Below are 72,089 nucleotides of genomic sequence, written 5' to 3'. Positions count from 1 at the left end.
CTCCTGTGATTGAGGTCTTCAGTTACTGACGCCAGTGCTCACACAGCTTGCCAAGTTTCTGGTTCCCTGACTTTGCTTCCGTGTGGCATTCTCAGTTTATGACTACCTGCCCGCTCAGACTTTGGAGTCCTCATATTAATTTGCCCTCGGGTATCTAGCCTCCTAGGTCCTGACTGCTTACCTGGGTATACCCTGTTTCCTCCTTGGGTTATGCCCAACTCTGGGCTACTCACGTTCCAGCATCTCACCTCCTCTCTGTCCCCTCAAACCCCCACCTGCCAAGTACCACCCAGGCAGAACTCAGTTTCCTCCAGGTTGCCAAGCATCTATAGGGCTCTCCAACCCAAGGCCTGCCAGTCCTTTTCATCTCACCCCTAACAAGAGACATCCTTAGAAACGTCTCTGTTTCTACCAGCTCCTACCATTGAGCATGTAAAAAAAAAAAAAAATTGCCTTACTTTTCTAAATTAAGTTGTAAATAGCTTTGTGATATGACACTGAAGCTCTCTGTTTTGATTATGGACTTAGGATATGATTAGACCCAGTTACTTCTTACAAGCTGAATACCCAGACAGTAAAACCTGGTTTATGTATAAATTTGGCCCAAGAAGATAGTTACAGTATCACAAGGCTATGAGATCTCTGAATGGCCATTTAGCCTGCCTTTTGTCTTCAGGTAAGAACATGCTAAAGTTTATGGGGGTTGTGGGGGTGGGGGGACAGGGAAGGAGGAAGAGAATATGAATCACATTTCTACAAAAAAAAACTTCGGGGGATCATCTGTTTAGGACATTCTTCACCTCAAGCCATTCATACTGGAGATTTAAGAAAGAGTTTCAGTTACAAAACAAAACAAAACAAAAACAGTTAGTTTTATAAAGGGAGAAAGTCTTTCCAGTGGCATTTACCCAAGATATAAAATTCAGTATGTAATGGCCAAACCTAGAAAGCATGGTTCTTGTTCACTATTTTTTTTGAAGATGGATAACTTTTTAACTAATAATAATTTGTTTTCTGATCCAAGATATTAACCATGAAATCTCATGATTCAGGCTACAGAATAACTGCTGCAGAGAACAGAGTTTAAATCTGTGTTTCAGAATAGTTTTGCCTGTGTTTAAACAAGACAGAGACAGAGAAAAAGAGAGAGAGTGGGTGTGCCGCAGTGCACCCTGGGCAAACCCACATCGTCCTTCCCTGGAGCCCTCACTGAACCACTTCAGTTTCCCAACCATGGTGCCCTGACTGAAGCAGAGGTGACACAGCTTTAACCACAGTATACAAAGCTCCAATCTTTGCCAATCCTTTCAAAGTCTTTCCTTTATTTGCCAAGATTAGCCTCCTACTTCTTATTAAAACAGAGGCATTGTTCTGCTGGTTAATATAAAGAAAATAATACAATACTTGTGCCAGTATATGACTTTTTGAGGTAATGGAAATCTTGTTTAAAACTGGCTGTCATGAACTCAGAGCAGTGCATGCAGTCTGTCAGATGGCATTACATGGAATCCATGTTTAATTTAGATTTATTGTAATAATCACGATAATTTAACACATAGGAAGTTCATTGGTTCTTTTTTTTTTCACTTCAATATTGCATTCAAACTAAAACACTAAAGCAAAACAACAAGCAAAAACACTGTAGTATTGAGATTTGAACTTGACAGCCCTTGATGGCATCAAATGAGTAGTTTAATCTGAGTTTCCATTGGAGAGATTAAAGTAGGAAATATAAAAAAGTAAAAATAACGATATTGACCATTTCAGGTTAATGTTAGGATTTAAAGAATTAGGCAGTATCTAGAATATAAAAATTTTTAGCAAATGACATTTTATCCTTATTACCAGTTCAATGTCTTTATCCTATTTGCATTTGGATTTAGGAATTAAAAGAAATACCTACTCTATTTCCACCTAAAATTACATATTTTTGTAGGTAGCATATCCAGCAATATGCTACCAGTATATTACTGGATATATCCAGTAATGGGCTTCCCTTGTGGCTCAGCTGGTAAAGAATCTGCCTGCAATGCGGGAGACCTGTGTTCGATCCCTGGGTTGGGAAGATACCCTGGAGAAGGTAAAGGAAACCCACTCCAGTACTCTTGTTTCAGGAAAGGGGACCCCTTCCAGGGCCCGAAACTGAGCTCTTGGCTAACACTCAGAAATGAATTGTCTGAGGAGACACATGTGCTGACAAAGCAAGAGACTTTACTGGGAAAGGGCACCCGGGTGGAGAGCAGTAGGGTAAGAGAACCTAGGAGAACTGCTCTGTCACGTGGCTTGCAGTCTCGGGTTTTATGGTGATGGGATTAGTTTCCGGGTTGTCTTTAGCCAACCATTCTTACTCAGAGTCCTTCCTGGTGGTGCACGCCTTGTTCAGCCAAGATGGTTGCCAGAGAGAAGGATTCTGGGAGGTGGTCGGACATGTGGTGTCTCCTTTTGACCTTTCCTGAACTCTTCCGGTTGGTGGTGGCTTATTAGTTCCGTGTTCCTTACCAGAACCTCCTGTCGTAAAACAACTCATGCAAATGGTTACTATGGTGCCTGGCCAGGGTGGGCAGTTTCAATCAGTGTGCTTCCCTTAACATTCTGGCCTGGAGAATTCCACAGACTGTATAGACAATGGGGTCACAAAGGGTCAGACATGACCAAGTGGCTTTCACTTTCACTTATCCAGTAAGGCTCCTATTTGTAGCCTCAGTATAGAAATTCATGAATAGATTGCTTATCATTGTGTAGATACTTAAAAAGGAAACACTCTTGTGACAATGAAATTGGACTCCTTGGCTGAAAGTAAGGTTTCTAGGCTCTTGCTATTCAAACTAAAGTCAAAGGCTCAGCAGCAACACCAGTATCTAAGAGCCTGTCAAAAATTTAGAATCTCAGACATTATCCAGACTACTGAATCAGAAAATGCATTGAGAAGGATTGCTCTGGTATAATGGTTCTCAGACATTAGAATGCACCACAGCACCTGTTAAAACACAGATAACTGGGCCTCAATCCCAGGGCTTCTGATTCAGTAGGTCTAGAGTGGGACTAAGGCTTTGCATCACTAATAAGATGATGCCCACATTGCTGGTTCAAAGAACCACACTATGATAATAACTATGGCATTCAGTAGAGACTCCAGGAGGGTTGTATTTGAGTTGTTAAGATTAAAGTTGAACTAGAGTAAAAGCTACTCTAAACTCACTCTAACAAGACTTACCAATAAGCCTGAAAAGTATCAAATCCATCTACAAGAACTACCTGCCACATGAAAAGGAAAATGAAATAAAATCTAGACAATGATATAGCACTTAAAATGTCCACCACCCAGAAAACATTAGCCATGCCAAGAAGCAGAAATATGTAACCTATAAGCAGGTGTCTATCAACTGAAACATAGAAATGATAAAGGTGATGACATTAACAGATAAGGGTATTAAAATAGCTACTGTAGATATGTTCATATGCTCAAGGACCTAAGGTAAAAACATAAACGTGGAAGAAGAAATCTGGAAAATACATTAAAGGACTAAATGGAATTTCTAGAGATGAAAGATACAAATTAAAAATTCACCAAAACCCAAGAGAATTAAAAAATATATCCACATGAAAATCTGCATACAAATGTTCATAGGAACATTATTCTTAAAGATTCATTCATAATAGACTCATTGAGTAGAAATAACTCAAATGCTTATCATCTATTAAATAAATACACAATATGTGGCATATTTCCATTCAATGGAATAGCAACCAGTTATATAAACAAATGAAGCACTGATACTATGGGCTTCCCAGGTGGCACTAGTGGTTAAGAATCTGTCTGCCAATGAATGAGACACAAGAGATGCAGTTTCAATCCCTGGGTCGAAAAGATCTCTTGGAGTAGGAAATGGCCCCCTGGTCCAGTATTCTTGTCTGGAAAATCCCATGGACAGGGGAGCCTGGCGGACTACAGTCCATGAGGCTGCAAAGAGCCAGACACAACTGAGTACTCACACGTGTGTGTGCACACACACACACACACACACATACACACACACATACACACTGATTCTGTATACTAGTACATGTTTGAAACTTGGTTATGTTATGCTAAATTAAAGAAACCAGTTGCAAAAGTCATATTGATGATTCCATTTTCATTCAATGTCCAGAATTATAAATATATAGGGATGAGAAAATATAGATTAATGCTTGTCTGGGGCTGGGCAGGAAGTGGGGAATGGAAGCTTACAGGTATGAAATTTCTTTTTGAGACAATGAAAATGGTCTAAAAGTCATTGTGGTGATGATTGAAGGATTCTTTGAGTATACTAAGAACCATTCCATGGTATACTTTAGGTAAAATGTGAGAGATATGATTTATATCTTAAGACAGGTATCATATTAAAAATAGAGGAGCTTCCCTGGTGGCTCAGTGGTAAAGAATCCATCTGTCAATGAAGGAAACACAGGTTCGATCCCTGATCCTTGTAGGTCCCACAGGCTGCAGAGCAACTAAGCCCATACACCACAGCTATTGAGTCTGTGCTCTAGAGTCTGGGAGCCACAGCTAGTGAAGCCCAAGTGCCCAAGAGTCTGTGCTGGGCAACAAAAAAGTCCACTGCAATGTGAAGCCTGCACACTGCAACTAGAGAGTAACCCCCATTTGCTGCAACTAGACAAAAGCCCATACAGCAAAGAAGACCCAGCACAATAAAAAATAAACACAAAAATAAATACAATCTGAAAAAAAAAAAGGAAACGAAAACAGCATTAGATTTCACACATAAGAGGTAACTAGTGACCTTGGCTTGAACAACTTCAATCTGAGTTGGGAGAGAGCCAAAATAAGGAATGTGTAAACAATGAGTAGATCTCTCTCTTAAAAAGTCTAGCTGTAAAGAGGAAAAAAAAAAAACAACCCACAATATAACTCAGAGGAGCCTGAGCTAAAGGAAATGAAATAATCGGAGGGGAAAATACAAAAAAGCGGTTGTGGTCAAAAAAATTGACTGAGGAAGGTGTAAGAGGTGGAATCTAGAGAAATAAAAGGGATTATCCTTCCATAGGAGACCACCACTCTAAGGGAAGGAAGAATAAAAATAAATGCTCTGCCTTTAGATTTCCTTTAATCTAAGGGCAGCAGTTGGGCTGTCTAGATGAAAAGACATTGCTCAGAGATCCCTAACTCTCTCCAGCATTGTAGTACTATCCATCTTGACAACTGGTGTGGTGGTGGTGGTAATGTGTGTATGTCTGTCTGTCTATGGGTGACAGGGAAGACCACCTTTCTCAATGAGGTTCTACTGAGAAGAAAGTGAAAATTCCCACAAGGAAATCTTCATTCTGTTTTGGAGGTACTGCATCAGTGAGGGATGCTCAAGCCAGATTTAGAGATTCTAAAACAAGGCTGCAGACTCAACTGTCTATAGGACCAGGCAGTTAATAATGACACCCAATGTGTCTTAAGCAGCTATTATGTGCAGGCAACAGTCTAAACAATTTTAAAAAATGTGGACTCGTTGTTCCCAGATCATCAGAATACTTTTGAAGGGGAAGCTGAAATCTGAACTTGTAAATACAATCTCACACTTTTTAAATGTTGGTGATTTGCTTTTGTTTACATATTTCATGGCAAACATGTCTATGGACCAGTTACAACTCAGGATAAGATAATGTGTGACCCCAGCTTTAAAGAGATCAACAGACTTCATCCAGTACATCCCTTCTTTAGCTTCATACAAAATATGAAGCTTGACAAGGTCAGAAGTTCGATATGCCTACCAGTGGCATTTTTAAATATACAGTGTGAAGGGGAAATGTACACACATTAAGAAACAAGCAGCCAATAAAATACACATCGACAAGAAAATCAAGTAATGCCACCCACGATGCAAAGAAGAGAAGAGGAAGCCATTTTGCAATAACAAACAGCAGCAACAACAATGCTGGGCTAGCATTACTGACAAGGGTGTTGGGATGAGACATCATCTTCCAGAAAAGATAAATGTGACCTGGAAGAATAAATCTCTGGCTGTAAAAATCCTGTCCCACTTATATCAGGCATGCTGTCTGCAAGTAAGGGGCAAATCCATCACTACCTCCCAAGGTCACTGGAAGAAGAAAAAGTTAAGAGCAGTTATGCCTGGGCTGAATACATCTGATACAAATAGGTGTAGCCCTAAATACATACCTTCTTTAGCTTAAATAATCACTTAAAAGCTGTATCAAACATCCTCATAAGCAGATACAGCCTGAAATGTAACTGTTTCTAAAAACCTCGATCTCCAAGTAGTTTAAAAATCAGCACAACTTTAAGTTTTGCTACTTAGTAATAAGGGTGAATATTTTTCATCTGCTTTTTGGACTTTTTGTCCTTATTTTAGAAATCATCTCTTCTTACCCTTTCATCAGTTATGCCATTCATCTATTTAAAATACTATTTTGACTATCAAGTTAGCAATTTTTAAAAATGGCATCATATAATACCAGTTAGCATACAATGAAACTGGCATTCTCAACCAAGATTGGTGAGAGTACATAACTGTTAGGAAAGAAATCTGATTAATGTATCAAGACAGTGTCATATCCTTTTGCTTAATCATATCACTTTTAAGAAAACATACTAAGAAATTCACCTGAAGCATAAAAATATTTTATGAACAAAGATATCCAAAACATGAGGTATTTACAATAATGCAATACTGAAAACAGCCTACAAAGCCACAATAGGCAAAGTAACCTCCAATGAGTTGTCTAAATACTATGAGAAATGGTTATATTTTATAAAAGAAAAAAGAAGCTCTTGAGATGCTATTATCAGTACTGTGAAAATAAGCATCAAAAAGTGACTAGAATAAACAAAAGAACTTTGCAAAATTTCAAACAGCGTAGAAAAATGCTGGAGAATAAGTCAAAGTAGCTGTTCTTGTTAAGAAATACAAACTCAATTATGAGTGTTAAAAAAATTGCTGTAGCCTCTATGTGGCATGTAATTCAAAGGAAACATTAAATTTCCTTGATTGGTATGGGGAAAAAAAGTGATTGGAAAGAAAAAATAAAAGTATTGCCTGATAGGATTACGCATAATTTTTTTTTCTGCTCTAATATGTGTTCCATAATATATGCTCCATACTGCCTCTAAGTGAATGTGCATCATTTTTAATCATACACATTTTCAATCATGAAACCTGAGATGCCATCATTAGAATTGCATTTCTTTAGATATTGAGGTATTTGATAACCAAGATGCATGTTAAGATGGCTTAATGTTGGATGGATGGACGGATGGGCTGCCTGAGTAATATCAATGGACAGTGGTAGGTGGTAGGTTAGTTGTAGAAATTTTGTGTTAGAGGATGTATCATTTAAAGATCCTATATGCCATCGAGAAAAAAATACTTTATTTTAAACATAAAATGGTTTTCTTAAAGGATACTGAGTAGCTCACTAAATCTCCAGGAGTCCAAAGATAAAGGTGGCAAGTGATGCACCCAAAATGACAGTGAAAATCATTCTAAATATGTGATGAAGACACTTCTCCTGCCTCTATTGGTCTGGGTCACTGCCCTTTGCTTCCCATGATGAAAGCTTCCACTCCAGCCACTGCAAGTTCAATATTTATGCTATAGAAATGGTGACTCTCATCAGGATAGATTCTGTGGGGTCTCAGCTTCATTTTGACACTTGTTCTTTGTCAAAGTTAGAAATGAGAACATGTGATAGGTGGATAGATGGTATGTAACTTGCTTAATCCCAACTGCAAAGGTCTTTAGAAAACATCTAACATTGTTAACCTCCATAATGGGAGATGGGCTCTTTTTCAAGGAGGGAAGAAGTCCTGAACTTTAGGAAGGAGATTCCTGTACTGTTGACAAAAACAAGGACAAATGTCCACAACAGAAGATGGACATTTGAGGGAACAGTTCATCCTGGTGCCCTGGACACCTAGCATGCATCCACAGAGGCAAAGGCTCAAGTCACGGCTTATCTGAGTCTTGGTAGAAGAACTTGTGCTTCCCCAGGTTCACCAGGGGATGAAAGGTCTGTAAGAAACAGCTATGAGGCCATGGATCGCCTGCCTTCCTATCTCCATCCTTGTCTCCTGGGCTTCAGATGAAGTGTAAGACTTTTGCTACAGTCTCCTCAGAACTGAGATGCAGCATAGAAAACTCAATAGTTGCCTGCTAGAATGGGCTCTTCAGCAACAGTGTATGTCACAACTTGGGTTTCGTTCATCTGGCTCCTTTTGTTTTGATGTCATCCTTTTTCATGCGTGAGGCTTCCCTGGTGTCTCAGATGGTAAAGAATCTGCCTGCAATACAGGAGACTTGAATTCGATCTCTGGGTCAGGAAGATCCCCTGGAGAAGGAAATGGCAATCCACTCCAGTATTCTTGCCTGGAGAATCCCATAGACAGAGGAGCCTGGTGGGCTGTAGTCCATTGGGTTAAAAAGAGTCAGACACGACTGAGACAGTAACATTTTACTTTTTTTTTTGCTGTGTGGGACAAAGACCTGAGTAGCTTACTCTTACAAAGACTTTTGGCTTACTCTTCTGATTGTTCTCCGTGTAAGTAATAAACTGTCTAATTCTAAAAGTGGTTCACTGTATCTTTATGAGTCAAATCACTTAGGCACCAGGCTTGGCTTTGCCTTGTGTTAAATATGTGTACAACCCAAACCTACTCGAAGAGGAGGAAATGAATTGACCCTTTTAACTGAAAACTGGACCCAAAAGCTCAAATTACGATGCATTCTCTCTCTCCTCATTAGAGACCATTTACTTCTTTGTTTGACGTTGCTTTCACACTTTCTAGTTCCATAAGATGGTCCCAGGAGCACCCAGGTTCACAGGATCGTTAGAGGTAATAATCCAGTGAGAGCAGCTTTTCTCTTTCCCATACATTCCAACAGGAATCACAAGACTGAACCTCAAAGGGCTGATTTGAATTATGAATGAAATATGAAGATTGGCTAAGCTCCCGCCACATTTTTACCATTGGAGGTAAGAATGGTATTATCCTCACCCAAGCTGCATGGACTGAGATTGGAGATATATAGCTCATTAAAGAAAATGTAATCACCTAACACCAGAAGGGGAAAAGGCACGCCAAGTAGTCAAAAGTAGGGCTGTTCCAGGACTTCTCTCACAGTCCAGTGGATAGGAGTCCATGCTTCCACTGCAGGGGGCACGAATTCAATCCCTGGTCAAGGAACTAAGATCCTACAAGTCATGCAGCAAAGAAAAAAAAAAAAGTACTGGTGGTATTACTTGGCCATTCAGTTCAGTTCAGTCACTCAGTCGTGTCAAACTCTTTGTGACCCCATGGACTGTAGCACGCCAGGCTTCCACATGGCCATTAAAAAGAATGAAATAATGACTTCTGCAGCACCATGAATGAACCCAGAGGTTATCATTCTAAGAGAGGTAACTCAGACAGAGAAAGAGAAATATCACATGATATCACTTATAAGTGGAATCTAAGATACAAATCAACATGTCTATTAAACAAAAACAACCTCAGGGCTTCCCTGGTGGTCCAGTGGTTGAGAAGCCACCTGCCAAGGCAGGAGACACAGGTTCAATCCCTGCTTCAGGAAGATCCCACACACCTTGAGGTAACTAAGCCTGTGAGCCACGACTGCTGAGCCCACGTCCTTAGAGCCCATGCTTTGCAACAAGAGAAGCAACTGCAATGAGAAGACTGCACACTGCTGCAGAGCAGCGAACACCCAGTGCAATTTAAAAAATTAAATAAATACATAAAATTTTAAACAGACAAACAAAACACAGCAGCCTCATAGAGAACAGACCTGTGGTTGCAGTAGGGGAGAGAAGGAACTGGGAGTTTGGGATAAGCAGAGGCAAACTATTATATATAAGATGGATAAACAACAAGGTCATACTGTATAGCACAGGGAACAGTTTTCTATGACAAAGCATAATGGGAAAGAATATGAAAAAGAAGATACATTACTTTGCCTACAAAGGTCTGTATAGGCAAAGCTATGGTTTTTCCAGTAGTCATCACATACGGATGTGATAGTTGGACCATGAAGGCTGAGCACTGAAGAAGTGATGCTTTTGAACTGTGGTGCTAGAAAAGACTCTTGAGAGTCCCTTGAACAGTAAGGAGATCAAACCAGTCAATCCTAAAGGAAATCAACCCTGAATATTCATTAGAAGAACTGATGCTGAAACTGGAACTCCAATACTTTGGCCACCTGATGAGAAAAATAGACTCACTGGAAAAGACCCTGATGCTGGAAAAGATTGAAGGAAAAGATTGAAGGCAGGAAAAGGTGGCAACAGAGAAAGAGATGGTTGAGTGTCCTCACCGACTCAATGGACGTGAGTCTGAGCAAACTCTGGGAGATAGGGAAGAACAGGGAAACCTAGCAAGCTGTAGTCCAGGGTCTCAAAGAGTCAGACATGACTTAGCAACTGAACAAAAATGGCAGGGTGTAACTGAGTCACTTTGTGAAGAAATTAACACAACATTGTAAATTAAATATACTTCAATAATTTTTTTTTAAAGGATCTAGGTGGCAGAAAATTATGGTGGTCTAGTCATAGTTTTGTTGATGGTGAAAATCAAACCCTGCTTTCTGTTGTTACTGGTGATGGTCTCTATGCCAGGAGACACACATCAGATTGGGCAATCATGGAATCACATGATCACTCCCAAGCCAAGGAAAATCAATCTTTATATGGATGACAGAAAGGCAGCTCCTTAAAAGCAAAATTAGGCTGCTGATACTAGGAGGAGGGACAACAGATGCCAAATGGTCCTGCAAGGACCTGGGTAGTAAGGTACTCAGGTAGCATCTATCTCTTGCCTGGTTGCCAGGAATCCCCATGTCTAGGAGCATGTATGTAAAACAGTGCTTCACATCCTCTTCACAGCCCATTTTCAAACACTTCTGTCTGCACTGAAAGGATTATAAGGCACAACCACGGTTAAAGTGTCCAGTAATCATTACAACAGCAATCATCAAGACAGGATCAAAGGCACCAGTGGCCAACAAGAGCCCAAGGTTATCACACTTTTCCCTGGCCTGCCCTTTAGGCTCTGGGCCATCTGGGAGAAGCTGTCTACTGCCTGGAAAGAGTTCCTTTTTATCCTCATACGGCAGTTGTCTTTTGTCTCAGTAAAGACACTTTTCGTGGGTTGATAGTAAGCTCCACATCTTCCTTCTTATTCACAGCTCTTCACCAAATTCCATGCCCCTTCTCAGCCCAAGGTGCCATCTGGCAGACTCGCTGAGACAGCAGCACCCATCAGAATGCCTCGGTATTCTTTGTGTGTATTATGTGTAGGTGCTGCCCTGAGAATCCATTTACTCCACAATGTGGAATTTTGGTCAATTGTAGCTAAGCTGGAACTTGATTTCCTGGAGTCCCTCCCTTGCATAGTTCCAGGTCAAGATTGGGTACAGGAAAGATTTGGGTGAGATTTGGTGAGGCTGAAGTGAAGCAGCAGCCACTGTGCTTTGTCATCATTGGTTAGAGGTGATGAGAGGCAGGGGCAAAGGTGCTGGTAGTTTCCAGTTTATTCTCGATTCCCCCCCTTCCATGTCCCACTCTCCATCCCAACTGCTGCCTCTGCTGACCAAAAGTGACCTCAGCCTAAGGTTACCAGATTCAGCAAATAAAGATACGGAGACATTGAGCTGAATTTGGATTTCATATAAGCAGCAATTTTTAAAAGGTGTTTAAGTATGTCCCATGCAGTATTTGGGACATGTTTATACCCCCCAAATTATTTGTTGTTTATCTGAAATTCAAATTTAACTGGGCATTCTGCACTTTATAATTCTTAATATATATGCCTACTTCCAGGGTCTCTCCTGAGAACTCACAGAGGCAGCAGCCACAAGAGCCAACAACCTCTATAGACTTCTACACAGTTGGAGGTGCCTAGCTTCTAGAAATCCCCTGCTCATTCAGCCAGGCCTAAGAAGCTGGTTAAAAACTTTTTCCTGACCTTTACTCCCCAGATTCTTCCCACAGTGTATAAGGTTGAGTTCCTGCAATGCAGCCTTTTTTCAGCACTCATTGGGTTCTACTCCCTGATTAAACACTAACACTCATTCTGACATCAGGAGGAAGATGCTATTCCTTTTCAACAGGAATGGAAACTGTGACACAAAGAGGTAAAGGTACTTGCTCAAAGTCACACTCCTAAGAAGTGAAAAGTGAAAGTGTGTTAGTCACTCAGCTGTGTCCAGCTCTTTGCAATTCCATGGACTAGGGCCAGCCAGGCTCCTCTGTCCATGGAATTCTCTAGGCAAGAATACTGGAGTGGGTTGCCATGCTCTCCTCCAGGGATCTTTCCAAACCAGGGATCGAGCCCAGGTCTCCCGCATTACAGGTAGATCCTTTACCGTCTGAGCCACTAGGGAAGCCCATTATGAACATCTAGTATACATCATATATACATTTAAATATAGACTATATAACTTATATAGCATAAATTGTGAACTTCAAATTTATATTTCACATGCATGCAAACTATGTAAATAGCTACATACTAGTTACTAGATACTCAGATACTAGATACTACTCAGTTTATATAGAGTCTTTAGCTCCAAAACTTCATAGAAACTGATTTTTCAACTCTTTTTACTGGTGGGTATCAAAATGTCACTTGTGTGCAATTGAAAACATATATACACGTGTACATTTTCTCAGCTGTATACATTTGGTATTTTGACATCCATTAGTAACAACAGTTGAAAAATCAGTTTCTACAAAACTGTAGAGCTATGCTGTCATTTAAACAAAAAGGAGTGAGTGAAACTGCTTTTAGGGTAATACTAGTGACTAGTGGTGATTCCAAGGAAAAAAGAAAAAAAGACTGAGCTCATTAATGTTCAAATGAGGATGCCTTGGAATTGAGGTTAATAAGTTCTTGGTGTGGGAGGATCCCTGAGACAGTTTAAGGCTGTGAAACAAATTCAGTGTTTAGAACAAAATGATAGATAATTCTACTTAATGAGTACACAGCAGACTAATTATTGTAATGAAATATGTTTAATTAAAAAAAAGTCCGCTTTCTAATGATTATACTGACTGTAAACTAGTTTAGAAAACCCTGAAGATTGATAAAGACAATACACATAAAGGCTGCAGGGAACGTTTATACAAGGAGGGTAAATATACGTGTTTATGGCTATAGTTTAAAGTTAACATTATAGCACTCCTAGGTTCTTTTTTTTTTTTTTTCCCTCTCTTTTGGCTGCTCTGTGCAGCATGTGGGATCTTAGTTCCCCAACCAGGAATTGAAGCCATGCCCCCTGCAACGGAAGCTCTAAGTCTTAACTACTCTATCACCAGGGAAGTCTCCTAGGCTCTTTTAATGTAGTATTCCAGATTTCTTTAAGGCAATGCTTAGCTGAACAGAGAAGAAAGTACCTGGAAATAAAGAAAGTTGTAGAAAAACCATTTTAATATATTTTAATATGAATTTGGAGAGAATACACTTTCATACACATTTGTAGAAAAATGTGAAATGCTAAACAGTTTCATTCAGGATGTACACGTGTGCCTGAGCGCATGCTTAGTCGCTTCAGTTGTGTCTGACTCTTGCGACTATAGCCTGCCAGGCTCTGTCCATGGGATTCTCCAGGCAAGAATACTGGAGTGGGTTACCAGCCCCTCCTCCACGGGATAATCCTGACCCAGGGATCGAACCCGCATCTCCTGCATTACAGATGGATTCTTTACCGCTGAGCCACCGGGGAAGTCCTCATTCAGGATATCAGCACTAATGTCCATTCATAGAATGAAAAGATCAACCAAGCCCTTACAACTCCAATTTGTGGTAGGACTTAAGAATAAAGTATAAAGCACATTTTCAGCACCACTGATGGTTCAGTGGACGGGGTGTACTTACTTAAAGCAGCTAGAGGAGAGTAGAAATGAGAGTTTCAATCCAGGGCTACAAAAATATGACTGCTTCTGCCTCTTGATTCCTATGAGTATATAATAGTGTGCATGTGAGTATGGGTAGTGTTATCAGACAGACCTTCAAGAAAATTTAAGTGTGGGGGATAATCCATTATGTTTCATTCTGGGCATTTCCTGTCCTGAAACCACCTGCTTCTCTTGCCTCTTTCTGAATGGTGGGATAGAAGCAGTATTGTTCTGGAAGCAAGGGTGTGCTGGGGCCAGCCCATACGTGCTCATCAGAGCTGACTCAAATTTTTAAGAAACTCGCAAGCTGCTTGTTATACACAGCCATCATTAAAATTTAACTTGTATAAGCGTACAAGTAGATAAATTATACTCAAAATACAGATAACAAATACTCAATAACACCTAATTATTTGGCAGTCTTTGTTATCTAAGCTCTTGGGGTTATCTCCACCTATTAGATATGTACAATGAATATACTACCTACTGCTATACATCACTTTATAACTCCACTTTCAGTGATTTCATATTGGTAGTTTGAAATTAACCATGGTGGAAATGGAATTAACCATGGAAATCGGCATGCACTATAAATCGAAGCTCCCCTCTGCTCAGGATGGAAATGGAGACATGTTGAAAAAAGCCCGCTTTTGGAGAGTGGCACTTGAGCTGCTGTGTGGAGCAGAGCAAAGTGGTAACCAGTGAGTCTGCAGAAGAAACCAGATGTGATCTAAGCAGGTTGTCACTCTATAGAAACTAGGTAGAGAGAAATTGAGATCTTGGCTAGGAGCTATTGAGATGAGAACTTAGAAAAGCAAACAAAGCAAGAAGCTGGTGAAACTACAGAAATGGACTGAAGTAAGTAGATTAGAAAGTTTTACAAGGCAGATCCTAGGCATGGACAGGGAGATGCGTTTAAAGCCAGAACACTGGTCTCTGCATTTACCCTACCTCACTTCAAACAAAACCCTGTTTTTTCTGAAATTCTCTCTTCTTTCTATATTCTTAGTTTTTAAACCTTCAATGTTTGATCTCATATTAAAAAGGAAAGAAGCCAGATTAAAAAATTTACATAGAGGAATACTTAACATTTTTAACACTAGAGTGAATGTTACACACACACATGTGTACATACACACCTCTCTACTCACATGTACCCCACAAACAGGTGAACTAGAAAGTATTCACTAGGAAAAACTATTAGATATAGAATTAGTAGCAAATATATAGGTTCTCAGTTGTTTATTCATTTAACAAGTCCAGATACATGACTTTGATGACCCTAAACCATGAGCTTGTAAGCTTCATGGATAGCACTGGCTTTTCCACATTTTTAACTTTTAAGTACTATTCTTTCCTGGTATGATTCCATGATGTAGTGTGGCAGAAACTGAACTTCAACTGTATCCTACCCATTTAATGTTCACAAGATGTGGGAAACAGCCTCTGCCTTGGTGCTGGAGTTCAGACCTTACAGTTCCAGTTAGGTGATATACCAACCTAGCAGTAGGACTTTCAACATCAAGGTTTACGCCTGGAAAAGCATCAGTCCTTCAACCAAAGGTTGAAGTCCAAGCCTTACTTTTGTCTAGGATTGCTCACCCTGAGAACTGAGCCATGGCCAGCTACCAGACAGTTTGCAGACAGCCAGATCCTTTTCTGGGAGGCTAGTCTGCAGGGGACTGTTCTTGGACTCATTTATCCTTATTTCTCATTTAAGAACTGACTCATTAGAAAAGACCCTGATGCTGGAAAAGATTGAAGGCAGGAGAAGAAGGGGACAACAGAGGATGAGATGGTTGGATGGCATCACCAACTCAATGGACTTGAGTTTGAGCAAACTCCAGGAGATGGTGAAGGACAGGGAAGCCTGGCGTGTTGCAATCCTTGAGGTCGCAAAGAGTCGGACAAAACTCAATGACCAAACAACAACAACTCATTGACATAAGCCTGGAATGTGAGAGATTCTAGGAATGTAAAAGATGAGTTCATCAACATATCAATTAGTCACTGTTAGATGGAAATTCAAGGATATTTTTTAAAGAAAAAAGGTCTTCAGCTATCTATTTCTTAATCATTCTGATATATCGCATCCTTCTACCGGAACGATTATGAGCAAATTAATACCCTTTTATCAACACCTAAAACAAGAATAAAAGCTTCATTTTTTTCCCAGAGTACCAACTGTTCCAAGGGAAAGAGGGCTGATTTATCATTGACGTCTGTCATGAGTCCTGGGTAGGTAAGTACAACACATGCCAAATATTTGTCGTGTTATCTAACTTTTCTGTCAATTTTTTTCTCACTTCAGAAAATGTATTTTTGTAGATATGTTTGTCTCCTTAGAAACCACAAGCTACTGATTTCTACTATGAGCTTTCAAAGGGCTATGCCTTCATATATGTGATAACTGGAGTAAAATTAGCTTAACAGGTGATATCTATCATTGGACAATTTTTTAGTAAAATCAGATCTGAATATGTCTAAGATTTGAAGAACATTGAAGGTACAAATTACCTGGGGAAAGATTCCATTCCCTTTCCTGTGTGATGAGGTGCTTAATGCAAAATTGGCTATCCAAAATTTTTTTTTTTTTGGAAAATATTGGCAACATTACTCTTTTCTGTCTTTATAAATACCAATGCTTTTCTCTGTGGATTGTAAAGTCATTTTCTATTGGATAATTTTAAATAATTATCAAAATGAAGAACCAATATCAAATATGTGTGTGTGTGTGTGTGTGTGTGTGTGTTTTAAGTGTTAGTGTTAGTCACTCAGTAGTGTCTCTGACTCTTTACTGGAGTGGATAGTCATTCCCTTCTGCAGGGAATCTTCCCAACTCAGGGATCAAACCTGGGACTCCTGCATTGAAAGAAGATTCTTTACCATCTGAGCCATGAGGGAAGCCCATATATATATATATATATATATTAATAAATACACACACATGCATCCTTTTCAGGAATAATTTCTATGATGTATGAATTATTACTAAATGATGTTTAGTACTTATCAGGTACTTACTTTGTGATAGGTACTACAATAAATGATCCACGTATACTAGCCAATCTGCAGAATAATATGGCCTCCCTATAGAAGTGTAGTTAAAAATATAGAGACCGGGTACTAATGATAATAAGACACATTCTGTAAAATGTAAAATTAAAATGTTTTCTTCTAAGTTTAATAAATTTGTACACCTTCCACCATGCTTAGCAAAATAATTGAACACTCATTAAATATTTATCGGAACATCATATTTGTGACTATTCTACAGTTTGAAATCTTATCTTCTATTTCATCTTACCTCATAGTAACCTAGAAGGTGGAGAAATACAGGAAAATAACCTCCATTTTATGGATGAGGAGTAAGCCTCAGGAAAGTTAATTGATTTGTTCAAGACAAGCAAGTCTTTTTGCTCGGAAGTTTCTAATTTTACTCCCTCACCCCACTGCTCTCTCATTCATTGTTGGATGGTTTCAACACTTGAGTGTCAACTTTTTCTTTACCTGAGTTATCTTTTTAAAGCTTGTGTTTTATAAGTTTAGTCCCACACCCTAACCTTGCACTGTGCTTATCGGGTCATTAGGATAAAGTTCATAGGCTTAAGCATGAGGTAGAAGGCTCTAGAAAGAAACCAAACCTTTACCTAACTCCCTGGCTTCATCTCAAAGTCCACAGATTTCACTCCATTTCTGAACACAGCAAGCTCCTTCTGGAATGAAGGTCCTTATACATGCTCTTCCCTTTGTTTATAAAATTTTCCTTCTCTACCCTTCAGTCAAGCCAGCTTTTATTCATCATTCGGGTTTATGATTAAGCCACTTAACTTTCCCCAACTTCTCTCATTAGAAGACTCTTTGTCACTATCTTACATATTATCAAGGTCTTTTTGGCTGTGTTGTGGAGGGACCAATTCCTTATTTGGTCAGATTCCCAAAGTACAATTTATAGGGAGAAAGAAAGCTTCCTTCCATGGTGGAGGGCTGAAAGAAGACACTCATGTTCTCAGATTTTCTTTCATCTACAGTGCAGATGAATGTGTTAGGTTTAGCAAATTAGATACACCTTCCAGGTTCAGATGAGAAGCTAATACATCAAAGAAGAATAAACAAAAGAAGATTTATTCCAGGACTTCCCTAGTGGTCCAGTGGCTAAGAATTCACCTTGCAATGCAAGGGACACCAGTTCCATCCCTGGTCTTGGAAGATTCCACATGCTGCGGAGCAACTAGATCCGTGGGCCACAACTACTGAGCCTGTGCTTTAGAGTCCAGAAACTGCAACTACGGAAGCCCTCATGCCTGGGCTTCACAACAAGGGAAGCCACCTCAACAAGAAGCCCATGCACCTCAACAAGAGAGTAGTTCCTGCTCTCTGCAACTAGAGAGAGTTCCTGTGCAGCAACAAAGAATCCGCACAGCCAATAAATAAATAAATAAATAAATTTTTTTAAGGTTTATTCCAAAGTGGTGAGAGTGGCTGACATTCAGTTTTGAGGGATCACAGAGGCATCAACACAGTGGGGCTGATGTCAAATCCTTGATCCAGTTCTGCCAGTGTAAGCAGTGCCAAGTCATGGAGTCCAGTGATTGGTGGAGTTGCAAGTAGTGCCCTCTCATTAGATTAGTTCTGTAGCTTAATTTGGGCCATGTGCATGCATGCTAAGTCACTTTAGGTGTGCTCAAGTCTTTGTGACCCTGTGGACCATAGCCTGACCATCTCCTCAGTCCATGGGATTCTCCCTAGACATGCCCTCCTCCAGGGGATCTTCCCAACCCAGGGATCAGACCCAGGGCTCCTGCATTGCAGGAGGATTATTTACCATCTGAGCCACCAGGGAAACCATCCACTGTTATTCCCACCCAGTTTCTGAGCTTGGCTTCCCAAATGTCCTGCCAAATCTATAAACTACCTCATGTCTTTTCATGTGTAATGTAGTAAATTACATTTCTGTTTAAGTCAGCTAGGATCATTTTCTGCTGTGTACAATTTAGATCCCTGAAAAGACATTTTTGCTTTTAATAGCCTTATGATTTAGATCAAGAAAAGAACTGAAGGCATTGTGAAAGATGTGACTTTCAGGAAGAACCTTGAAATATAGATTCAAAGGTTGTAGGAGGGATTATTCAAGGGGCTGGACAATTGGAAGTATGAACAAAGGCACAGAGGTTAGAATAATCAGAGTTATGAGAAATTTGTGGTTTACCTAGAATTTAATATGTGTGTTAGTCTCAGTTGTGTCAGACTCTTTGCAACCCCATGGACTGTAGCCCATGAGGCTCCTCTATGGGATTCTCCGGGCAAGAATACTGGAGTGGATTGCCATTTCCTTCTCCAAGAATTTAATGTATCCTTCTGTTATTGAGAGGGGAGTAATGAGATAGCTGATTCTAATTGTGGAGTTCTCTATTTCTCCTTGTATTCTATTATTTTTGCATCACTTATTTTCAAAACTCTGTTATAAAGTGCACAAATACTAGGAGTTTTTAAGTCCTCATAATAAATTGACTCTTCTATCATTATTAAATAACACTCTTCAGTTCTGGTAAAAGATTTTGGCATTTAAACCTATTTCAGTTCAGTTCAGTTCAGTCGCTCAGTCATGTCTGACTCTTTGCGACCCCATGAATCGCAGCACGCCAGGCCTCCCTGTCCATCACCAACTCCTGGAGTTTACTCAAACTCACGTCCATCAAGTCGGTGATGCCATCCAGCCATCTCATCCTCTGTCGTCCCCTTCTCCTCCTGCCCCCAATCCCGCTCAGCATCAGGGTCTCTTCCAATGAGTCAACTCTTCGCATCAGGTGGCCAAAGTATTGGAGTTTCAGCTTCAACATCAGTCCTTCCAATGAACACCCAGGACTGAGCTCCTTTAGGATGGACTGGTTGGATCTCCTTGCAGTCCAAGGGACTCTCAAGAGTCTTCTCCAACACCACAGTTCAAAAGCATCAGTTCTTCAGTGCTCAGCTTTCTTCACAGTCCAACTCTCACATCCATACATGACCACTGGAAAAACCATAGCCTTGACCAGATGGACCTTTGTTGGCAAAGTAATGTCTCTGCTTTTTAATATGCTGTCTAGGTTGGTCATAACTTTCCTTCCAAGGAGTAAGCATCTTTTAATTTCATGGCTGCAGTCACCATCTGCAGTGATTTTGGAGCCCAGAAAAATAAAGCCAGCCACTGTTTCCCCATCTATTTGCCATGAAGTGATGGGACCAGATGCCATGATCTTAGTTTTCTGAATGTTGAGCTTCAAGGCAACTTTTTCACTCTCCTCTTTCACTTTCATCAAGAGCCTTTTTAGTTCCTCTTCACTTTCTGCCATAAGGGTGGTGTAATCTGCAAGCCTATTTAGTATGATATTAATATAGCCCCCAGGTTGTCTTCTGATTGCTTTTATTATGATGTGCTTATTATATTATTGAAAGGCATTTTCCTGCAAATAGAATTTTAGGTTGACAGTTTTTCATTTTTCCTCTTTTTTTCTCCTAGTACTTATAAGTGCTGTTCTACTCCTTACTTGCATTGTTTCCAATGAGAAGTTTGTTGCATTCTTTGTTTCTCTGTATGTGTTTCTCTGTATGTATCTTTTATACTGGTTACTTTGAAAATTTTATTATTGTTTGTAAGAAATTTGATTAAGATGTGTTTTTCTTGTGGATTTTTTCATGTTTTTAATTTCCGAGGTTCATTGAATGAATTATATATATATGTGGATATAGTTTAGCTAAAATGTGGGAAAATTTCAGCTATTGTTTCTACAAATTTTTTTCTTTCTCCTCTTTCTGAAACTGTAATCACAGGTATAGTAAACCATTTGCAAATATCCCACCACTTTACTATGTTGTTCGCTTTTTTAGTCTTTTTGTTCTATATGTTTCCATTTTATTTTCTGTCTTCATTTTAACTGGTATTTTCCTCTGTGTCTAACCTAGTGCTAATCCTCTGCAGAATATTTTTTTGTTTGTTTGTTTTTATCTCAGACATTGATACAATGTCCAGAGGTTCAGCTTGGGTCCTTTTTACATGACATGGTCATTCTCACTCTATATTTTTAAAAATATGGAATACCTTTATAATAACTGCCAATGTTTTTTCTATAATACAGTCATCTATATCATTTCTTGGTCTGTTGACTGCGGTTGATTGCTATCCTCATCATGATTCAAATTTTTTGCTTCTTTGCATGCCTGGTAGTTTTTAATTGGATGCCAGACATTGTGAACCTTATCTTATTGGGTACCAGTACCCAATTTTGTATTCCTCAATATTTTTGCTTGGCCTGTGATTCAGCTGAGTTAATTGAAAATGGTTTGAGCATTTTGAGGCTTTTAAAAAATCTTTGTAAGGGAAGAGCAGAGCAACCTGCTATCTAAGGTTGACTTTGCCCCAGTACTAAGGCAATGCTTATCAGAATACTCTATCCATGCATGCTCAGTCATGAAGTCATGTCCAACTCTTTACAACCCCACTGACTGTAGCCTGCCAGCTCTTCTGTCCATGGGATTCTCCAGGAAAGAATAACGGAGTGGGTTGCATTTCCTTCTCCAGGGGATCTTCCTGACCCAGGGATAGAACCTGTATCTCCTGCATTGGCAGGCAGATTCTGTACCACTGAGCCATTAATTAGGCAACTTTACACTCCGGATTGTGGACACATGAACTATTCCTGTCCCTGTGTGAATTCCTGAGATTAATCCTTTGCTCCTTTGGAATGCTTCTTCCTTCAACTCAGATAAGTTACTTTTATTTGCTGATAAATATTTGTCTGGAGATTTAAGGGGACCCTTTGCTGATCTTCTAAGCATTTTCTGTATGCAACTCTTTCCTCTGTGCTCTGTGAACTCTAGTTCTCTCTGCACCTCCCTCCCTTCAAATTCTCAGATTTACCACCTCAACTCATAGAGATAATAGAGACACCTGTGCTTCACCAGGGTCTTTCTTCCCCTTTGCCGGAAAGTCTATAAGCCGAAAAAATTACAGGGCTCCTGTCATTTCTTTCCCATCTCTACGGGCTCACTATTCTGCATGACTTGACATACAATGTCTGAAAACCTGTGTTTCACATATTTTGCTTGGTATTTAGCTGTTTCAGCCAGGAAGGTAAATCCAGTTCTGGTTATTCTTTCAGGGGCAGAAGTCAAGTGTTGTTGTTTTGATGATGTGGGAAACGTGGATATCTTCATAGATGGGGAAAGTGTAAGTGTAAAGTGAAAGTGTAAAGTAGAAACTGAAAACTGAAGAGAAAGAAGAGAAAATTAATTGATTAATTCCCTAAATGAACTACAAAGGGGAAATAATGAAAAGCTGAGATAGAGATAGAAATGCTCCTTATGAAACAGGAAAATAGGGGGAGAGTAACGGTTATAAAGCAGAGAAACGTAGATGCAGAGTTCACTTGGTCAGCTGATATTACTTGAGCCCCTATTATGTAATGCGAATAAAGCTCACCTACTTCCTGCGTGGTGGGAGAAGCGATGGAGGAGGGACAGAGTGCAGTGTGGCTTCCAGCACGACTCCCCCAAAACACTCTTTCCAAATCCTCATTCCTGAGCTTTCTTATTCTTGATAGAAGTGAGAGATGGGTGCCTCCTCTCTTGGTGCTTCCAATGAACTTTTCAATTTTGTATTGTGTTTCATAACATTAGCTAAGGAATATGAGACAAGCAATATTCATTTAGTGAAGCAAGAGTTTTAAGTGCAGTAAGCATAACAGGTTAGGGAAACACAGATGGGAGGCGATCCTGCATAATCTTCAATAGCCAGAGAAATGCTGCCATAATGAATTGGCAGGGCCCAAAGGAACTATCCTGAAAATAGTTATGGGGTAGAGGAGTGGCAAGAAGAAAGGCTGTTCCTCTAGAAGGACGAGAATGTGTAAAGATCTGTTGGCGAGAGAATTTCTGGAACTGTAGGTGGATTAATAAAACTGGTGGAGGACAGAGAATGCGTCAGAAGCTACATCCCAGAAAAAACTTGAATGCATTCTGGGGTATTTCAAATGGACCCTGAGACAGTAGAGAATCCTGAAGGAGTTTTAAATAGAGGTGTGACTGCAATCAATTTCGTGTTTAGATATGATTCTGAGAGCAGTGTAGAAAATGCAAGAGAGGGAAAGATGACTATTAGAGAAGGGACAGCGTCCCAAGATAGGGTGAAAACATGAGCATGAAGAGAAGTGGATATATTCTGGAGAATAAGAGGCTAGAACTGCCAGACCTTGTAACTGGTTAAATATGTGACTACCAAGGGAAACAAACCCTGCTGTTTGTCTTGGATAACTGGATAGATGGATGGTCCTGTTTTCTGTGAAACAAGTATTACTGGTTAGAGATCCTAAAACTCCTTGTAAAGCAGGAGAAAGTAGGGAAGGTTTCAATGGCTTAAATTTGTTTTCATACTTTGAACATATTATCTACTTGTGCCAAGCACAGAGATGGAGACAGTGAAAGAAGCTATGGGGAAAAAAGTGAGAGAAGTGGGGGAGGGGCAGTGGAAGAAATTGACACCTCGGAATCCCTGACTAGATAACATGAATTAATAATGGAAACAAAAGTCTTAAGAGTAGAATCTGAGAGCAGATGCAGCTGATGGGTTGAACTCACACAGCAGAATATGTGGCAGTGTGGATAAATTTATAGTAAAGTACAAAATTGGAGGCAACATGTGAGACAAACACAAACATCTCTAAAATACCTTCCCACAAGCACGAGATGGATAGAGGAGCCAGAAATTAGAGAATTATGAGGGAGTGAAAGGCTGGCGGCCAATGGACTGAGAAACAAGACTTAGATGGATAGAAGACGTCAACATTCCAGCAGACAGAGTAGTGAAATTCCAAGCAAGAAGGTGGTCCAGGTGTGATTCAGGTGTTGTTCAGCTCATTGAAGATAGCAAGAAGTTGTAGGCAAAAAATTGTTGAAAATGTCATGAATATGAAGGATAACGTTCCAAAACATGGAGTCTAAGAGAAGTCTGTGAGCAAGGTAAATGTCATGTTGAGGATCAGTAAACCAGGGAAACAGGATGTGGAAAAATAGAAAAGTGAAGTTGTAAAGAGCTCACAGTCAAATGTATGCAGGAAGAGAGCGATGAGGGGCAGGGGTGAGATGAGTGCTTTTCTTTGATTCCAGAGCTGCTGCCTTCATTAGAAGGAAACTGGTGTCATCAAGAATAAACAGATCATGGTAGTGGTCATGAGAGAAGAAAACCATTCTAGGGAGGAATCCATTTTTTAACAAATAATATGTCACAATAATAGAAGAGGTCTCAATGATATATTTTTTATTCCGCTTGTCATTGTGGAAGCAGGAAGAAAGCAGGTATAGTCCAGGATGGTAGGGGATGCATGGAACAAACAGCAAGGAGGGTGCTAGAAGGGACACAATGAAGTTTTCCCCTTGGTGGTAATTTTAAACAAGCACGATTAAGACTCTTCTAAGTCACTGAGCATATTGGAAACTTCAAAGTTATTTTACGCTTTGTTGTTGTTCAGTCACTCATTTGTGTCCGACTCTTTGAGATGCCATGGGCTACAGCACTCCAAGTTTCCCTGTTCTTCATCATCTCCTGGAGTTTGCTTAAACTCATGTCCATTAAGTCAATGATGCCTTCTCCTCCTGCCCTCAATCTTTCCCAACATCAGAGTCTTTTCCAATTTTATGCTTATTCATTGAAATTTTGGGGGTCCATCACTATAGCTGCCCATCCTCATGATGAATAATTTGAAGAGGTCTTCCTTTTGGACATACTTGAAGTGTTTACTGAGAGCTATTTGACAGAAAATAGAATAAAACAATCATGAAAGATCATTCCCTGACAGTCTGAGCCTGAAAACTCAAAGCAGGTAGAAAACTCAAAGCAGGTTCATTGATCAAACCAATGAAATTTCCTATTAGATAAATGCCACACATTAAGTATCAGGAAGTGATGACATGAAGAGGTGGGGACGATAAAAGATCTACACAAAAGGTTTCACTCACACCCTGTTTTATGGTTTCTACTCTGATGCTGCCACCACACCTATGAGTTTCGCTTAATATAATAAAGAGATAGAATGACTAAAATCTGATGACCAATGCATACAACTAAACAGGGTTCCTCAAAGGCTAAACCTGACAGACAAGATTAGTATTCAATTAGTGTCTGATGATCTTGCCTAATACTTTTTCAGCTTGCTCTACATGTGTTTGTATGTTGCTGTGTGTAGCTTTGCTTATCTTCAGCTGATCTTTGAGAAAATTTATCTCCTTCCATTTATTTTACTTATAAAATATTGACATTAAAACCAAATATAAAATGGGGATAAATTGGGGCATGGAATCCAAACCATACATAGAATCTTAAAAAAAAAAAAATCCTTCTAAGTGTTTAAAAGAGAACAGGAGGGTCTTCTCTGGTGGTCCAGGGTTTAAGAAGCCACCTTGTAACACAGGGGGCCTAGGTTTGATCCCTGGCGGAGGAACTAGGAACCCACACGACTCTGCAGCAAATAAGACCTCCTGGGGCAACTACTGAGCTCCTGCAAAACAAGGAAAGTTCCTGCATGATGCAGGAAAGATTCCGGGTGCCCCAACTGGGACCTGGTGCAGCCAAATAAATAAATGAATAGTTTTTTTAAAAAAAAAAACAGCAATTCATAAATTTCAGTCAGGTGAAACCAATAAGTAAAGCTTTATGTGGAAAATACAACTTATGCAACTCCATGTGTACAAAACTGTGTGATGTGTGCATATGTAAAAATCAGAAAAATAGCCATCATCCTACCAGTTACCATTTAAAGAGTGCTTACTTGGGGTTTACCATTTTCCTGTTGCATCATGTAATTCAGACATCCATATGGAGCAGATCACCTCAATCCCATTCCACAGGTGAGCACACCACTGGCATGCAAAGCAGCGGGTTCCCTGCCCGACATCCGCTGCCAACAGATGCTGGCGCTGACCCATCTGACTCCACCAGGCGACAACGTCCTAGTGGTGTTTTTAAAATCCCACAAGAGTCCCATTTAAAACTGATCCACTCCCCCTTTTCGGTGTGACTGATGACCTGGATTTTACCTTGAGTCACAGCTCCAAGACCTGACTTGTAGTTAAAGCGAGGAAAGTGGGACAGGGAAGCGGTGAGAGTTGAGGGGAGGAGAGGTGAAAGAGAACAGGTGGAAACTACGGGGAGGGAGACAAGGGGAGTAGGGAGGTGGAGCCAAGAGCGCTGGCCGCCGGGTGGCACAGGGGACCGGGAGAGCGGGCGCAGGAAGAATTGGGCCGGGTGGCCGCCGCACCTGCGCACGTGACCCGCGCGGGCGCAGTGGCGGAGGCGCGCTCACCTGGGCCCACGTGACGGGGCGGGGCCCGAACTGGCCGGGGACGGCGCGGCCACGCCCCCTCCCTCCCGAGCGGCGCGCCAGGACCCGGCGGGCCCGAGCGGCGGCGGCGGCGGCGGCGGCGGGAGCCCGGGAGGCGGAGGCGGGCGGAGGGAGGCGGCGGCGCACGGAGACGCAGCAGCGGCAGCATGTCGGCCGGCGGAGCGCCAGTTCCGCCGCCCCCGAATCCCGCCATGTCCTTCCCAGCGCCGCGGGTCACCCTGCCCGCCGGCCCCGACATCCTGCGGACCTACTCGGGCGCCTTCGTGTGCCTGGAGATTGTAAGTGGGGCAGCCTGGGCGAGGGTCGCGCCCTGGGTGGCGAGGACGGGCGGCCGCATCCTGACCCCCCGGGCGCTGTCTCCGTCTGCGCGGTACGCCGGCTCCCGTCCCCCGACGTGGCCTTCTCCGGTGCTCCTACCGGGGTCCTCCCGGTGCCCAGCGCAGCCCGCATCTGGGCGGCGGCGCCACCGCCCGGACCCTCTCGCCTGGCACCTGTTACGCGGCCACCTGCTCCTCCGCTGGCGACAGAAATGGTCCCGGGAGAGCGATCAGGAGGCCCCGCGGGGCCGAGGATTGGGGACTTGAAGAGGAGACGGGCTATTTGGCTTTGGGGGTACCGTCGGAGACCTCGGGAGGCTTGCCCGGGGTGGCAGGCGCGCGGGGCTGGAGGCCTCGCCTGTTGCTACCTGCCATTTTATTGGGTGGTGCAAGGTGTAGCCGATGACTGGGTGACCAGGAGGCCGCCAGGATGTGGAAAGCGGGGGCGGGAGGTGCCAGGAAGAGGAGGAGGAAGGCTAAAGACCTGGGCACTTGTTTTGGTTTTGGTTTTCCCGTTTTGCCACTCTGAGCGCCCTTTGGATCGGGGAGAGGAGCAGGACCCAAGAAGCCGAGCAGGGGAAAGGTGAAGCACAGACGGTTGCCCTTGGCAGTAGCTTATCCAGTGACCTGAGGCTGGTAGGGGAAAGGAGCAGACGTGACTGTCAAGTTCTCGCTTCCTGCCTTTGCGCCTCTCCCTTCCTCGTCTTTGAGACTCGGCCCAGTTCCTTGGGCTTAGGTGACCGTCGGGTCGTCCGGCCTGTCGTGCAGGCTTCTTGGGCTGCAGACTTGAACTTTTAAAACGGCGCGTTTTATGGAGTTGGGAGGTTTTGAAGCTCGCTAGGAAAAATGTGCAAATATAAATTGGGCAACCTGAGGTTGCATCATGCCCTGAGAATGGCAAATACAGAGGGAAACGTTCTCGAGTCTGCGCCTTTTCTACAGGCGGGTTTTGTTTGCTCGGTTTGGAGTTTTCCTTTCATACCCCTCACCCCCTCCTTTGCGTTTGCATAACCTGGATTTGGGTCGCTTCGGTTTCACTTTTGTGCTTGCGGGGATGGGACGCCTGGTGAGCACTGATTTTCCGCCCTACTGTGCTAAGGCACCCTAAGTTAGGTTTTAGCTCAGATTTGAATCTGAAAAAGGAGACAAGTTAAGTTCCAGGCTATAACATCAGTAATCGGATCGTGGCTTCGAGGCTGGAAGAGGCCGATTTAAGTCTGTGCCCAGTTTGGAAGTATCTGAATACGTGGGATGAGGGACCAGCATCCAGGTGAGAAGAGCCAGGAGAGGATGGCTTTGTGCGGGCTGCACCGCTAGGCCAAGGGAGACAGTGTAGATCAGTGAAGGCTGGCAAGAAGGATTTCACAGGTTCTGGGCCACTTGAGTTTGCTGTTCTTCAATCTCCAGTTGTTTGCATAGCTCTGTCAGAAGTTTTTGCCATATCCACTTGTTCTAGAATTTACAGATTGTGCGCTTAAATGCATTTACTTTCTGCACTTCGATCCCTGGGTTGGGAGGATGCCCTGGACGAGGGCGCGGCAACCCCTTACAGTAGTCTTGCCAAAGAATCCTATGAACAGGGGAACCTGGCAGGCTACAGTCCATGGGGTCACAAAGGGATGGACATGAATGAAATGACTTAGCAGAGCAGAGCAGAGCAGGTGTATGTATATGTAACGATATGTGACATACATATATGTATATATATGCAAAGAAGGCTTATCCCTGTGCTGTCAAATCACACGCCATCTCAAGAACCACCTGTGTTTATGTGACACTTTCTGGAAACTCTGCTTCATTCTGAGGGGAAAAAAAGTGGAAAATGATTTATTCTATTTCCTCTCTCCCACCCCAGTATCCTCTTTATTTATCTAACCCAGTGGTTCTCAACTCCCGCCATACTTAATTGCTCAGGCAGATTTTCAAAATAGTCCTTAGGCCAGGCTAATTAAATCAGACTCTCTAGGGGAGCACCTCAAGTCCGTGAGGTTTTTCCAGAATCTCCCCAGAGGTACTAATGCAGTCTTGGCTGAGAACCACCAAGGGAGACCTTTATGGGGCTTTGTTGACAAGAAGCCTCTCACCCTGCTAGAACTTTTGCCTCGCTCCATTCCAGGAGAAGTCCCAGGCTTACAGAAATATCCAGTCTCTTTCCTCTTGTCTCTGCATTTCCTCTGGCTTCTTATCCCACAAGCCCTTCTGGGATCCTTATCTAGATAGAACGGCATCACTTCCGAAAGCCAGTTCCATTTAATTTTCACTTGTTATGGTCAAATATCTTGATAGGTTTAAATCTGAGCCCCCCATTACCTTTCACTTGATATCAACATCCCTCTTTCCCAACCCAATCCACGAAAAACAAAAGGACCAAAATATTTCAGTGGAAGTGGTGACCTTAGAGAAAGCAGAGACCACATTGGAACCAAACTATAGCTCCTTCTTGGCCCTCATCATGTACCACTTAGCGCTATTGGATTATGTGCTTTAAGAGAGCTGAGATGTAGACCTCCTTGGTCCCCTCTTCCTATCTAGAAAGTCCACACTGAGGACGTGCACAGATATGAGCAAAGGAGACACTTTTAAAGCACCTTTGGTCCTTGATTTCCTAATTTCCCTCTAATGTTCTGATCCCTTGAAATTGTTGAGCCTCCCATGGCTCCTCTTCAGAAATTTCTCTCTGTAAATTAATGTGAGAAGGAGTTCTAAACACTGCTGATTTCCTTTCTGGCGACCCCTTATTTGAGCTTCTGCCAAGGTTTCTAAATATGCCCAGACTCCTTAATTTTGACCTTCTATCAAACCTACTTGTCCTTGCAATTTCTTTATGTCCTAGTGCTGTCAAAACTAAACCCTTGAAAACTGAACCTGACAAAGACGGGCTGGGCTATCAATCATTGATGAAACCATGATCTTGGAGTTCGTGTCTCACACTAAACAGTAACTTTGCTCCGATAATTTGATTTCAATTCACCTTATGGTACCATATTCACAGTCTCTCAAGTGTAAGGCAGTTGTTGGGGGAGATAACTCAGAAGATATAGGTATTGTCAGCCTCCAAACACCAGGTAAAGTAATTTATAGTGCTGGGTTCCCAGGTGGAGATAGTGCAACTCTTAGACACCCAAGTTGTCCTCCTCTGGCATTTTGCACTCAGCTGTTCTTACCAACATGTGCTTGCTATGAAGAGTTTAATATTAAGTTAGTTTTGCAAAGCAAAGCTTTTTAGTTTAAGATGGGAAGCCTTCAAAAGTTATCATTTTCAAAATCTAATGCTTTGATTCTGTGGTCCCTGAATTAATGTTTTCCAAATCATTCACTAGGTAATTAGTGAATATCTGTTGTGCACAAGACATCATTCTAGGAACAAAGATGTTTAGACCCTGCCTCACCTGAAAGAGCTTATAACCTAGTTGAGAGGATATGTCCCCAAATAACTACCATTCAGGTAGTAAAGACTCAACCATGGAAAGTGAACTATAGGCAAAGCACTCCCCAGTCAGGTCTGTTTAGGAAGACGCCATTGGAGCATCTGAACTTTTGGGCTGAGCAAGCTGTTTCCTGTCCTTGTCCTTAATGAGCTTGTCTTGTATTAAAATAATGCACAAGAAGATCAGAAGTATGAATGTATTAAACATGGGAAAGAGTAAAGGTCATTATCGTATTCAGTGTGTTTCACAGTTTCAGTGTTTAGGAAACCATCTGCATTCCCCAGGAAAATCCTGAACATCTCTCTTTATGTGAGATAGTCTAGGACTCTTACTCACAGGCTTCCAACTGCAGTGTTTAGGATGCCACAATCATTTTCATGTATTCCACAAATGACTAAGAACCAGCTATGCATCACACCTTCTTTTATGCCCTGAAAAGAGGATAATTAACATAACTCCTGCTCTTAAAAGAAATTCCTATACAGTGAAGTAAAAGCCAGGAAAGAATTATAATGCTATGTTTGAAGTGATAAAATTGGTTTATGAAAAGCACTGTTGAAAACCAGGGTGGAGTGCATCTGGCCACTGGGAAGGTCATATCAGGCAGCTTCAGTGGGACGGTGACATTTGAGTTTAACCTGAAAGTATGAGTAGAGGTTCAATAGACAGGAAAAAAAAAATGGGAAAGAGAATTCTAGGTAGAAAGGAGAATATGTGAAAACCCCAGAGACAAGAAAGACCATGGCATAGAGGTTCTGGCAACGATTAATGTTTTTCGACGTGTGTTTTTTTACATGACTCATGGGAAGGTGGCAGGCGAGGAAAAAGGGCAGGTAGAGTTCAAGGTGTGGTTTGCTGAGAAATGATCAGCCAAGGCATAACATTTATTCTGTCTATGATGGGGAGCTGCTGAAGGACAGAGATAAACTTGATCAGACTTATGTTGTAGAAATCTTTGAGTAGTGAAGGTTGGTCATAACGTGGAGAGGTTGAAGACAGGGGTGATCGCTAAGGGGCTTATTGCAGTAGTTTGGATGAGGGATAATGCAAACCAGAAGTGTGACAAAGAAAAGAAGCAGAGAAGAGACACAGACTTGATGTTTAGAAGGTCAACCATGATGTAAAGTTTGGACGTGGCCTGAAATGATCCTAGACCAAACTTGAGTATAATATATAACACAGAGGAATTATACCAGAAAAACAAAATGTTAATGAAAGGATGATGGGGAGGGATGGGCGATGCAGCAGGCATGTGCAGTCACGCAGATAAATCTATGGCAAGGATTTCAGGTTATTTTCAACCCACAGCTTTGACTGTAGATGGACTCACACATAAATGTTTGACTGTGTAGAGTTTTCCTCTCTCGACCAGAAAATAGATAATGGTTGCAAAAGGGACGTTGTGTGTCTACAGTGGTGAAGATGGGGCTATCTGTGGATATATTTCCCTGTGTTAAAAGGATTTTAATTCTTAAGTAAGATTTTTTCCTTTGCCTCTGAGTTGAGAATCTCTATCCATGAGAAAGGAGTGTTTAAAACTTCATAAGAGAAAAAAAAAAAAGCCCCTGCCAAAGATTATTTTCAGCAGTCATTTGCCCTGATTGGCAGCTCCGTAAGAAATAGGAAGAACTGAAATATGGGAAACTTTAAACCAATTTGCTGATAACCTTGACCTTGAGCTCCAAAGGAAAAGGTTAAGGAGAGGAGATTTGTCTTGTGGTGTCCAATAGAAATGTTGTACCTGGTGGTAGGCGCCGTGGATGGAGTGTGTCTGCATTGATACAACTGAATAGGAAAGACTGTGTAATGACAGGAGACAGGAGCCAGGCTGGTGGACCCAGTACCACGCATGTGCAGTACTTAACAAACGCTGTGTGATTGCTCTGTAGGACAAACCGAAGAGTGTGTGAAAATATTTCAGAGAAACTGACTGCAGTGGGGAAGGGCAGCTTTGAAGTATGCCTGCTTAAAGTCTTGTCCAATTTCTTTCTAGAAGAAAGGAAACATTTTGTTTAAAACATTTTTATTTATACTGTTGTGTGAAAATTATATAATTCTTCATGTAGAATTCGTTCACAGTGCTTTTCAGGTCTGTTATATTCTTCTACTTCTCTGTATATTCTTGCTATTAATTTTTGAGAGTTTGATATTGAAATTCCAACTAAAAATCTTAATTTATCTACTTAAAAAATAATCATGATATATAGTGGAGCTATATGTAATGTTGTTCTGTATTTTCCAAGTCTCCTGTCAATGTGTTATCATACTTTCATAATTAAAAAAAATAAAAATCAAAAAAGAGAATGGTAAAAGCTAAATGGAAAAATCTAGGTGCTGTAGGTATTCACTGTAAAATCCAGTCTGCTTTTCTGTTTAATTATTTTTTTTTATAATAAAATATTGGAGAGGAAACAAAAAAATTTTTATTGAAATACAGATAGTTGATTTACAGTGTTGTGTTAGTTTCATATAAACAGCAGAGTGATTCAGTTATACATATATATAAGTATTGTTGCTGTTTACTCACTAAGTCACGTCCAACTCTTTGTGACCCCATGGACTGTAGCCCATCGGGCTGCTCTGTCCATGGGATTTCCCAGGCAAGAACTGTGGAGTGGGTTGCCATGTCCTTCTCCATATATAAGTGTACATATTTTTTTACATTCTCTTCCATTATAGGTTAATACAAGATATTGAGTAGAGTTCCCTGTGCTATACAGTGGATCCTTATTGATGCTCTTTGTATAGTAGTGTATATATTTTAATCCCAATCTCCTAATTTATCCCTCCACACGTTCCTGTTTGGTAACCATAAGTTTGTTTTCTACATCTGTGAGTCTATTTCTGTTTTGTAAGTTCATTTTTATCATTTTTTAGATTCCACATACAAGCAGTGTCATATGATACTTGTCTTCCTCCTTCTGGCTTACCTCACTTAGTATGATCATCTCTCCGTCCATCCATGTTGCTGCAAATGGCATTATCTTATTCTTTTTGTGGCTGAGTCCGTTGTGTGTATATACCACATCTTCTTTATCCATTCATCTGTCAACACAGATTCCATGTCTTAGCTATTGTTGATAATGCTGCAATGAATATTCAGGTGCATTTATCTTTTCAAAATATGGTTTTCTCAAGATTTTTGTCCAGGAGTAGTATGGCTAGATTATCTGGGAGCACTATTTTTAGTTTTTAAAGGAACCTCCATTCTATTCTCCATAGTGGATGTACCAATTCACATTCCCAACAACAGGGTAGGAGTTTTCCTTTTTCTCCACACCTTCTCCAGCACTTATTATTGCCCAGCTTCTAAAATGTCATGACTCTTCTTCAGCAGCTTATAGTTTACTTGACTTTGCTGTGTCCTATTTTATGTGAAAAGGGCCATGCTCTTGAACAGTCACCACAGACAACACTCCTAACTTTTGTATAATAGCTTTCAGAAGAAGGGAGGTAAAAAGAAAGATAAGAGGCAATGACTTGTACAGCCCTTGTTGATGCTGAAGCATTGATATTTTTGCATGAACATTTTAACCTGGAGGATAACTTGTTACCTATAAACATGTGAAAAACATTTTAAAAATCAAGGGTGATTATAAATAAGAATAAAAAAGAGCCAGAACATACATCTCTCCTATAATATGGGCTTTCCATTTTAGGGTTAGTAGCAGCTATTTGAGAAACCAAAATGGAAGTTTAGATCAGAATGGACAAGGAAAAAGTCTGATTCTTTATGACATTGTCAAATGTATTTTTAAAGCTTTCAAATAAACTGAAATAGCAAATCCTCATTTGCATTAGGTCTTTTCTATAGATGTCATTTTGTGTTGCTTCTCAGAATTTGTCCTTTTTTTCCCTGATTAAAAACAAAACAAACAAAATGCCGTGACAATGTTTGCCTCTGAAAACTGTACCAGGGCTAGTCCAGGACCAGTTTGAATGGAAATCAGCATGGTGAGAAGGCAGATGGTGATTGATGGGAAGGAGCCAGGGTGGATGGGGCAAGGCATAAGACAAGCACCACTCTGGTCACTAGTTCCATGGCCATTGCAGTAGAATAGGTAAACTGAATAAAATCTTGGGCTCAACTGAAGAATTAGAAAGAAGATTGAAAGAGGGATCATGAGCTAGATTTCAAAAGGTGCCAGCTTCCCCATAACTTGCCACTCTATCTTGTACGAGGCTGTGGGTGTTGCCAATAATAACTTAAAAATTGAGAAGGACATGTTCCTGCTTCCCGAGTCTTCATGCCTATTTTTGAACACCCACCATGTACCAAGGAATGAGCCAAGCTCCAGACAGCAGTGTGTTCCCAGCGCCTCAAGCTGCTCTTCTGGAGAATTGTCCTCTAGAACCATCTATTACACACACTGGTGAGTTTCCATTCATTTCAAAGAGAATGCAGTTGAGCATCCTCAGTATAAAGTGCTGGCCTGGGTTCTGAGCATCCAGAGATGTTTAGGCAATGTGGCCCACTCTGACCTCACAATCCAGTGTGCAAAACATGCGTGTGAGCCTCTGATTTCAACCAGTCAGGGAAGTCTTTCTGTTAAGACTTGGTAGCAGAGTGTTGTTATCCAGCAAGAAGTCTGAAGGCAGCATGCCGGGCAGAAGCATGGACCAGTGTGATGGCCTCTTCGTGTACAGGGGAAGAGGGGCAGAGGCTGCAGTGCAGAGAGAGGGTGGCAGGGAGAGGAGCACTGCAGGGGAGAGGGTGGGCTTGGAGAGGCTGCCAGCAGTCTCCCCCATGCTGTCCCCACTGGACTGCAGTCACATCGTGAATGACTTTGCAGTTTTATGGGCTGCCTTGTAAATATATCTATCAGTTATTGTATCTGTTGACTGAAGTATATGCCACTTAAAAAAATTCTTTGAAACACATGTTGTATATAAAACGGAGTTATAGGTGATCTATTCACTAGAAGATAAATAGTCTGAACATGTTAAACGTCCTTTAACCATATTGTTTCATGTGCAGGAACCCGATTAGCCAGCATCCATTGAAATAGGAGAGATTATCAGGAAGATAAGGTGTTCTGAACTTTGGGAGGCCTTCAAACCCCTTTGTGATTCTGATGGACATTGAAGACTGTATATGACTGTATGCAGAAAAAATGCATATGCACTTACCTACCCAATTTGATATGATTTTGGAGAATCATTCTGGCCCTTTACCCCAAGTCAATCCGTGGCCAAATTACAAAAACTGCTCTGGAATAAACATTAGACTTTTGGGGGCTGGACTAGCATAATGTTAAGACTATAAGTTCAGATCCCAGGTCTACCATTTATTAACTGTATAATTTAGAGCAAATTATTAATGACTCTATCTGGAATAGTTTATCTATAAAATGGGAATAATAATAGTGCTTATCTCTCAGTGTTTGTAAGGCTTAAGTTGGTGCAAATAAAACCCTCAGAACAGTGCTTGGAACACAAGAGCTAGGTAAATACTAGCTCATATTTCTCTTAGCCTCATCAGCTTTAACCTCATACTCAAGCTAACTCTGTAAGCCAGGTTGGGAGATGTGTTTTTCCTCTAGGCATTCTGGTTTTTTCATTCCACTGATATAAAGTGATGAAATGTCCAATATGTAAATAGTAGGAAAATTGGAAACAGAGGGTTATGCATTACATACAGAAAGTTCGCAATATTGAAGTGTTTCTCAGGAGTGGCAGTCTGATCAGCCCTTCATACCTTTAGCTTCACTTACCTTTCCCTGGTCTCATTCCAAATATTGACTGAAAATAGGTCAGCATAGGAATTGGCCTGTTTATTTAGTGAATAATAAGAGTATACTAAGATGAAGGTGTCAAAGTGATTTGGAAATTATTAGCTAAGTTGTCGGAGGGCATGTTTAAAAGCACGCTATTAGGAAATAAGTGACATTTGAAAAGAAAAAGGGTGTTTGCAAAAGGAATCCTTTGGGGACATAGGAAGACCATCCAAATAGAAGCCAAGTTGAGAAGTCTGTAATCCATGCAGCCAGAATTACTGGTTACTCAAGACCATGGTTTCCCGTGGGGTTACGTATTTTTGTCCATCCACAGTTTCTAGTGAAAACATGTTTTAGCTCCAACTGTGAGGGTTCAGTTTGGTGTGATGTGTGGATGAATACTTGCACGGTTTTCTTATGGCAAGGCTTCAGCCAGGTCACACCCTCTGGCCTGCAGGAGCCAAACTGAGTGATGAGCATAGACTAAGCCACAAAGGAGACCGTGGGTTTAGGAATGGGTAGCAACTTAGTCATGGCAACTCGGGTTGTATTTGAGCACTTAGGTGTGTGCCAAGTACACTTAAATTTGAGCTCAGGAGACAAGGGGTAAGAGGGGAAGACTGATACCTGCTTGAAGAGGTATTTACTTTTGCATTACCTGGAAGTCGGCTTGTCTTCTTGTCAGGGCTGAGATTCAAAGTCATGAGCCCTGACTTTATTCCTGGAAGAAATTTCAAAAGGTGGTGCCTTAGGGAGTCTTGTGTGTAATTATCGGTCTTTTTAGGACACCAGAGAGTGGTGGAAGGCCATAATAGACAAGAGGTCAGAAGTGAACTCAGATCCAAGACACACACACCACCGGTGAACCGGCATTCCCCACTTCTTCAGGCCGTGTGCACGCTCCAGTTGCTGCAAAATGTTACCAACTGTTCTCCCTCACATTTTAACCACTTTTGTGTTCTGCTTTTCACTTCTAAAAACAAAGCTCCCTCCAGAGTAACCTCTACTGAACAAGGATGCTGATAATTAACGTGGCTGGTAAATACTCTGAACTAAGGAATACCTAGAATCAGGTGAAGAGAATATACTCAACATTGGTCATGTTAGTGAAGGCTCAGTTTTTGTTTTTTTTTAAAGTTGGAGCCATATTTGGATGTTCAGGAGAAGAGTAGCTTTTGGCAAAAGAAGAGGTAGTGTATCGTGGAGTAAGGAGAAATACTGTGTCGAGGCCCTGAGGACCTGTTCACCAATGTGACAGTCTTGCAGTGAGCAAGGTGGATCTCCAGAGTGGGCTTAAACTTTCTTCTTTGGCCCATCCTCTACCTACTGCGGTGAGCAAGACTTAAATCTGGGTTTCACAGAATCTCTGATCTAAGGATGTAGAGTGTGGGGGTGTGTGTGCATGCACACATGTGCAAAAAGCATTTGTGGGGGCGGGGGGGAAGGCATTCATACACCTTCCTGCCTCCTCTCCCCTCTTTCCAGCCATACCCACATCACAGATAGGAGCGCAAGTCTGTTCTCTTCTCGTATACACACTTAGTTCCCTTTCCTAGCCTTTGAGGTATGGGAAGGACAGTAGTGTCGAGTCTGACAAGAACAGTTCATCTCTACTGTGTCACCTTAGCATCCCCAGTCACAGCCCTCATCTGCCTTGCAAGCCCGCTTCAGAGCCTGCCTCCCCGGCCTGCCTTCTGGATTCCTCCCCTTCTGCTGCTTCTCCCCTCTCCCCATCTCCCGGAGCGCACAGCGTTGAGCTCTTTTTATAGCACTCACCACAATCTGCTCCTGAATCAGACTTGATGGTGTCTATTTCTCCCTTATTTAGAGCTCCTGGAGACAGAACCGTGCCTTTTTTTTTTTCTTCACCTCTTTTCTCAGTGTCCTTCTCCAGTGCTTGGCAGCAGATTTGAGACTGGCCACTTTGAGGTCCAGTCCAGGCTTATGACATGTTATGCTTAATTCCAAGAGATCATATAGCGTCGTCTTTAGAAGTGTCACGTGATCATAACCTCTGTATTGAATAATGATGCTTATCCTTCTGAGTCTGCCTGTCCCCAATGGACAGTGGCACGTTGTTCTTTATTATTCTTTATTTTGGCACCTGGAGTCTCAAGAAATGATTCTTGAATTAATAGATATTTAGTAGTGATGTATATTTCATAAACAGTATTTAAAATAATCTTGCCTATTTGTAGGGGGTAGTAAAAACAATGTACCAAGAAAAAGAGGCTGAGAAAAAAGAAAAAATGCAAGATCTTATCGCCTTCAAATATGTATTAAACAGTAAGAAAGAGCAGAGAATCTTTTACCAGGAACACTGTTTCTTTCATAGTTACTAAGGTTATGGTTACATTTTTTAAAAATATGTATTAATATTCATGACTTAGATTTACTTCATAAAACTTTCCAGGTTGATTGTTCATGTTTGTTTTGGAATTAGCACTTGAGATATAACAACATTATTATCTATTTATTAGACTGGCTCTTTCATTATTATCGTTCAAGTGATAACTTAGACTTTCCAAAATGGTTTTCAAAGTACTAATGCATTGTGTGGGCCTCTTTTTTTTTTTTTTTAAGAAACTTAATGCTTGTATTTATAATTTCTAATGAGCAAGTTGGATATTATCTAGCAAGATGCACATGATTATGGCTTTTTTTTTTTAGTATTTGGTGCTCCAGTTGTTCTCCCATGGGAAACAAGAGCTTGCTTGTTCATGAAGCAAATATCTAAGAGCCTTCCATATGCCAGACATAACCTGCTTCTGTGACGTCACTTATATTGTTGTATTGTGTGTGGGGCTGGGGATTGATTCCCACTTGCCTGTTCGTGTCTCTAGGATACATCTATAACTTAAGTTTTTCATTGCCAAATTTGGCACAGTGCCTGACTGAGAGTTAGGAAAGAATTAACATGTAGATAAATAAACGATATTAGATACAGAGACATAAAAGACAGCCTGCTGCCAAGAAGGTCTAGTAGTACAGTTGGACTGAAAGCCAGGGGCATTAATTATTAATACAGTGTTTCTCATCCATGTAACAAATCCACAATAGGGAGTTCGCCCAGAGGGCTGGAAGATGGCCTGAATGTGGGATGGCACTCAGGAAAGACCTTCTGGTTGATGTGCTATCCAGGGTGAGCTATGCATGGGCGTTTCTCAAGTACACATAGGGAAGGAACAATATTCTGGGCCAACATAAGTCAGGTCACTCAAATATGGAAGAGCTTTGTCTCTGGACTGTTCATTTCTTTTGCTATAAGGTAACATGCGAAGAGTTGATTCATTGGAAAAGACCCTGATGCTGGGAGGGATTGGGGGCAGGAGGAGAAGGGGACGACAGAGGATGAGATGGCTGGATGGCATCACCGACTCGATGGACTTGAGTTTGAGTAAACTCCAGGAGTTGGTGATGGACAGGGAGGCCTGGCGTGCTGCGACTCATGGGATCGCAAAGAGTCGGACATGACTGAGCGACTGAACTGAACTGAACCGAAGATGTGAGGGGCTTAGTGGCAAGAGACAAATATGAAAAAGACAGGTTAGCACATAAAGGGCCTGGAATACCCTGTAAAGTATGTGTAGCCTTTATCTCACTCTCTCTCTTTTTGTGGCCGTGTGACATGTGGGATCTTAGTTCCCCACCAGGGAGGAGTTTTAACCACTGGACACCAGGAAAGTCCCTAGCCTTTATCTCTTTGGTGGTAGCATGGAGGAGACTGTTGTTGTCAGATTCATAAAACTGTCTTCACCCGCTCACTCCTCCTCCTTCTCCTCCTGTGTTTTCTCACTCACTGCTACTTGCCCCAGCCATAAATCTGGGTATTTTCCTTATCTGTTCTTTTGCTGTCATGTGCCAGCCTGCTGCTCCATCACCCTGAGTTCTGCCCTTCAGCTCTGCCAGGCTTTTTCTCAGCCCCCCTGCCCCAAATCATCTCAAGATTTACCTCCTGCCCTGAAACAACCTCCTCTGCCCTCTGCCCTTCTCCCTGGCACTGTCCTTTGAGTTGTTGCTTCTAGGCAGTGTTTTCTGACTTCTCACATCTGGGTTTAGCGCCCAGCGTTTGCCCAGTTGTGCCACATGTGAAGCAGCATTTGAGAGACTTGCTTAATTTCCTCTTTCGTATAAGACACTGTGAACTCTGTGATGGCTGAGACCATCGTTTACCATTTTATGCCTTGCACCCGGCACAGTGCCAGACAGTAGGTATTTACTGAATATTAGGTGTATAAATATCTAAAGTTCTTATTCTCATGTCCAACACATAGAAGAGCATCAATAAGTGATGAAAAATTTTATTGTTTTCTATCATGTACAGTGGTGGTTGTTTAGTTGCTAAGTCGTGTCCAACTCTTTTGACCCCGTGGACTGTAGGCTGCCAGGCTCCTCTGTCCATGGGATTCTCCAGGTAAGAATACTGGAGTGGGTTGCCATTTCCTTCTCCAATCATGTACTGTAGCTACAGCTATTCAGTTAGTTAGCATTTAGTCGCTCAGTCATGTCCCCATGGACTGACTGTAGCCCGCCAGGCTCCTCTGTTCATGGAATTCTCCAGGCAGGAATATTGGAGTGGGTAGCTGATCCCTCCTCCAGGGGCTCTTCCCAACTCAGGGATCAAACCCAGGTCTCCTTCACTGTAGGCAGGCTCTTTACCATCTGAGTCACCATGTATAGGCAATAATCTCACCTGTGCGAATAGGTCATGATAAGGACTGAAGCATGGCCATGAAAAGTGACAGGTTAGAAATTTATGGCTGATCTTTGCTAACAGTCTCTCTGAGAAGTGGTGAGAGCAGAAGCCAGTAGATGGTAATAAGGAGAGGAGGTGTAGAGATAAATGTGTAAAAAGGGTGAACTGAAAAGAGAAATCCTTAGAGAGGAAAATAGAGAGGCACCAAGGTCAAAGGGAAATACTTAAACTTTTTTTTTTGGGGGGGGCATAGTTGATTAACAATGTTGTGTTAGTTTTAGTGTATAGCGAAGTGATGCAGTTATATAATACACAAACATATATTTATTCTTTTTCAAATTCTTTTAAAGGAAAATACTTTTAGATGGTGAAAGCATGCTGAGCCTGGTCATAGGCTGAGGACAAGAGTCCAACAGAAAGGCAGGTTCAGAAATAGATGTGGAGTCAGATCAGGCCCCCAAGCAGAAGCTCTGGCTTGCAGCTGAGAGAAGGCATCTTTAGTAATGATGGAGACAAGTCACTGGTGGGGTTTCAGGAACACATGCAGGGGCCTGGGGAGGAGCTAAGGCAGCAAGGAAGCCTGATGCAGGCAGGTCCGGTTCTGTGCCCAGATCTGTCACTGTGTTTCTTTTCCCCTGCAGGTGTTCGGAGGACTCGTGTGGATACTCGTCGCCTCCTCCAATGTTCCTCTACCTCTGTTGCAAGGATGGGTCATGTTCGTGTCTGTGACAGCTTTCGTCTGTTCTCTTCTCTTCCTGGGCGTGTTCCTCTCTGGCATGGTGACTCAGATTAATGCCAATTGGAATTTCCTGGTAAGGGATCTTTATATCTCTTTCCAGAAAATGCGAGAGACTTATGAGTATCTTGTTCTGTCCTGAGATGCCAGATCTCTGGTTCTATCCATTGCCTCTCGGGGACAGGAGAGGTCAGAGCACAGGGGCTGCTGTGTTGCCTTGTGGCCGGCCCATCTGGACAGCAGGCTCCCAGTTTGTGCAATTCCAGCATTGACATAACTCAGCCATCTCTCTGTTCCTCCCTTATGAGTTAGACGACCTTTCTGCAAAGACGGTTTTGTTGTGTACAACAAATGAATCACATTACAGTTATTGAACTGTTGAACAGATGCTTTTGGGAGATGGATGCTATGCCATTTATCTTAAAGTTTTCCATTGATTCCTGCTTCAGATACCAAATACATATATTCTTTTCAGAAAACAAGTAGCTCTATATTCTACTCTTCAGAAAATTTAGAAAAGCCAAGGGGATATTTTGTATTTATTTTCAATGTCTGTCCTAGATTAGCAAGAGTTTAAAGAAATGAATTTTCAATTGACACCATTTTAAAAATTATGATACCATTATATTGGGTCAACTTACATTTCCTTTTTCTCGTATCATGTAGTCAAATCTCTTTTGTGCTTGTGGTCATTCATTCTCTGGGGTTATCTGTAAATGGCCCAGCGGAGCATGAATGGTAGTCCATCGGTGATCAGTTTAATAAGGTTCATGAAGAACCACCACTAGGTTTCTTTCACACTTTGGCAGTTAGAAACTTAAATCAGACCTTCGGTCACACTTTGTATATGTTTCTTTTGAGTGTGATAGTGTTTTATTCAGCAGCAAGAAAAAATATTTGTTCTTGTCTTGTTTATAGACCATACTGAGGAGCATCATCTCAGATGTTATCAGCAGTGAAGTCTAGCAAATGTGACTGCCCTTTCAGTCAGCCAGGGCCAGCTAAGGAGGACTTGAAGTGCGATGGTTATAATCCTGCCCAGGCTTTGAGATTAGTTGGGTCTGCTTACTAACCAAGTAGCCTTGGGCAAAATACTGAGCCTCATTTCTGTAAAATGATAGTAATAATACTAGCCTCACCAGATGTTGTTAAGGAACAATGGAATTCGTGTATTGTAAAATGTTCAGCTTATAGTAAGTGATCAGTAAATCATCAAACTCCTTAAACATGTTGAGGCTTGCAGTTTGAAACTTATAAAGTCCTATTTCCTAGGTTGCTGATACAATGTATTTCTGCATGTTTGCCTTGATTCTCATTAATGATGAGAAAAGATTTCTAACTATTGCTCAAGGAAGATCAAAAATCCCTATTTAAGTTATAAATATGATAGATGCTTAATCGCCTTTTTCTAAATGCCTGACTTTCTTATAATAACGCATGAATGAATCAGTCAATCCTTTATGTTGGAGAGTGCTACCAAGCTCTTTTAATATCAGACTTGAAGGTGGTAATTGGCCAATATGTACCAGCAAAACAGCTCTACTGGTACTTTGGTACTAGTTAATACATAGATTTTACCCTAACCTACTGCCTCTTCCTAATCCCTATAACCTGACCCTTTCTTTGGGACCTTCCTGGACCTCCTAATAGCTCAGCAAATAAAAAGTCAATATCTGGAAAAGTAGTGAGTCTCCAGGATCCTGCAATGCTCAGCATTATCTCTAACTGGTTGAGGCATATGTCCTACCAATGTTTAAATATGTTTCTGATATCACTCCTGGTTTTATTAGATGTACGTTCATATCCTATTTTTCTCTTTTGCTCATATTGAGCCTTATCTTTGGTATTGAGCCCAAGCATTAATATTGTTTCTAAATTTACTAGGTTTAATTAGGTTTTCTAAACTTGTATTTCTTCCCAGTTTTTGTTGCATTGTATCTGATGTTCATACAATAAAACATGTTTTGTTTTTTTTTAATTAAACCACTTTATTAAAGGGAGAGTTGAAATGAACCAGTCTGTTCCGTAAGTCACCTGCAGAGTTCGTCTTATAGGTTTTTAGTTAGAGTAGTCCACTTTTCGGAGAAGGCAATGGCAACACACTCCAGTACTCTTGCTTGGAAAATCCCATGGGCAGAGGAGCCTGGTGGGCTGCAGTCCATGGGATCGCTAAGAGTTGGACACAACTGAGCGACTTCACTTTCGCTTTTCACTTTCATGCATTGGAGAAGGAAATGGCAACCCACTCCAGTGTTCTTGCCTGGAGAATCCCAGGGACGGCGGAGCCTGGTGGGCTGCCGTCTAAGGGGTCGCACAGAGTCGGACATGAGTGAAACGACTTGGCAGCAGCAGCAGTCCACTTTTACTGAGAGAAAGCTGGGGACAGCAACACACAGTACCCAGTATGGTGGTTATTAGTACCATCTTGTCATATAGTGGGTGTAGTTTCACAAAGCCAACTCTTGCCTTCAAGAAATTTGCTTATATTCTTACATAGTATTTAGAAAGGGCACCCTTTCCCTTCTTCTTTTGTGATTTTCTGCATTCTTAGTCATCTCTGACCACATGGTTGCTTTTGATAGGTTTTGTAATTTATTTCGTACACTCAGCCAGGAGAATTTTTGAGCCATGCGTATCATGCAGTCGTCACCAGATGGTAACAATTTTTAATTGCTGCCTTCTGGAGTTGTTAAACATTAATTGCTTAAAAAATTATTGCTTCCCCCCATGATAATTGTTTACTCTCTGTCACCTGTATGCCATGCATGAAGGAAGCAAGAATGCATTTTGATAGAGAAATTATTTTCTAGACCTGTTCATTGTGGGATGTTACCTACAATATGTATACCTTCTCTGATCATGAGATTTCATTAGCATTCATGACTGATGTCTTCAGTATTTTTTCTAGTTTTGGTGTAAATGGTGAAATAACAATATAATATGTTATATATTGGGCTTCCCAGGTGGTGCTAGTGGTAAAGAATCTGCCTGCCAATGCAAGAGATGCAGGTTTGATCCCTGAGTCAGGAAGATTCTCTGGAGGAGGAAATGGCAATCCATTCCAGTATTCCTGCCTGGAAAATCCCATGGACAGAGGAACCCAGTGGGCTATAGTCCATGGGGTCACAAAGAGTCAGACATGACTGAGAACACACACATACACACAATAACATACAGTAAGTGCTAAAAACTTGGCCCCTTCTAATTTGGGGAAAGAAGCAGATTTTAATTTTGAGGTGGTTTTTCTTATTGTGTTTGATGGAGAAGTAATAATACCATTTCAGTTTAGTTCAGATCAGTTGCTCAGTCATGTCTGACTCTTTGCGACCCTGTGGACTACAGCATGCCAGACTTCCCTGTCCATCACCAACTCCCAGAACTTGCTCAAACTCATGTCCATCGAGTTGATGATGCCATCCAACCATCTCATCCTCTGTCATCCCCTTCTCCTCCTGCCCTCAATCTTTCCCAGCATCAGGATCTTTTCCAATGAGTCAGTTCTTTGCATCAGGTGGCCAAAATATTGGAGCTTCAGCTTCAGCATCAGCCCTTCCAATGAATAATCAGGGCTGATTTCCCTTAGGATGGACTGGTTGGATCTCTTTGCAGTCCAAGGGACTCTCAAGAGCCTTCTCCAACACCACAGTTCAAAAGCATCAATTCTTCGGCACTCAGCTTTCTTTATAGTCCAACTCTCACATCCGTACGTGACTACTGGAAAAACCATAGCTTTGACTAGACAGACATTTCTTGGTAAAGTAATGTCTCTGCTTTTTAACATGCTCTCTAGGTTGGTCATAGCTTTTCTTCCAAGGAGCAAGTGTCTTTTAATTTCATGGCTGCAGTCACCATCTGCACTGATTTTGGAGCCCAAGAAAATAAAGTCTCTCACTGTTTCCATTGTTTCCTCATCTATTTGTTGTGAAGTGATGGGACAAGATGCCATGATCTTAGTTTTCTGAATGTTGAGTTTTAAGCTTTTTCTCTCTCCTCTTTCACTTTCATCAAGTGGCTCTTTAGTTCCTCTTCACTTTCTGCCATAAGGGTAGTGTCATTTCACCTGACTTTAAACAGGAGATATCACATTTATTTTCCCTTTTCTGAGAGGTGGAGTGGTAAGGAAAGATGTATGTTAGAGAAATAAAAGATATCCCCTGAAAAAATGGTCCTGTACAATTTTAAAGGTTTCCCTTTATTCTGCAATATGTAGCTGGCACACATGTGATCATTTGCCTAGTGTAGAAATCACTCGATAACTTAAAATGTCCTGAGCTTTGTTTTCTGTTGTCACATTTATTTGCCTGTTTGACCTTATGGAAAACTAGTGTTGTCCTCATTTTTACAAATGAGAAAATTAAAGCTTGGAGTGTCTATTATCCTTTTTTTCATGCTGCCATTGTGTAAAAGAAGATCCCTCTATATACAGTGTAGTTTTTTTCTTTTTTAATAGTTAGTGAAAGTTTGATCCTGAGCCGAGAAGCGAAACATGATCTGGACATAAGACTGTGGGAGAGAGTAACTTGCTGCTGAAAAGATTCAGGCTGTAGTTGAGGCCGAGTTTGCTGGTGTTGAAGGCAGATGAGCTACACTCTGGGGTGTGTGAGTGTTGGGAAGATTGGCAGAGAAGCAAAAGTATGTGAAGAAGACTCAGAAAGAGATGGGCTCCTCTGCTAATGGAGGGGTGCCAAGGGCTTCGGGCAGGTGGTCCGCAAAGGGTGGTCCCTCCCCCGCAGCACTGTCATCACCTGGGAACTTGTTAGGAATGCAGATTCTCAGGTTCCACCCAGACATCTAAGTCAGAAATTCTGGGGTTGGGGCCCAATAGTCTGTTTTAACAAGCTTTTCAAGTGCTTCTGATGCACACTCACCTTTAGGAGACCCTCTGACTTAGAATAAATAACCTTCATTGTCCAAAACAATGAGCAAAATTGTGGAAGACCTTCGTGCGCACATCCCACACAGAGCAGGAACTGGAATAAGATATCCAGAGTGGCCAAATATAAACACAGGTGTGGCTGTCCAGGCAAGGGTGGAGGGAGATAGACTGAGCACCTAGTATGTGCCTGATTCTTCCTAAGGCTCTCAAAACACGACGGTGAATGAGGTAGGACCGGGAGCGGGTCTCAGAGTGTTTGTTGGAGTGGACAGTAGCAGTGAGGAAATGATTATACAGCTGATGCAAGAATTGTGTCTGTACTCAGTTGTTCAGTCATGTCCAACTCTTTTGCGACCCCATAGACTGCAGCCTGCCAGGCTCCTCTGTCCATGAAATTCTCCTGGCTATAATACTGGAAAATGAAAGTCACTCAGTCGTGTCCAACTCTTTGTGACCCTAGGGACTGTACAGTCCATGGAACTCTCCAGCAGAATACTGGGGTGGGTAGCCTTTCCCTTCTCCAGGGGATCTTCCCAATCCAGGGATCGAACCCTGGTCTCCTGCATTGCAGGAGGATTCTTTACCAACTGAGCCACCAGGGAAGCCCAAGAATATTGGAATGGGTAGTCTGTCCCTTCTCCAGGGGATCTTCCCAATCCAGGGATCAAACCTGCATCTCTTGCATTGGCAAGCAGATTCTTTACCATTGAGCCACCTGGGAAGCCTGATGCAATAATTATGTTACTGGCCAAGAAGGGAATGAGAATAGCATATATATATATGTCATCTCCAGGCCACTGGGACGTGGATTCTGAGATGGATTTTGAAGTACAAGGGTTTTTGTGTTTTGTTTTGTTTTATTTAAGGGAAAGGGGAGGAAGCAACACCTTTAAAAGAAGAAAGATGTAAGATAAAGCAAAGAAGTCTTAGAGTGTGACAAAGTCCTGGCCAGCCTAGTGTGAAGCTTCAGAGCACAGCCTTCCCTTTCGCTCTTGTGTTGGTGAAAGTGGCCAGGTACCAGTGTCCACGCTGCACCATCACCAGCTGTGGGCTGCCAGAGAAGAACATGGGCTTAGCCCAGTCTCAGCAGTAGATTCCAAATCCACTGAAGCCAAAGCTGTCAGCTGACTGTGGTCCTCACAGTGGAATGTCAGGTTATGTGTGTTAGAAGGGACACACATGCATCTGAAGATGCCCCAGACCTCTTCTTGCACCCCATGGATCCACCGCACCATATATGTGTGGGGAGTTGCTCCTCCAAGGTCCCAGTGTACCTCTCTTCCTGAAGCAGAGCTAGAGAGGCTACAGAGACAAACTGCAGCCCCTCTGACTGAAGCTGGTCTCAGAGCCACAACTAGTCCCAGTCACCTCCCCGGCTCCACTGACCGTTTTAAACTCCTCTTGCTCAGCACTTCACACCTGCTGGTCTCTTCTGTTTACCTGGTGGTATAATCCAGTCCCTTCCGCCTGAAGGACTGTAAGCCCTCTGGTAACTATAGCCCTTTCAGGCCAGTGTTGCTCCATTTTACACACAGTTGGGCAAGAGGAGTCTAGGACCCCAAGTAGAGCACCCAAGTTCCACATAGACTCCTTCCCGCCCTCCTGAGTATCAGCAGTCACACCTTCTCTTGTCAAGATGGTGACCCCTCCTCTCACCTTTTGATGCCTGAGCACAAAGAATCCAAAGCACACAGGTAGGAGCTGTAGCTCACGGTCAACGGGCTGCTTGCCGGATCCTCTAGCAAGAGTACACCCCCCGGAGTGGGACCTCTGATCATGCAGGGTCCAGAGTGCAGGGGCAGCAGTTAAAAAAGTCTTTGACGAGGTCACTGGGAGTGACGATGGTAACAGGAGAAACTCCTTCCACCCTTGGTTCCCACTGTCCCCATGGGACAGGACACCATGTTGAAAACTCTTCTTCATTGTATCTACTGCATCCCGAAGTATGGCCACACATCCTCACGGGGTGGTTCCTCCAGGCCATGCCTTCAGCCAGCCATCCCAGCGTGCTGTCAGGCCAGCAGGTCCTAGATGGTGCAGGATAGGAGACAGCTCAGGGTCGTGGGCCCATTCCCACTCATCCTCTGCTGAGAAGTTAGTCCCTTGGTCAGATGCTGTGTTGAGTGGATGCCAATAAATCAGGCATATTCTATAAGTCCCTGGACAGTGGTAGTGGCAGAGGTTCTGCAGAGAGGAAAAGCAAATCCATACTCACAGTGAGTGTCCATTTTGTGAGAATGAAACTTTATGCCTCCCAGGAAGATGGGAACTGAGTTTCATCAGTTTGATACCAGTTGAGAAGAGCACCTTGTCAGGGTCTCAGAGTCAGTCTCTGTTGCTGGCACATTTAACATTCAGAAAAGGCAAGAGGTAGGTCAGCTTTTCATACTGTTCGTGGGGTTCTCAAGGAAAGAATGCTAAAGTGATTTTCCATTCCCTTCTCCAGTGGACCGTGTTTTGTCAGAACTCTCCACCGTGACCCATCTGTCTTGGGTGGCCCTACATGGCATGGCTCACTGGGTTAGACAAGGCTGTGATCCTTGTGATCAGTTTGGTTAGTTTTCTGTGATTGTGGTTTTCATTGTCTGGCCTCTGATGTATACGGATAAGAGGCTTGTCAGCTTTGGCTGTTGGGAGTCTGCACTATTGGGCCGTGACATAGACTCACCTTCCCAGTCATGGCCTCTCTATTCATGTACCCATCATGCCAGGAACCAGATCAGTGAGTTCAGCCTCTCAGTTGTGTCCGACTCCTTGCGATCCCATGGACTGCAGCACGCTAGGACTCCATCACCAACTCCTGGAGCTTGCTCAAACTCATGTCCATCGAGTTGGTGATGCCATCCAACCATCTCATCCTCTGTCATCCCCTTCTCCTCCTGCCTTTAGTCTTCCCCAGCATCAGGGTCTTTTCCAAGGAGTCAGTTCTTCTCATCAGGTGGCCAAAGTATTGGAGTTTCAGCTTCAACATCAGTCCTTCCAAAGAATGTTCAGGACTAATTTCCTTGAGGATGGACTGGTTTGATCTCCTTGCAGTCCAAGGGATTCTCAAGAGTCTTCTCCAACACCACAGTTCAAAAGCATCAATTCTTTGGCACTAAGCTTTCTTTATAGTCCAACTCTCACATCCATACGTGACTACTAGAAAACCATAGCTTTGACTAGATGGACGTTTGTTGGCTAAGTAATGTCTTTGCTTTTTAATTGGTTGCATCAACTGGCCAGGTCATCTTCCATGTGGATGCTTCTGGTGGGCGTGACCACATAAAAGAAAGGTCACACTTCACATTTCACACCTAATCCCATATGTCCATCTCCCTGCTCCACACTTCCTTGTCTCTGAGCTTTTATTTTTGAGGGCCCTGACCAGCTTACCAGACCTTTCCCCACTGCGGATGAGTCTCTGTTGTTCTCACCTTGGGCCACTTTGCTTTCTTAACAAACTGTATGCCATGCTGCACCACTCAGAGTTCCATCCGTTAGGAAGATGTTCCCTAACTGCTCTTTCACAGCCAGCTCTGAATGTGTCTCTAAAGCATGTGTAATACAGCTGCTGTCCCTTTTTGCCTTGTGACAACACATCATGCCACGAGAAAGAAGCTCAGGTGTTTTTCTTCCCCTTCATCTGGACCCTAGGGACCTCTTCCCCATGTGGCTATAGGCTTGGGCTGAAGAAGGAGGGCAGTCCCATCCTGGTGGGTGACTTGGGGGCCTAGGCCACCTGCTCACACAACAGACTCCGGCCCACTAGCCCAGCTCAGCTTGAACTCTGATGTCCCCTTCCCACCTGAGGAAGCAGTGTTGACTCTGTGAGTTGGTGGCTTTGAGAGAACGCCATTCATAATGGGCAGTTCTGGATACTTCGTCCTTTGTTGTCTCAAGATCAAGTGTTCCTTCCCTACAAGGGCCCAGGCGGACACCAGGAGATGCTTTTCCGAGATGTGTAATTCCCCAATACAGGTGACATGCCTGAGTCTGTAACTCCAGGAGCTGACACAGTGGTTTTCTCACCACCGTTGCCATGAGTTCCTCTTACACTTTAGGGTGCTTGCATGCTGGGTCACTTCAGCCGTGTCCAGCTCTTTGTGACCCCATGGACTGTAGCCCACTGGGCTCCTCTGTCCATGGGATTCTCTAAGCAAGAATACTGGAATGGGTTGCCATTTCCTTCTCCAGGGGCTCGTCCCCCCACCGGGGAATGACTGTGTCTCCTGTGCCTCCTGCACTGCAGGCGGACTCTTTCCTTGCTGAGCCATCAGGGGAGCCCACGGAGGGAGGAGGCAAAATGAGGCAGGAATGGAAAGGTGGTATTGGGAGGTGTGTGTGTGTGTGTGTGTGTGTGTGTGTGTGTGTAGAGGGCTGGAGTGTATGTGCATGTGGTCATTGGTTGTGGGAAGGCTCAGTCAGAGAGATTGCCATATGTAAAGGGTATCAATCTTGAGGTATAGAGTGATTCCTTGAGGCCAAAAATGAGACCAGCATGGCTGACGTTCAAAGAGGAAAGAGGGTAACGTCAGATAAGGCTGGCAAAGAAGGCAAGGACTACATCATCCTAAGAGTTACAGGCCATATCACCCAACTCTTCCCATTCCTTTTGGGATGAAATGAGCCATTTCTGAGAGTCCCCTTCAGTAAATTAGGTGAGTATCTAATGGTCTGAAACATATTTTTATCTCAGCCTTTATTACTACCTTAAGTAAGACCCATTTCTATTGCATTTTATCTCTCAAAGTAGTGACATTGGATTTTGACCTTCGTCAGTGAACATTTATTGACTAACCACATGTAAATGTTTAAGCGTTTCTCCTATAGATTAGACATGTGGCTAGTATATAACTTCTTTCTTACATCATTTGAAGGCATTGGTGGGTCAATTTATAAATTAGAAGTGTTAAGTAGAAAGCATTTTTAGCATTGTACCTTTTGTAATTCTCACTCCTAGTTAGTTAACTTTGTCCTTATTATTCTAGGGAGAATAGAAACAATTTCTGTGGACAGTTTTGCTTGCTGAATGGGCATTTACACAAAAGCCATGCAGTGTTCCTTTTTTTTTTTTTTTTAATGTACTATAGCTGTATCAGGAACAGTTTGATAGAGAGGAAAGCAAATGGACTTTGGAATCAGACAGACTGGTGTAGGTTTGAGGTCTCTCTTCGGAAGTTCAGCTTTGTGGGGCTTTGGGACAGTCATTTCATCACTTCACCAAAAAAAAAAAAAAGAAGAAGAAATTCCTTGTTTGTTAAATGGAAATAATAAATGGTGGTTGTAAGAGTGATTAATAATAAATGTGAAGTGCCTGCTATAGAAATTGTCAACAAAAATACACAGCAGTGTGTTGATGGTACATTGAGTCAGGTTAGACAATGTGAACTTTAATAGTTCTATGTCACATTAATGCCAGTGACAGATAAAATAACTTAATAACTGCTGAGTTTTGCATGAAAACTTCCTCTACTTTTTGTAGAAGTATTTTGTTTTTTAAAATGTCTAGAGATATGGTATTGAATTAAATTATTTCATAGATATTCTATATCTTTCAGTGTATGGAATGACAATCTAATGAATAAAAATAAAAACTGCTCAAAAATAAAATAATTATGAAATATGTGTATATGTTATTATATATGAAATCTGTGTATATGTTATTATATGTAGTTATATAATTACTCTAACAAGATGTAATTTAAATGCTCTTTTACTTGAATTTTAAGGACAGGAATTCTGTGGTGCCTTATCTAAATTGAATTAAGTATTTTATCAAATTCAGTCTATCTGAAGGTTTGCCACTGTGCCAATTACAACGAGTCAGTCGGTTGATTTCCTTGGGATTCTAACAGCTTGACATTGCTAAGGGAGCCAAAAGAAATGGCCAGTGTGGTTAAAGACTGATTAAAGGTTCTGTTTTTCCTGAACCTAAACTTGGTTCGAAATAAAAAACACTTGGAAAAGCTTATTCTCTTTACTGGTAGATGTCTCTCATTTCCATCCTCTTTCAGGACTTTGCTTACCATTTTACAGTCTTCGTATTCTACTTTGGAGCCTTTTTGCTGGAGGCAGCCACCACGTCGCTGCATGACCTACACTGCAATAGAACCGTGACTACGCAGCCACTCCTGAGCGATAACCAGTATAACATAAACGTGGCAGCCACAGTAAGTGAGGGGTGAACACTGTGCACCCACGCCTCCCCTCCCCATCAGGGTCTCTAAGAAACTCCTCTGGCAACAATAGTTTTCTTTAATAATAGCCATCAGGATTAAACATATAATAGCTGTTTATCTGTAGAGTTAACCTTACGAGCCAGGCCAAGTACTGTCATTACCCCAGTGCTGTGGATGATGAAGCTGAAGCACCAGGAGGTTGACATTCACATAAGACCATACCTATATGAGTGCTTGTGGTTGGCCTTGCGCAACAAAGTCTACTTTATGAAAAGAATTAATTGTCATTTCTACTCCTTGTAGCTTCAGACGTGGTCTTTGTCACAGACACAGATTTGTCCTTCCCTTTTTCTGCCTAAATGAAGCTGCCTTAGTAATCTTCTCCATGCTTTAAATTCTGCATTAACCTCCGTTTTACCCATACACTCTGATAGAAGTAAATCTTTAGTTTCTGAGTTTTAATAACACTTAAATGCATGAGCCATTCATCTGTGACATTCTGTTGAGTCCCTCACTTTTCATTTCAGCATACCTTAGAGCAGCAGTCAGTCTCCAGTCTTCCTGGCGCTAGGGATTAGTTCTGTGGAAGACAATTTTTTCATGGACCAGGGGTGCAAGGGAGATGGTTTCAGTATGATTCAAGCGCATTACATTTATTGTGCACTTTATTTCCATTATGGTGGTTGCATCAGTTCCACCTCAGATCATCAGGCATTAGACCTTGGAGGTTGGTGACCTCTGCCTTAGAGAGAGAACTCCTTTTCACTAGTAATAGATATCAAAAGTAGTCATTCATGCAGGGACCAGTCAGCCCAGAGTAGGTGAGTGAAATCCACTGAGCTGATGAGCTGACTCACAATAGGGGAACCATTTTGCAGATCAGATCAACTGATGAACAAAAATGTAAGTGGACTCCTGGTCAAAGCAGAAACTCCCTCCTGGCAGGTGTATATTTGACATAAAATAAAAAAGGCACCAGGCTTTTTTTTTATGGAAATCATTTGAGATAGAACTTATCAGAAATTCTGTGCAAACATTAGAACAGTATTATAAATAGAACTGGGGGAGCCACATGCATACAGCCCCCCAGAATTCAATGGGGATAATGTAAATTTCATCATCTGCCAGTGCAAGAAAGACATGGAGGACAATTGTAACTACACATGAGCAACCCAAAGTGCAGTAAGATTTACACTTTGAGATTTATGATTTAAGAGTATCATTCCTCAAGAAAATTTGAAATGTCCTGAAATTTTGTAAATCATGTATGAAATGTGATAGTTTCCCAAATTTGACAAACCTGCACAGTTTGCATGTTACTACAAATATGTATAAAACTGAAAAAAACTTTTTTTGTTATTGAAACAAAACAAATTTTAATCAACCATCAAAGAAGAAACAGTGGATTTTATCCAAGATTACAAAATCTCTCTCATGCTATTGTCATCTGAAATAGTCTTGTGAAAGGATAGCTAAGAAAGTGGGTCCTCAGAAGTAAGATGTTATCAGGCAGGTAGTAAAACAAAATTGTTGTTTTAGGTTTGGGAATATTTGTGACATTTGTCAGCTTTTCAGAATTTGTGGTGGTTGTGATTTCTTTTCATGTTCTAATTAAATATTCACGTTTGTACTTTAAAATAAAGTGGTCATTCTCTTTCAACAGAAAAGAAATGCCTAGATCAGAGATGTAAGATATGTATGTAAATGTACACCTGACCCACCCCAGTACTCTTTGCCTGGAAAATCCCATGGACGGAGGAGCCTGGTGGGCTGCAGTCCATGGGGTCGCTAAGAGTCGGACACGACTGAGCAACTTCACTTTCACTTTCCCTCTCAAGCATTGGAGAAGGAAATGACAACCCACTCCAGTGTTCTTGCCTGGAGAATCCCAGGGTCGGGGGAGCCTGGTGGGCTGCCGTCTATGGGATCACACAGAGTCGGGCAGGACTGAAGCAACTTAGCAGCAGTAGCAGCATACCTGATTCACTTTGCTGTGCGCTGGAAACTAACATGACATTGGAAAGCAACTGTACGCTAGTAAAGTTTCCTTAAAAAAGAGAGATGTATCTAGAGACAGCCAGCAGAAGGGTGGGGAAAGCAGCAGCATGGTAATTACACTGTGAAAATGTTCCGTAGGTGGATCTGATATTCCTTCTCAGAGCTCTGGTTTCCTGGTAAAGGATTCCTGTACTACATCATAATCTTTTAACATATTGAATGGTTTGGGGAGTTTTCTATGGATCATAAACCCCAGAAGGGTGAGGACAATACCTGTTACTTATTTATATGTACCAAATGTACTGATGCACACATAGTTGATGCTAAAAAAATCCTTTTTGAATACGAAGGACAGTAATTCAGAACTCATGCACATTTGAGAACTATCTCCCACGCCAACCTGATGATTCATTCCTGTGGGTTTTCTGTTTAGCTCTACAGTCACTTCCATTGTCACAGAAATAATCTGCTCCATCCTCGGGCCCTGAGAGAGAGCTACAGTCTGTGTGGCTGTGAGATCACTGTGCAGGTAGACATCTCATCATGAAGTTTTGAATATGCATCATGTTAGGGGTCTCATCAGTGCCTAACAAGTGAGTCCAGTGTGTGAACAAAGGCTCAACCTAAGGCTGTCCACAAATGATGTCCTATTATTAGGGGCTAGAATGTTTAAAAGAAGGGGTTAATGGTATGAGAGGATAAAATCGTAAAAAAAAAAAAAAAGGATCTAAATCATTTTCTTAAGTGTTGAAGTATGTTTAAGTAGGCTGATCAGTTTTCAGACAGTTGTTCCTTTGGACAAATGATTTCTTAAAGTCAGTGTTATGAATCTGATAAGAATTTTTGTTTCTTCTTTCTTAGATTTTTGCCTTTGTGACGACAGCTTGTTATGGTTGCAGTTTGGGTCTGGCTTTACGAAGATGGCGACCGTAACACTCCTTAAAGACTAACTGCTTGTGTGTTAGTTTCATTTGTGTACTTTTTATGTCTTGATCAATTTGGGTACCGTTTTGTTCAGATATAACAATATCCCCAAAGTAATTTGTTTGGTATATGGAGAGAATCTAAGTATCCATCCATCTAAGTATCCATCATTTCATGGATGGAAATTTTATTATGGTGTTAGGAAATGGCCTTTAGTTTTACATTTATCTGTCTCTTTTTTTTTCTTATTTTAACGAATATTTCCCTTTACATCCATAAAATACATAGATAGCATTCATGCAAAAGGGGTATCTCTTGTATTTAGTTGCCAAATCACCAGAACCTTAATTTTAACAGGTAACTAAAATTCCTGAAGAAAAACGCATTTAAAATAAGGTTCCCACTGAACTCTGTGTTTTAGTGTAAAATGGAGATCAGCGTTCTTTTTCTCTAAAGGCACAGATAGTAAATATTTTAGGCTTTGTGAGCCATACAGTCTCTGTCACAAGTACTCATCTCTGCTGCTACTATGAAAACAGCCGCAGACAATATGAAATGAGTGAGTGTAGCTGTGTGTTCCAGTAAATCTTTATTTTCGAAAACCAGCAGCAGACTGGACTTGGTCTGTGGCTACAGGCTATCGTTTGCTGACCTCTGGTTTAAAACCTTGGCTATGGGTTTTGTATTTTATTAAACTGATCCTCAGAGGTCTAAAGTGAATTTGACAAGCCACGTAATATTTAGTCTCATTCAGTAATCACACTGCCTTTGGGTTAATGGTCAAACAGTTACCCTTGAAGCAGCTGTAGCATCTCAGGCTAATTCAAGCAGAGTCTTGAGTACAAGAAAAAGTAATTTATGAAGTAAACCCTAGTGGCTTAATCCACCTAAATGTTTTCCTAACAACTGAGCAAAATGCTTAGCTGGCATTCTTAAAACAAGAGCCCCAGAGACCCCTAAGCCACTCCTGAAATGGGTATCTAGTGCCTGATGTTTTACTTTGGGTTTATTTATGCTTCAAATAGCAGCTGTTTGTCCTATGCATGAATAGATGAGTATTTTTATGTGGATATCTGAGGCTTTACCCAATAGAGCTCTCCAAAGGGTAAACGTTTTACTTCTAATTCTTTTACATGACTCTTAAGTTAAATTCAAACAGAACATGAGATGTAACTTAAAGTTGCAGATTCTCATCTAGAGAATAGTCCTATGTTGTTTTGCACTGGTGAGAAATACATAGAATCAGTTTTCAAGGAACAGTGGTCACAAAAGCTATCTCTGGCTGAATAGCACAGAAAAGTATTTTAACCCACCTCAGAGACCCTGGTCATGGCAAAGTGCCAAAATGGCTTGAGAACAAGTTAGAGTTAGGCCCCAGCTCACACCACCTGTCCAAATGAGATACTTATCTCTTGCCCCAAGAGGGCAACCTCTGGGAAAAGAGAGTTTTTGATTATTTTATATTTTCAGCCCTTTGTATTTTGGTTGAATCATCCCCTACAAGTGCCATGTATAAGTGGAGCAGTTAGATTTCATGGAACAGTCTGAATGAGCAGCATAATCAATGCTCAGTGATCAAATGCTGTTTATGTAATAATCCCTTAGGAAGAAGAATCTTATTAGGGGTTGGTTTGTGATGTAACTATAAAGATAAAAGGTATATTTAATATGTGGCAAGAAGAAACCAGTCTTATGACTTTATCATAGCTTTTCTATAAAAATCCAACTTCCTTGGTTTTTTCAATTCCATACCGCACACTTAAACCTGTATTATAAATGGTCTATTACAAAGTCATAAATGTGCCATAAGGATATATCATCCATTCCGGCTGGAATTGTTAAAAGTCTGTTAGATTTAGTTGTGAGATTATATTTTTTTTCCAAAGTATAACAGGTCCATGCTGCTTGGTGGCATTAAATTAAATGATTTCGTGAAACTGCCTTGGTGGCACTTTTATAAATGCATTGCTTCTTGATCATAAAGAACCAAGCCTAGAAGTCATTTAACTGTGAATACTTAGAATTGTAGATTAATCATGATCTAGATTTGGGAGTTGACTGACAAAGCACTGAACAAAAATTATAGCATTTGAGAATTTCTTTGTATACCTTAGCTGTAAAAATGAGAAAGTGTTGGTTGGTCTTAAAATCTGGTAACTCCATGATGAAAATAAATTTATTTTATAAGTGTTATGACTCTAATAAAGTATTCATTTGATAATCTTTGGGGGTCATCTATTTTTTATATAATTCACTTTGAAATTCAGTTAAAGGGTTGATATAAACTTGACAGATTTGGAGCTTCTAGATTCGTAATATATCAGAGTTCTGTTTTAAACATTTCTATGTAAAAGACAGTCTTTGCCAGCAAGTCTTTTTTATTTTTATTTTTGGTGAAGATTCAAGAGGTAACTCTTTGAAAGTATTATAAGTGAAGTGAAGTGAAGAGAAGTCTCTCAGTCGTGTCCAACTCTTTGCGACCCCATGGACTGTAGCCCACTAGGCTCCTCCATCCATGGGATTTTCCAAGCAAGAACACTGGAGTGGTTTCCCATTTCCTTCTCCAGGGGATCTTCCCAACCCAGGAATTGAACCCAGATCTCCTGCATTGTAGGCAGACGGTTTACCGTCTGAGCTACTAGGGAAGTATTTTGAAGGAAGTATTATAAAGGAAGCTTAAATTATACTTTATTTTATTTTAAAAGCATTTATATAGGCTTAATACATGCCAGACAGTGTTCTGAACATTTTTTTTTCAAATATTAATTAATTTCATCCTTATTGTAACAACTCTATGGAGTAGATATTATTGTCAATTTCAAAGACAGGGGAGCCGAAACACAGACCATAGGAAACACCCAGGGTCATGCACCTATCAAGTGGGAAAGCTGGTATGTAAACCTCAGTCTGGCTGCAAAGTCCAGGTTCATCATGGTTGTGGATCCCTTAGTCCTCCCAGATTTTGCAATTTTATATAACCAAAAATATGACTCCTTTCAAAGAAGGTTTTACAAGAATGCTTAACACACAACTGCTTATGATAGATGTTACCTTCTAGAACTTTTTTTTTCTGTCACAACCAAGGGCTCACGAGTTTAGCTGTAAGAACTTAGACCAGATTTGCAAAATGGGGGAAAATTGAAGCAACTGTGGTCTGCAAAGTTCTCCAGACTGCCTCAATATTGCTCTGGTCCATTCATTCTGGTTCTGGACTAGGGGCTTCAGTCACTCCATTGCCTTACATCAGTTTAGCCCTCATTCATCAAGTCCTAAATTGACCTGGCTTTTTTTTATCACCCCTGGAGCTGACATCAGAAAGGTTTTCTAGTCTTGAGATACACCATTCAACCTTTACACATGAAGTATGAATATGCTCCTCTGCATATGCCAGAATCTGGAATTCTAAGTCATCATCTTGGAAGGTTCTGTCCTCAGTCATGCTTCAAGTTTGTCACTAAGTGACCCAGTTTCTCAGGTGGCAGCTTAATGTATTCATGGGAGAAAGGGCCAGGATTTTGGAGAGACGTGACTATCTTTAGTGTATACATATATGTATATGTATATATATATATATAGTATTTTGAAAGTTCAGCTTTTTTAGTGAGCATGTATTAGGCTGTACCCTGAGCAATAGGTCAATAAAAGTTCCTCTCTCCGGCACTTTCTTTTGTCAAGTCTTCCGTGGCTTGCTTTCTCACCCTCTTTGGGTCTCAAGTCAGTTGTCGCCTTTGCAGGCCCTCCCTGAGAACGGAGTTTAAGCTTGAATCTCACACCAGCACTCCTGTTCTGCTTTCCTGCATTTTCTCCATGGCGCTTATGATATAGGTTTTCAATATATAGCACATACTTTGTTTGTCCTCTTCTCCACTGGAGTGTAAGGCTTATGGAGAGGAATATTTTTGTTTAGAGCTTTATCTCTGGTGCCTAGAATAGAGCATAGCAAAGAGCAGGTACTTGGTAATTATATAATGAGTTAGAGAATGAATATTGATGACAATAACTTACTCTTGTATTCTATCAATATGTTCTATAAAAATTGATCTTACCAGCACTTGAAAATTTCTGGTATGTTTTTCACCTAGTTCTGGATGTATTTCGGGTGAAACCTAACCTTAAAGGTCATCTACTAATTAAATGTATGTATATTACCAAAATGTTGTATATTACCAAAATGTTGTATAATCAGTCTTCTATAGCAGAGAAATTGTAATAATAAAAACTTAGCATTTCATGCAAGCTCATTAGATTTTTATTCAAACATTTTCATGACTAAAGATATAACTGCACACTCAACTGACTTAGATAATCCTGAAAGCATCATGAGAACTAAGAATTAATTGTTAAAAAGACTGTCATTTTTCTATAAATGATCAGAGTGGAGGGCTCTGACTAGTAGTTTTGGCCAGAAATTATGAGAGTGACTGTTGCAAACCTAACAAGAGGTGGAGGTATCTATAATATGGCATTTTGATTTTTCATGTCTCCCAACTCCAAGCCTTATCCTTGGGTATGTATTTATGAGAGAGAGGTACTCTAGATGAAGGATATTGTTGAATTCCCTGTATTCAGTTTAATGTGCCATTCTAAGTAGGCCTGATATCCTGAGTCAAGGTACAGTTTAGTTGATGCAGCGATGTTTTGATGCATCAGTATCCTGGGCCGCGTTGCCTTTTTATGAAATTCTACTTGCTATTGATTTTTAAGTATGCCACCTTGCTGAATACACTGCAGTTTTTGTATGGAAATTTTTTGAAGTGGAGTAAACTCATTTATTTACATACATAAGTATATAAAGTATTTAACAGCAATTGAATAAAAAATTGATACTTTTAGGCTTAACAGTTGTCTCAATTTTTGAACATACATACCCTATTTAGCATATAAAATGTATGAACTAGTGTCAACCTATTTTAAGTATTAGTAAAACATTTTAAATTTTTTCTTTTTTTTTTTTGGCTGCCTTGTGACTTCTGAGATCTTAGTTCCCTGACCAGGGATCAAACCCTGGTCCTCAGTCGTGAAAGCATAGAGTCCTAATCACCGGACCCCCAGGAAATTCCCAAAGCATTTTAATTTTAAATTTTAAAAAATAGTTAAAATATTATCTTTTGTTTGACAGAAGTGTTAATGTCTCATTTAGACACACATTTTGTTAAGAGAAGATGTCTGTTTTAGGGTCTGGTGGCCACAGGCATTGACTTTAACAATACCTTGGCTTTGGATTCCTGGTGAGATGATAGCTCCTCCATTTCTTTTGAGTAAAAAAGTTGTCTAAATCTCAGAAATCAACTCTTGGCCAAAGAAACTTTTTAAGAACAAATAAATTCTCAGCACATGGATGTATTAGGCTCTTTTCCAATGTAAGATGAGTAAGAGTTGCCTCAGCTTTTTTTTTTTAATATATAGTTATACTTTCAACATGGATTATGCATGCATCCTAAGTTGCTTCAGTTGTGTCAGACTGTGAAACTCCATGGACTATAGCCCACCTGCCCAGGAGGCTCCTCTGTCCAGGAGATTCTCCAAGCAAGGATACTGGAGTGGATAGCCATTCCCTTCTCCAGGGGATCTTTCCAACCCAGGGATCGAACCCACATCTCTTATGTTTCCTGTATTGCAGGCAGATTTTTTACAGTTGAGCCACCAGGAAGCCCTCAGTGTGAATTAGGAAAGTGTAATTTGCATATAAAAGGTATTGTTTCATGGATATTATTCAGCATGAAACTAAATAAACATTTAAATAGGAAATAATATTCCATTAAGAGCTGTATGATTTGAGGTGAGTCCATTTATCCAAGCCTATATCCTCATCTATCAATGGTGAGCATAGTTACAAACCTGTGGCAGTAGGTCCTTGGGAAACAAGAACCCAAGATAGAGTTAAAAGTTCAAGCAATTTATTGGAAGTAATGCCTATGAAAGGTCAAGAGGAAAGGGGGGAAAAATAGGAAGAGTTCCAGGCTGTGTTCTAGCTCTGAGAAAGACTCAACCAACTCAGCAGGGAGCTCCAGCACCATGCAGGTATCCCGCACTAGCTAGAAGAGATGAGCCCTTGTACCTACACCGTGCTCAATCACTGGCTGTGGGTTGCCCAGAAAGACCATGACCTCAGCTCGCTGGCTGAAAAGCTACAGGAAGGTTGAAGGCACTGCACTCCCGGGGGATGGTTCTTCGTGGGAGCTCTGAGCAGCACTCTGGGTTACTGCCACTTGCTGATCCGTCCGTCACATGGATCCACTTCTCCAGGGTTCCCGTGGGCCTCTGGTTCTAAGAGAAGAATTAGAACAGGGATGTTACCCCAGACTACTAGCCTCATGTCTGTAGGTGGACTTGAAGCCATAACTGACACTCCTCATCTCTCTGTGATTATCTACCTGAATTCTGCACCTTCCTTTCCAGGTCTTTCATGTCTCTGGTGTTGTGACCCAAACCCTCATCTCTGAGGGGTTTGCATTGTCCCCTGGGGTTAAGGAATTCTTTCTTATTCACTCTTATGTTCTTCTTTTCTTGATCAAGTATCCTTAAGATCCAATTCCGTTGGTACTCCCCTGCTCCTGCAAATAAAATGCTAGTTAATTTTTGCAACTCTCTTAGAGTATTCTCTCTTTCTTTTTTTAAAATCAAACCCAACATGAATTCAGCAGCGCTATTCTGAGGGGGGCGTTCAGTAGAAAGGTGGGGACATGTCCTGGGGAAGAGTTTCTTTCCCGTGTCTTTTCTGTCTGCAGGGGGAAGTACTAACTTTTAATAAGGAGGGATGAGGGATGAACTAACCTCTGAAGCTCCAAGCGTTTCAGAGAATTCTAGAGAGCCACAGTCTTTGGCAGTATCTGGGCTTCCCAGGTGGTACAGTGGTAAAGAATCCTCCTGTCAATGCAGGAGAAGCTGGAGACTGGGTTTGACCCCTGGTTCAGGAAGATCCCCTGGAGTAGCAAATGGCAGCCCACTCCAGTATTCTTGCCTGGAGAATCCCCATGGACAGAGGAGACTCACAGTTTACAGTCCGTGGGTTCCCAAAGAATTGGACATGACTATGCATGCACACATATTCAAACATCCCCATCCCATGTTTCACGGGCCCAGGCTTTCCTCCTCAGGATGCTGAACTTAGCACTACAGATTTGCCTTAGTAGAGAATGCTTTGAGATTCAGTGAACCTGTCAGATCTTGAGTGTGCCCTTTAGCTGTGTTATTCTCACAATGTTTATAATTTCATATGTTATTTCCTCTGTGTTTTCGAAGGCCTGAGTTATCACATCACCCAGAGTATTCCTCTCCATGGAGACATTCTCCTATGTTAGGGAGATTATATTTACCTAGTAAGGAATCTATGGTTTTTATTTTATCAGTATCACTTAACTATTCTTGTAAAATTTAATATGTGCTTGCCACTAATCCACTGAAACTCCAGTACTTTGGCCACCTCATGTGAAGAGTTGACTCATTGGAGAAGACCCTGATGCTGGGAGGGATTGGGGGCAGGAGGAGAAGAGGACGACAGAGGATGAGATGGTTGGATGGCATCACCGACTCGATGGACATGGGTTTGAGTAAACTCCGGGAGTTGGTGATGGACAGGGAGGCCTGGCGTGCTGTTGATTCATGGGGTCGCAAAGAGTCGGACACGACTGAGCGACTGAACTGAGCTGAACTGAACTGAACTGCCACTAATCCAAAAAAAAGCACTATTTCACTCTAAAGTATCACTGCCAAATTTGTTTAAATTCCAATAACTAATCATAGCATGTTTTTTATCCAAAGACTTGAATAGATCTGGTTTCCAAACAGAAAAGAAATCCAGATGACTCACTAAAACAGAGTAAAGATTGAAAGTGAAAGTGAAAGTCGCTCAGTCATTCTGAGAATTCTCCAGGCCAGAATACTGGAGTGGGTAGCTGTTCCCTTCTCCAGGGGATCTTCCCAACCCAGGGATCAAACCCGGGTCTCCCACATTGCAGGCAGATTCTTTACCAGAATGAATACTATTAGTAGATTTAAAACTGAATGGTTTTGGTGACATAGAATTGGCTGAAGAAGATTGATGCTAATTTAGGGAAGCCCTTACTTCTTTCTGGGCTTCCCTGATAGCTTAGTTGGTAAAGAATCCTCCTGCAATGCAGGAGACCCTGGTTCAAATCCTGGGTCAGGAAGATCCACTGGAGAAGGGATAGGCTACCCACTCCAGTATTCTTGGGCTTCCCTGGTGGCTCAGCTGGGAAAGAATCTGCCTGCAGTGTGGGAGACCTGGGTTTGATCCCTGGGTTGGGAAGATCCCCTGGAGAAGGGAACAGCTACCCACTCCAGTATTCTTGCCTGGAGAATTCCATGGGCAGAGGAGCCTGGCAGGCTACAGTCCATGGGGTCACAAAGAGTTGGACACGACTGAGCGACTTCACTTCACTTCTTCAGTATTCATTCTTTTGTTTTGATAGTGAACACTCTTATCTTGATAAACTATAAAAGTCCTCCTCCTGCTTCTTTCTTATCTCTTTTCTTTCTCCTCCTCCACTTTTGAATCTGTTGGTCGTTTCAGGTAAGTCTGACAAGGTATTTAAATCGTTTAAATATTTTATGGTGGTTAATTCAGAGGAATGCAAATAAATTGTTAGTGTGTTGAGTATATTCAGTTTTTTAAAAAGCTAATCTAGTTTAGTCATTTATGTCACTGACACTGGATTCCTTTTTCTGTCATTTGAATAAATGGGAAAAGTAGCAGACTGACTTAAGAGATTTTATTATCCATTTATTCAACAAACATTTATTGAATTCCTTTACGTATCAGCTATGTTTCTAGATGCTACAGAGACAAGGAAGAAAGCAATGCTATTATCCTCATAGGGTTTACATTGTAATGTGAGGAGAGAGGCAGTAAACAGATGCAAAGCGCATATATGAAAGGTTAGGTATTCATCAGTGCTAACGAGATAAATGAAACAAGGAAAGGGTATAGGACGATCATTGGAACGTAGAGTTATTTTAAATAAATTGGGTAGGGGAGCTTAGAGGCGAGGAGCAGAATCCTGCGATTGGGGGATGGATGCAAGCAGGTGGCTAAGAGCAAAGCCTTTAGGGACTTGGACAATCTCTCCAAAGGACTTGATGCAGGATCAAGCCAGTGACTACCGGAGCCAGAAAGAAGTGAACAGGAGGAGTCTGATGACATGAAGCAAGAAGCAGTGCCGGCAGATGCAGCTCATATAGGGTCTTGTATTTACATGAAAGGACTCTACCTTTTCCTGTGTTTGTTGGGAAGCCATTGAAGGGTCGTGAGCAGAAGGTGGTATGATTTGACTTACGTTTTAGCAAGATCATGGTGGTTGCTGGGCTGAGAACTGGGTACAGAGGAACAAAGGTAGAAGGATGTGTACTCGTTAAGAGGCTGTTGCAATAAACCAGGTGAGAGGGATGCTGGTGGTCAGATCAGAGGAGCAGCAGTGGGGGTGGTGATAAGTGGTTGGACTCTAGGCATGCTGTGATGGTAAAGCCAGCAGAGTGTGTGGATGGACTGGGTTTGGAGTGTGAGCAAGAGGAAAAAACTGAGGTCAAGGATGGAGTTGCCATTTACTGCTTTACAAGAAACTGTGGGAGGAAGCTGGACCATAAAGAAAGCTGAGTGATGAAGAAATGATGCTTTTGAACTGTGGTGTTGGAGAAGACTCTTGAGAGTCCCTTGGACTGCAAGGAGATCCAACCAGTCCATCCTAAAGGAGATCAGTCCTGGGTGTTCATTGGAAGGACTGATGTTGAAGCTGAAACTCCAATACTTTGGCCACCTCATGAGAAGAGTTGACTCATTGGAAAAGACCCTGATGCTGGAAAAGATTGAAGGCAGGAGGAGAAGGGGACAACAGAGGATGAGACGGTTGCATGGCATCACTGACGTGATGGACATGAGTTTGAGTAAACTTCGAGAGTTGGCAATGGACAGGGAAGCCTGGCGTGCTGCAGTCTACGGGGTCACAAACAGTTGGACACGACTGAGTGGCTGAACTGAACTAAACTGATGGGAGGAAGTGGTTTAGAAAAGATTCAAAAGTTAGGCTTTAGATGTTGTATTAGTTTTTTAAGGCTGCTGTATCAGAGTACCACAAAGTGGTGACTTAAAACAGCAGAAATATATTTGCTCACGTTCTGGAGGCTAGAAGCTTGATATCAAGGTGTTGGCAGGACCCTGCTCTCTCTGAGATGCTGATAGAATTCTTTCTTGCCTCTCCCTACTTTCTGGTGGTGACTGGCAATCCTTGAGATTCCTTGCCTTACAACTGTATCACTCCAGTCTCTGCATCTGTCATCTCATGGCATTCTCTCTGAGCTTGTCTCTTAAAAAGACACAATCACATTGGATAAGGACCCACTTTAACGACCTTGCATCTGCAAAGTCTATTTGCAAATAAGGTCACATTCAAAGTACTGGAGTTTGGAACTTGAACATAATTTTTTTTGGGCGAGGGGACACAATTTAACGCATATAGGCATGTGAAGTTTGTTTTGTTTATTTAAATTTTAATTAATTAATTAGTTAGACTGCACTGGATCTTAGTTGCAGCACTTGGGATCTTTAGTTGCAGTATACAAACTCTTAGTTGTGACATGTGGGATCTACTTCCCCAACCAGGGATCGAACCTGGGTCCCTTGCATTGGAAGTATGGAATCTTAATCACCACCAAGGAAAGTCCTTCAAATTTGTTTTCAAGTTTAAGATTCCTTAGGTGTCCATGTTGAGAAGCGATTGCATGTACAAATCTAGAGTTCAGATGCAAGCTCCAAGTTAGAAATGGTAAGGACTGTCAACTCTGGCATCCACCTGTTTACTGAATAAGCCTGGGAAAACTATACAGCAATCATAATTTCCTTCTCTATAAGACTGGAAATTACAGCCTCGGCCTGTAAGGGACTGTTGTGAGAGTCTAATTGGACAATGAGTGTGAAGACCTCTAAAATGTTTTAAGCACCACCAGGCAAATCAATCAAAGCCCTTCATGTTACAGGTAGTTCTGCATTCAGTCGTCATGTATTTGGACCACGTATTTTCAGAATACAACATGCTTTAGTATATCACTGGTTACATTTAAAGCTAAAATGTCAGCTTGCTTCAGGGCAGTTGCTATACACAAATAATGATAAACTATACATTGATGGAGATTCTTAAAAGTAAAAGAAAAGAATTCTAGAGTGGTTGCTGACTTCAGGGCTTTCATTAAGGTCTTACCATGTCCTTAAACAATGCCTTAAAGGTGACCTCACCACTAAGGTAAAATCAGCCGCTGAGTAAAATTCTCAAGTAGAAATTCTGGATTGTCCTAAGGAAAGTAAGAGAGTCTTTATAGTTATTCAAAATAGGTATTGATAACCTATTTTAGGACAAGAAATGTGGAAGAGATGAAACCAAGATGATGAATAAGACCCAATAACTGTCCATAAGGAGGGGATCTGTAAGTTAATGTACAATAAAGATAAAAAAGCTGATTTTAGAGATAAGCCTAGAATGCTATGGAAGCATGAGGGAAGGTTGTAGAGGGGAGAAGTGTGATTCTTGGTAGAAGTGACATATATAAGGGATCTACAGGATGAATTAGGGCCCCTGGAGAAGGAAAAGGCTACCCACTCCAGTATTCTTGTCTGGAGAATTGCATGCACAGAGGAGCCTGACAGGCTACAGTCCGTTGGGTCGCAGAGTTGGACAGGACTGAGTGATTAACACACACAAGAAACTATCAAGACAGTAAGGTGATGGGCATTCCAGGCAGAGGGGCCTGAAACTGAATCTAGCCTCTGTACCCCAACACTGAGCTAAATCTCAGAGACAGAGTTTCGAGTGAAGGAAAAAGGAGTAACTTTATTGCTTTGCCAGGCAAAGAAGGTCACAGTGGGCTAATGCCCTCAAAAACTATGTGTCACTGGAGAAGGTAGTGAGAAATGATACAGTAATGGATCAAAGAGGGCATGATCACCTCAGGGACAGTTTTCTGATTGGTTAGTGGTGAAGTAAGTGGGAGTCAGCATCATCAACCTCCTGGTAGCCTGGGAGCTAGGATCTACGTGCTAGTAGGCAGCACATCCTTAGCTTCTCCTACCTGGTGGAAAGGAAAAGGAAAGTGAAGTTGCTCAGTCATGTCTGACCTCTTTGCGACACCATGGACTGTAGCCTACCAGGCTTCTCCGTCCATGGGATTTTCCAGGCAAGAGTATTGGAGTGGGTTGCCATTACCTGGTGGAGGATTCAGTATCTGCAAAACAGCTCAAAAATATTGTTATGTATATTGCTTGAGGGGGAACCAGGACCCTGCCCCAAGGCTCCACTATTATTCCTCAACTGTTCCTCCCTTGTCTCTGCATCCCCTCCCTTCCCTAAATAACAACTGTTTGAACCTGCCCATTGGAACTCAGGCAAGATCATGAAGGCTGAATGAAGCCTATTTCCTGTAATAAAGAAATGGGGGACACAGAAACGTTTTTGTGCCCAGGAGCCCCACAGGGTACTGCTCAGTATCAGACCCACTTGTGTAAAGGCCCAGAAAAAGAGATGCTGTGTTCAGGAAGCAAAGTGGTTCCGTGTGGAGTCAGCATGGAATGTGTGATGGTGACTGCTTGGAATGTGTGATGGTGACAGATTCAGGGATGATACCGGAGTTGTTAGTGTTCATTGTTCAGTCCCTAAATCATGTCTGACTCTCTGTGACCCCATGGAGTGCAGCATGCCAGGCTTCCCTGTCCATCACCATCTCCCAGAGCTTGCTCAAACTCATGTCCATTGAATCAGTGATGCCATTCAACCATTTCATCCTCTTGCGTCCCCTTCTCTTCCTGCCTTCAATCTTTCCCAGCATCAAGGTCTTTTCTAATGAGTTGGTGGAGCATCAGGTGGCCGAAGTATTGGAGCTTCAGTTTCAGCATTAGTCCTTCCAATGAATATTCAGGGTTGATTTCCTTTAGGACTGACTACTTTGATCTCCTTGCTGTCCAAAGGACTCTCAAGAGTCTTCTCCAACACCACATTTTAAAAGCATCAATTATTCAGTGCTCAGCCTTCTTTATGGTTCAACTTTCAAATCCGTACATGACTACTGAAACCAAAGCTTTGACTAAATGGACCTTTGCTTTCTTATATGCTGTCTAGGTTTAGTCTCCCATTATGAAGTTCCTTCCGTGTCACGCTAAGGAGTTTGGGCTTTGTCCCAAGAGGCTTACGTCCACTCGAAAAATTGCACCTGCCCAGCTAACTTCTCATAATTTCTCTTTCTTCACCCCTATAATTTTTTTCTGCCTCAAGCAAGCGTTGAAATTTTCCCAGTTGCCCTGGGTGAGTTTGTCCCAAAGTCTTGGCTGCACCACTTTAGTCTGAGGATTTTGGTGCTTCCTTTCAGGAACATACAGCAGTGCATCCCCTGCCATCAGAAACATGGGTGCTATTTTTAAAATCCGCCCCCTTTTCTCTTTCTACAAACTCACTCTCATAACCCCTCTGATCAGCTGCTGGCTTCTAGTGGCCTGGTATTCTAATGTGGCAACCTCATCTAGTCCACAAAGATCCTTTATATTGTTTCTGAAATGAAGAATGACCAGGATTCCCTCTCCCTTTTCAATTTTTGCTAACAGATTGAAGAATCAAGGTGCACATCTGACATGTGGTTTACTCAGGTTTAATCAGTCTTCTTTAGTTTAAACTACTGGAATGATATTAAGATGAAAGGGAAGCAAATATGGGTTGACTTCCTGTCCATAGGCAGTGAGCAAAGCCCTTGAGGTGTACTTATTATTGTTTGGCCATTCTGAATGTGCATATTTCCTTTTTAAAATTTTCTGAATATTAGATATGTTAATGTCAGGGAGTAAGCGTCTTTTAATTTCATGGCTGCAGTCACCATCTGCAGTGACTTTGGAGCCCCCCAAAATAAAGTCTGCCACTGTTTCCCCATCTATTTGCCATGAAGTGATTGATGGGACTGGATGCCATGATCTTAGTTTTCTGAATGTTGAGCTTTAAGCCAACTTTTTCACTTTCCTCTTTTACTTTCATCAAGGGGCTGTTTAGTTCTTCTCTTTCTGCCATAAGTGTGGTGTCATCTGCATATCTGATATTTCTTCCGGCAATCTTGATTCCAGCTTGTGCTTCATCCAGCCCAACATTTCTCATGATGTATTCTGCATATAAGTTAAATAAGCGCGGTGACAATCCTTGACGTACTATTTTCCTATTTGGAACCAGTCTGTTGTTCCATGTCCAGTTCTAACTGTTGCTTCTTGACCTGCATACAGATTTCTCAAGAGCCAGGTCAGGTGGTCTGGTATTCCCATCTCTTTCAGAATTTTCCACAGTTTGTTGTGATCCACACAGTCAAAGGCTTTGGCATAGTCAATAAAGCAGAAATAGATGATATTCTGGAACTCTCTTGCTTTTTCAATGATCCAAGGGATGTTGGCAATTTGATCTCTGGTTCCTCTGCCTTTTCTAAAACCACTTCTTACTACAAGCTTACTCCTTGGAAGAAAAGTTATGACCAAGTAGACAGCATATTAAAAAGCAGACATTACCTTGCCCACAGAGGTCCGTCTAGTCAAAGCTATGGTTTTTCCAGTAGTCATGTACGGATGTGAGAGTTGGACTAAAAGGAAAGCTGAGGGCCAAAGAATTGATGCTTTTGAACTGTGGTGTTGGGGAAGACTCTTGAGAGTCCCTTGGACAGCAAGGAGATCCAACCAAGGATCTCCTTTAGGAGATCCAAAAGGAAATCAGTCCTGAATATTCATTGGAAGGACTGATGTTGAAGCTGAAACTCCAATACTTTGGCCACCTGATGTGAAGAACTGACTCATTTGAAAAGACCCTGATGCTGGGAAAGATTGAAGGCGGAGGAGAAGGGGACAAAGAGGATGAGATGGTTGGATGGCATCACTGATTCAATGGACATGAGTTTGGGTAAACTCCGGGATGGACAGGGAGGCCTGGAGTGCTCCAGTCCATGGGGTCGCAAAGAGTTAGATGCTGACATTTATTGAACATTTACTAGGTGCTAGTCATGGATCCAGGCTTCGCAGGTGGCGCAGTGGTAAAGAATCTCCCTGCCAATGCAGGTGACACAAGAGATGCAGGTTCAATCCCTGGGTCAGGAAGATCCCCTGGAGTAGAAAATGGCAACCTGCTCCAATATTCTTGCCTGGAAAATTCCATAGACAGAGGAGCCTGGCAAGCTATAGTCCATAGGGTCACAAAACAGTCAGATATGACTTAGCAAATGAGCACACACAGTCACTGATCCAAGAACATTAGATGTATCACACCCTCCCCAAACCCCTCGACATACCCTTATGATCACCATTTTCCGGATGTGAAAACTAAGGTCGTTGAAACGTGAGGATTTGTTTAATGTCATGCGACATTTCCAGCCCAAGTGATATGGCCCAAGAAGCCGAGAAGTACTGAAACCTAACACATTTCACAATTCTGAACCAAGTGCAAAGAGTTGAGTAAATTTATACTTTTAGGTTTTATCATGGCCATGCACTTGGTCAATAAACTCTGGAGCAATGCTAGAGTGTTTTACAACAAGACACAGACATTTCCCACAGATTTCCAGCTACCTCTGTTTTTGCACTCCAGCCTGCTATCAGTCTTTTCATCTGCCATCAGGGTTCAACAAAGGGCACCAAGCTATGAAGTGCATGAAAACAAATGCAACATGAGTTTCGTGTCTCCACTGCATCCTGTCCTACAATTTAGTGCACCTGAGGCAAAGCTATCCCGAGCTCAGATGAGCTCTGGTCACTCATGGTTGATGGCTGTGGGACAACCCTACTAATCAAATGACCCTACCACAAGACTTTGGTTGGGGTGTTCTTTCATGAAATATGTTTAGTCTGGCTTTGTACTCACACTGCAAAGTCACAAGTGAGAATCCTTTTTCTGTCCCATTGTTTTTCTCTCTTGACCACTTGGTAATTTAGAATTAATCAAAGAGCAGTCAATGCTGAAACCCACATTCACTTTTCTTTTAGCTGTTCTTCCATCCAACCAGGAGAGGGCAGTAGGAGCACAGTTTAGAGACTTGATAGGTAGCTGCTCAAGTGGGAAACTTCAGAAAGATTTTCCATTTTAACTTGATCTGCTCTTGAGTCCCTTGCCTCAGGGTTATGTGTAAACCCAGTTTAAGGCCGTATGTAACATTCTGTCCTAAGTAAGGGCTGAGAGTTTGGCTCCTTTTAAGTCACTAAGCCAAAAGTTAATCATTAAAAACACAAATAGCAATGAGTGTAATCATAATGCCTGTTTCCACTTGGTAGGGGTGGAGGGGTGAGAGTGTTAGGTGCTCAGTCATGTCCAACTCTTTGTGACCCCATGGACTGTAGCCTGCCAGGCTCCTCTGTCCATGGAATTTCCCAGGCAAGAATACTGGAGTGGGTTGCCATGCCCTCCTCCATGGAATCTTCCTGACCCAGGGATTGAACCCAGGTCCCCTGAATTGTAGGCAGTTTCTCTACTGTCTGAGCCACCAGGAGGCCCTCACCAGGAGGGGTGAGGGGAGACACGAAAAACATGAGCACTTTCAAGTCCTTGAGACATTCATTACATTACAATTAAAAGTCATTTTTTTCAAGCACCTTTCAATACCTTTCGCTGTTAATCAAAATTCAACTTGGGAACATAGTCAAGGCTCTCCCCATTTGCAAAACTTGGTAGCTCCTTCTACTGAAGATGGGCACTGCTGTGAGCCGTCACTTACAACCTTAGTGGTGATTGAATTATTAATAGCAACACACTTAAGGCCATCATGCTTGTCATGTACTAATGAAAGTGAAAAAAAAAAAAAGCTAAATCTTGTAGTCACCGCTCTTTTAGTCTTTGGCCTCCGTGATTGAAGTCGCAGTTATTTTCACAACCAGCTTGGTGGGGTGGTGCCATGAAAGAAACAGGGAGTTGAGAGCCAGGTAGAACTTGTTTTATATTTTGGGTCAACTTGGAGATTGAAG

General features: G+C 41.7%; 1 protein-coding gene across 1 annotated transcript; it reads left to right on the top strand.

Annotated features, from left to right (window-relative positions):
* Window positions 1-26,279: 26,279 nt before the first annotated feature.
* MAL2 (mal, T cell differentiation protein 2) lies at window positions 26,280-57,346 on the top strand. The gene is made up of 4 exons (XM_043483980.1): window positions 26,280-26,548; window positions 41,070-41,240; window positions 52,037-52,192; window positions 55,061-57,346. Exons 1-4 carry the CDS (start codon window positions 26,417-26,419, stop codon window positions 55,130-55,132), a joined length of 531 nt encoding a protein of 176 aa, XP_043339915.1. The 5' UTR covers window positions 26,280-26,416; the 3' UTR covers window positions 55,133-57,346.
* The last annotated feature ends 14,743 nt before the right edge of the window (window positions 57,347-72,089 follow it).

Source organism: Cervus canadensis, chromosome 12, assembly GCF_019320065.1.
Source record: "Cervus canadensis isolate Bull #8, Minnesota chromosome 12, ASM1932006v1, whole genome shotgun sequence".
NCBI classification, from domain to species: Eukaryota; Metazoa; Chordata; class Mammalia; order Artiodactyla; family Cervidae; genus Cervus; species Cervus canadensis.
This window is presented reverse-complemented; position numbering and strand designations above follow the sequence as displayed.

Excerpts from the sequence above, each read along its gene's own strand:
- MAL2 (XM_043483980.1), top strand. The coding sequence starts at position 26,417 with ATGTCGGCCGGCGGAGCGCCAGTTCCGCCGCCCCCGAATCCCGCCATG. Across the intron at positions 26,549-41,069 it reads CCTTCGTGTGCCTGGAGATT|GTGTTCGGAGGACTCGTGTG; the intron begins GTAAGTGGGGCA and ends TTTCCCCTGCAG. Across the intron at positions 41,241-52,036 it reads ATGCCAATTGGAATTTCCTG|GACTTTGCTTACCATTTTAC; the intron begins GTAAGGGATCTT and ends ATCCTCTTTCAG.